This window comes from Dermacentor andersoni, chromosome 5, assembly GCF_023375885.2.
Source record: "Dermacentor andersoni chromosome 5, qqDerAnde1_hic_scaffold, whole genome shotgun sequence".
NCBI lineage: Eukaryota > Metazoa > Arthropoda > Arachnida > Ixodida > Ixodidae > Dermacentor > Dermacentor andersoni.
Genome location: NC_092818.1, coordinates 111,435,565 through 111,494,380, shown reverse-complemented (window position 1 = coordinate 111,494,380; position 58,816 = coordinate 111,435,565). Strand labels below are relative to the sequence as shown.

The 58,816-nt window shown below is 48.6% G+C and overlaps 1 protein-coding gene across 2 annotated transcripts; it reads left to right on the top strand.

Annotated features, from left to right (window-relative positions):
• Positions 1 to 1,021: 1,021 nt before the first annotated feature.
• LOC126532280 (uncharacterized) lies at positions 1,022 to 57,494 on the top strand. 2 transcript variants are annotated; one of them, XM_050179944.3, is made up of 4 exons: positions 1,022 to 1,264; positions 50,266 to 50,339; positions 50,954 to 53,349; positions 56,388 to 56,552. In XM_050179944.3, exons 1-4 carry the CDS (start codon positions 1,210 to 1,212, stop codon positions 56,455 to 56,457), a joined length of 2,595 nt encoding a protein of 864 aa, XP_050035901.1. In that variant the 5' UTR covers positions 1,022 to 1,209; the 3' UTR covers positions 56,458 to 56,552. The 2 variants fall into 2 exon arrangements, with proteins under 2 accessions (XP_050035901.1, XP_050035899.1); XM_050179942.3 differs by having other exon boundaries at positions 1,026 to 1,264; positions 50,954 to 53,462; positions 56,388 to 57,494.
• The last annotated feature ends 1,322 nt before the right edge of the window (positions 57,495 to 58,816 follow it).

Sequence of the window (58,816 nt, the reverse complement as noted above, 5' to 3'; positions counted from 1 at the left end):
TTCAATATCTTCAAAGGGCCCGAGAACATTACATTGTAACGTTGCTGTTCTTCTCTACATTTCTTGCAACCATTTTTCTGTTGAGGGAGCAAGAAATATTATAATGACAGACATGTCCGGCCTGAGGCACATTCCTCCAGCCAGCTACTCTGCATGTCATGGTGCACTTATATCATTTTTCACTTTGTTCTGTCATTTTTCTTCAAGGTATCAAGGTCTTTCTTTCTCCTCTTCGTCTTCCTTGCAGAGTGACACGTAGGCTAATACTTATACCCCGGCAAACCTCTCTGGTTTTCAATAAAGAGCTCTCTCTCTCTCTCTCTTTTTAGTCTGCGCTGAGGGAAGAAGAGAGAAAAAGGGGCAAAATGGGGGCGAATAGAACAAAGCCAATAATAACAATAATAATAATAATAATAATAATAATAATAATATTAATAATAATACATAAATCATTATACTGAAAGTGTAATAACGATACATACACGCGCAAACCTTTAAACCTAGACACAATATATGGTGCTTTTGACATTTCCCTGCCCAATGGGTGGTGGGCTAACGTTAATAACCCCTCCCCCTCCTCCTTTTTTTCTTCTTTAAATCCAGGCTTATGGGTAGGACCCCATCGCACTATGAAATCATTATTCTTGGATGTATGCTTGTTGATTGCATGCTCGCATACATTGTTTGTGCATTGTGTGGATTGTGTTTCCGTAAGTGATTATGCATCCGCATGCACTATTCCGAGTTAAAAGAGGCGTCCACACGAGATCGCATCAGAACGGTGAGATCTTGAACAACCTTAAAGTTTCGGCGTAGTCCAGCCCGGTCGGTGCCATTGGAGGAATGGCGGTTGTAACTGTTCCGGCCTGGCGTGCAAGAAGACGAAAACGACGTCGTTTGGCACGCAGTGGAACACGCTTTTGGAACCCGCGCGTCGTGTTCTATTTTCCCAGGGGGCGTTGGCGTGCTCTCCACCACCGTGTGGGGGCGGGGACTCCCACTACCACCACCACACCGGTTCTCCTCTCGGCGCGCCGCCGCGGCCGCTGTTCGCTGATGGTGGTGCCTGCGCCGCCGCTACAGTAGCGCCTCCGCTGCCCGCGCTGCGCCCAGCGCCGCCTGTGACGTCGTCGCCGCCGCCGCCGTTCAAACTCGGTCGCCCCGGAGGGACCCGCAAAAAAGCTTCGGTGCGCGCTTCGAGTCGCAACCATGGGCGGAGTTGTGTCCAAGGTGTTCGGCCGGGGATACAGGACCAGCGAACCAGGTGAGCTGCTCCACGTCTCGCCCGCTCGCTTGCCGATGTGCGCACACAACCGCCGTGGTGCACGTCGTCTGCAAGGCGTGTCGCGAGCCTCCGGAGGAGGTGTACCGCAGCGGATGCAGACTTATCGCGATGGATCTGCGCTACGGCGCGCTTCGAATGCCGGCTGTAGCGGCTTCCGCGACGGTATTGCCTCCCGTATTCTTCTGGTAGCGGGGCTGTCACTTCGCGAAACCGCAGATTATTTTCTCCCTCGACGCGCACTTTGCAGCTGTCCCCTCCGAGCAGACAGCCACCGCCGCAATGCGCGGTGCACGGCGGCCTTTTGTGCCCGGCCGTGCGCGCTCACATCTGGCATCGCGTTTGCTTTTGCGAGGTATTTTTGTAGGCGCGGGGCGACAGGCGGACGTGCCGCAGCCTACGCTCAAGAGCCGGCGCACCTTTCTCGGTTTTCTTTTTTTTTTTTTCTTCGTTTCGGCGCTGCGGCGTGGAACTCGCGCGAAAGGCGGTCGAGCGCGTGTGTGAGAGCGTCGGACGCCGCCGTCTTTTTTCGTGGAGTGTGCATGCATGACTAGCGGCTTTCTGGGGGATGTGCGAACGACGCGTGCCCCTCTTGATCCCCATCCAACTGCGCATTTCGCCGTGCTCGGCTTGCACCGCCGGTGACGTAACCTGCGAAACATCTGTGGCCCGGGGCGCTTGGTTATAAAGAACGGCTGCGCGTGCCCGAACTTCGGCTGCTGCGCGGACTTTTGCAACTGTGAACGCGTTTTTACTGCCCCTCTACGCGCTATGTATGGCGCCGTAAAAGAACAAAAAAAAAAAAAAAAGAAGACTGCTGCCTTCATTGGCTCTGCGACTCCCTGTGTGCCCTTGCCAAAACGATCGGACCACGTGCAAATCGGGAAGGCCTAACTGGAAAAAAGTGCGCCTGAAACAATGCTTGTCCGGGTTGTCGCCGTTGTTGGTTCCTCGACGTCGTCGTCCTCTCTACAGAAGCGAACCTGCAGTGTTAGCAAGGGCGCGACGACATTAGCGCTGCAACTTCGGTATCCATCCCGAAAGCTCTGCCGCGATATTGGAACAGACCGGCGGTTTCACATATTTCATACGACAGCTGGCTTGCAGGTTAACCCTTTACAACTTCCAAGTGTATGCCCGCTAACTTTTGGCACACGTTCTAGTTAAAAAGGTCGTTGGTTGCTATCCAAGAGGGGAAACATCGCAGCCGGCCAGCGGTCTTACTCACCCCTATAGGGCGGGTTTAATATACCATGTGAATTTTTTTTTTAATCCTCGTAAGCATTCCGTCGCCGTTGTCTACGACAAAAGTTAAACAGGTGTGAGACCGGTTTAGAATGGTGCAAGAATACGGACTGATTGGTGACGTATACGGCGTCAGTGGGGGACCTCGGTCTTCCTTCCATCGCTTCACGCCGGCAGACATTGCAGGCCGCTACGCGAATCAGCCTGCAGTATGCATTCCAGAAACGGCGATGATATAAAACGCTAACCCGTGCACGATTAAACGGTTATTTCATGTCTATCTATACCGTTTCCATGTGAATTCTCTCTCTCTCTCTCTCTCTCTCTCTGCTTTTTGTTTGCTTCATGGTCTGGGTCACTTGGCGCTTGCCCGTTCCTCTGTCCTCTCAACACGGCTGTTCACCATCCCTCGCTCAACGAGGTCGTTACGCGGTGATATATGGTGCATTACAACGTTACACTTACGAAACGCAACAGGTCGGTCCGGCATAGGTCTCGGGATTTGCTTTGACCTCCGACCGGTTGGTTCCCGCGCCTGGCCCCGAATCTCGGCGCGTGGGTCCGTTGTTCTTCTTCAACGTTTGATTCCCAACCAAGTATATATATACGCCAACTTCCACAGCCCATGCCGATCGAACCTGCGGGGAGGTCAGCAGCACAGCAGCGGCGGCTCACCCCTGTGCTGTCGTTTACCATTCTTCTTCATTCCACACCAGCTTTCTTTTTTCTTCTAGTTTTACTAGTGCGTATTTCATTCTTCTTCAGTTTTTTTTTTTTTTCTTCTCTGAGTCGGTCTCTGCGTGGTGCGCATGCGCGCACGTTCGTTTCAGACGACTCATTGGCGCGGCGCCATTGTTAAAAGCCGCGGCCTCGAGTGAAAGAGGGCAGACGTTACGTGGACGCGCCTGCATGGGTCGTCGCTCCCAGGGAATGCAACTCTTGCTGTTCGCCGCGCGAGAGTCGCACTACTCCCGCAGCCTTAATGGTTTGTGAATGGACGGTACTGCACGCGTGTACCTCCGAGCCTGCTTCTAAGACGATGAAGAGGTGCCCGTGCTGGGGAGCTCAGCCTCTTCCCGTTTAAGTTGTTGTACTTTTATTTTTCGCATTGCCAACCCCGAACCACATCAAAGGCAGATTCCTAAACGTGGCATGGAAGCGCCCGAGACGCACACAGGTAGAGGCGGCCTCTGGCCGAGGCCCCTCCGTGCGTGACGTCACTATGGCAGCAAGTTGAAGCCACTTAACGGTCGCTCCATTGTGATTTTTTTTTGCAATGCTTTGTCGTTGCACTTGCAATCAGTTCTCTGCCTATAGGCGATGATGTGACATTAGCGTTGCTTCGAAATTTTATTGTATCTTTTTTTTTCTCTCTCTCTGGTATTTTGTTTATTCCTTATTTGTGTAAAAATTGCGGGCGTCAGGCGATGACTTGCGATTCTACGCCGTCTAATTGTCTCGGTGTTCATGACTTGGCACAACTGGAAACCACGGCCCACATTCACAAAGGAATTCGCAAGCTTGAGCGGTTCGTCAAAGCAGCTGCACCAGCCTATAGTGATGCAGACCTTAATTAGCATTAAGGTCTGTATTAAGGTTGTATCCGATGGTGGCCGGCCAATTACAAAGAATTCTCGCGGACGAAAAACCTCGATCGTGAATTCGGCTCCAGTTTTGTGAGATCGGGACCAGTCTTCTCCTCCTGCACAGTGATTTATCGTGAGTAAGAGAAAGTGGTGGATGGGCTTCATTGCCCGTCATGCACATCACCGAGTCTTTGAGCCGAGCCCCAGCTTACAGTTGAGTGGTTCAGTTGAGTGGACACATCCTGCAGCTTCTCGTTTCATGCACTGAAGGAATAAGGAGAGACTAAATTTATCGTCCCGGATGGCCCACTTTGACAAGGTAACTGGGCTCGACGAGCTCCGAGGAGGGAATGATGGTTTGGTAGTTTGGCAGTTAAATTACTCGCGTGGGGGGCTCTGGCGAATCCGTAATTTATCCAGCATGAGTGTCGATTAGTGATCGCAGCACTTCGACGGTGATATACATTCCTGTTTTGAGAGATGTGTCCGGATTTTATACATAGCATGCCACTGTTTTTCACGCTGCTTCGCTTTGACTTGTAAGTAAATAAATATGTTTCAGCCTAGCAGCCGTCGCGATTGCAGTACGCCAAGGACTTTGCCCTGTCCGGCAATCATCCTTTCCTGAGGTTCTCGGTTTTGAGATATTCCGCAATATTGCCTTTACACATCTCTATAGACTAACCTCGTTGCATTTGGTCACCAGAGTCGATCATGATTGCTTCTTTCCCGATACAGTGTCTTTCCAATTGCGTGTCTTGGCCTTCTCAGTCTTGCGTCCTTGAAATTTTGCTGTGGTGCACCAGTGACGTTGTGGCTATTCTTGGGATGTGATCGTTCGACCCTTCCTTGACACTCCAAAGATCTATCTCAGCATCTTCACATCAGCCAATTTCATCATCTGAATGTTCGAATTCACTTCGCTGGAATCGCTTCAGTCCATCACTCACCACTTCATCACTTCAGTACATCACTGCTCTTGTTCGTGGCTTGCACTTACTATTTCCGTTCAACTCAGCCGTTTTCTTGTCACACGCGTGAAACGTTCTGAAATACCGTTCGTTGTATTCCGTCCTTTCTGTAGTAAGCTGGTTACCTCCTTTACCACGCTGCTTTTATCCATCGTAAAGAACTCACCCATGTTAAATGCAGTTCTGTTGTCCTGTTCTTCTGTCACCACGCACTTGCTATAACACCACTGACGAGCAATGGAATTCGTGAAGGTTTTCTTTCGTAAAACGACTTATCGTTGACCAGCCGCCTTGGATAATATTATGCCCGATATCAATAATTGCGAAGAGCTCCTGTTCTTACGAAGCTCCCTTTTGTACGAACAACTCTGCCAATTCTTCCCCCAGGGCATGTTTCTTAAGCCAGTGCATAGTTCGTAAGAACAAGCGCCAGTGAATAGTGGTGGTAAATTTATCATTAGCTAAAGGGACCGGGAAATGATGAACAGTTTCTATGCATCTGCAAAGAGCTACGTCGTTGCGAATTCGGTGCCATATTCAAGATTTTTTTGTTGGTGAGAGCTGGTGCTTCATTGACTGGCGCCACTTCTATAACCGAGCAGGGTATACCTTTTGATCGAGCCGTTGCTTCACGTATACGAGTTTCGTAATGTCGTTTAGACAGTTACTGCGCTTTTAATCTTTACAAGAATCTCTCTCTCTCTCTCTCTCTCTCTCTCCGCTAGCAGCGTTACCGGCGCAACAGTGACAAAATGTCTACCGGGAAACGGATTCCGTGCAAAAGCGTTATGACGATCGGCCTTATAGGCAAACGCTGCGCTCGCGCTTGCACTGCATGCACCGAGCCGTGTAAAGCACCGTGGATGCCTCGCTCCGGCACGCTTGCTCCGCGTATGCGCCCACGTGGAACCAACGGGCGTCATTGGCGTCTCGCGTAGGCCCGTCTCATTCCCCAGTGGGACGCCGAGCGAGACGCTTGCATACGCATGCACTGTCTCACTAAATGTGTACAGCGTTGCAGAAGCTACACAGCCGGGATCGCGACACGGGGTGGTTAGGACCGCTTGTTTGTTATGGGCAGACTGCGCTGAAGCTTCCCAGAGGTCCCTACAACGCCAACACGCGCGCTGCCTGGCGAGTGGTGGAAGCGAAATGGGAGGGACGCGATATACATTTGCCGTGACGCCTCCAATAGCTTATCAATTAGGCAAGAGTGTCCGAGATGTGGAAATGTGCAAGCAAGTGTTCATGCTCTGCGTATGACTGGAGATATTTGCGATCGATATCAGCGGCCCAATTCACGTAGTTTTTCGTTTGCAGCGGCACGACGGAAGTTCACGAGAACATGATACCGTCATCTTTACAAATTGATTTGTCCGTGTGCTGGGCAATGACAATAGCCGAAAACGCGATAGCATAATGTGCAGTTGGCTTACCGTAAATCATCGTTACCTGCCGAACACGCGAATTATTTTCATGGTCCAGAATAATGTTACCGTTCTGTTCCAGTTATATTCGCTTTCGCGCATCATCAGTAAACATATAGCGACACACGGCATATATACGTCCTTAGTATAATCGGCCACCCCTAGACTGGAGCAAGGTACAATGCTTGATACCGCTTGACCGAAGACAAAAATAATTACGAGTTTGCCTGTGCAAACCCTTCTATCTACGGTTCACTTGAAATAGCCTTCTCTTGAGCGAAAAGTGGAAGAAAGACTGAAGGGAAATATGCTTCTGGTTTTGAAGAGTGAGCCGCTCAACCTTAGATGTGAGATATATGGCCGGATGAGCATACAGTTGTAGCGAAGTGACGCAGCCGTGAGATATCAGAAGCATCAACTCACCAGGGAGACGGAAGAAGAATGGGGATGAGTTCTGGCAGGGGCAAGTCCAAATTCACAGGTACGACGACGAGAGTAGCATTTCAATAACTAAGTTTATTCACTTGGCATTTGCCGTCTTAAGTTTAAACTGTATAAAAATATTTACAAACATAGCGATGTCATACCCGTCGTCGTCGGCCTGCCTGACTGGCCTGGTCTCCCCTGGTGAAGTTGCGCCGTGTCTGCTGCTGTCTACTTGCTCACTCAAAAACTACCCGAACTACTCCTTAAATAAGTTTCCCTAGCATCCAAGGGACCCGCGGACCGGCGGGAGGCGCAGGCTTCTCCACCAATGGGTTACTTCGTTACTCCGACCAATCAGGCAAGCCGACATCATCCAATAGGCGGCAGAGTTCAAGGGGTCAAGAAATGGTCGCGTTAACACTCCGTACACAAAAGCACTCTGACCTTAACTAATCGGCTTTTGACAGCCGAGCGGGGGGAAGAGGGCGCGTCAGGTGCACGTGTGACGTCAGGCGCGGCGGCCGGGTGGTCAGTACCTGGCCGTGGCGCCGTCGCGGTTATTTGGGGTACAAAGGTTGTCCCCGCGTCGAGGAGCCCACAAAATTCCCCGAAAGTAAGCAAAGAGGCCCGCGCCACACATTTTTCGCGACACCTCCCCCCTACGAAAAAGAGTGTCCCACTCGTTACAAAGCATTACTACAAAACCAAATTAACAAATTAAACACGTACAAATTAAACACGTACATTTAGGGATTCATATAAAAAACAAGTATCCGTAAGGAAGATTTAACATCACATAAAACAAAACAAACAACAAACAAGTTTTAACAAAAATGGAAACAAAATGCACAAGACAAGAAACATGAAAGTTCAATCGCGCGCTACACAATAAAATTAACAAGGAAGATTATTCGCTTGCGCTGTGATACACATCAGTGTCCGTGTCGTAAGCAGTGATAGTTCTCGGATCGGCCTCGTCGTGGAATGTCTTCCAGTCGGAGTAAAGTTCAGTCCCGGCGTCCGAGTCTTCTACGACGCGCACTCTTTCACAAGTCTCTGTCTCGCACGCACGATCACTACGCGAACCGCACTCGCGCACACCACCATTCATATCGCACTCGCGCACAGCATCACTTGGATCACACACTTCCTCTCGATGTCCGTCAGCAGACTCGTCGTCTGCGTCGTCATTATCCGAGCACTGTCTGACGTGGCACGGTTTTAAGCGCGCAACATTAACAACGTCACGTTTTTTGCCAGTTCTATCCACTACCTCCCAGTTGTTCTCGCCGATTCGCTTAACAAGACGGAAAGGCCCGTGGTATCGGTGAAGGAGTTTTGTTGTCTTTCGCCGAGCTCTGAAGGGAGTCCACAAATACACCAAGTCCCCCGCATGGTAGATTGCACTACGTCGTTTAGCGTCGTAACTACGTTTGTTCTTTACTTGCTGACGCCTCTCCCGTTCGGTCACTAGCTCGCGAGCACGCTGCAGCCGGAGGGCGACTTTCCTGGCGTCCAGTGTGCAGTCCAAACCGCGTTCCACGCCCAGCGCTACATCTATAGGAAGTGTGGGCTCATGTCCGTGAAGAAGAAAGAACGGGGTGAACCCGGTGGTCTCGTGAGTAGAAGAATTGTATGCAAAGAGCACGTACGGAAGAAATTCGTCCCAGTCGCGATGGTTCGAAGAAACATACATGCTGAGCATATCGGCCAACGTGCGGTTGAAGCGCTCGCACAAGCCGTTCGCTTGAGGATGGTACGCTGTAGTAGTGGCATGCTCGCTACCTATAAGTCGGAAAATTTCTTCAGTCAGGTTGGCGACAAAATGCTGCCCTCGATCTGTTATCACTTTTTCTGGTGCCCCATGGCGTAAGACAATTTGCTCGATGAAGGCTTTAGCAGCTTCTGCAGCGGTGGCCGCTGTACACGCGACAGCTTCGACCCATTTCGTGTGGTAGTCAGTAACCACGAGGATGTAGCGGTTTCCTGCTTTGCTTTTAGTGAAAGGGCCAAGAAAATCCATGCCCACTTGTTGGAAAGGGCGACCTGCAGGTGGGATCGGCTGGAGAAAACCGGTCGGCTTTCCGGGTGGTAGCTTTCGCGTCTGACAGTCAGGGCAGGAGAGGACATACTTGCTGACGTGGCAAAACATCTTTGGCCAGAAATAGCGGCTGCGAATTTTCTCCCATGTGCGCTTGACACCGAGGTGGCCTGCCGTGATGTCGTCATGGCAGTGCCTCAGAACCTCTGATCTCAAACACTTGGGGACAACGAGGGCTGCGCGATCTTCTTGAAAGCCTTTCGCTCTTCTGTACAATACACCGTCGACCAGCCGAAAGCTCCGTGCCGTTCTTTTCGTTTTTCTGACAACGGGCGCACTCGGCTGCTCTAGGTGCTGTATTATTTCTTGCATCCAAGAATCCTCTCTCTGCCTTTGCCCGATGTCCACATGATCCAGCACGAGCAACGGTAATGGGTTTTCTTCGTTTGCTGGTGCGGGATCATGAGGAATGCGGGAAAGCGTGTCCGCGTTTCCATTCTTGAGGCCAGGGCGATGCCGCAACGTTATGTCGAACTCCTGAAGCAACAGAGACCATCTCATAAGGCGACCATTCGGATTTCTCACTTTCATTAGCCAGGCCAGGCTAGCTTGGTCCGTCACGACTGTGAACTTGGACCCAAAAATGTACGGACGAAACTGTCCGCACGCATACACGACAGCGAGACATTCTTTCTCAGTTGTGCTGTAGTTCATCTCAGCCTTATTAAGGTGTCGGCTAGCATAGGCAATTACTTTCTCTTCGGATCCGATTTTCTGAACTAGTACAGCACCTATTCCGTAATCACAGGCATCAGTGTGCACCTCTATCGGCTTCCCCGGCTCAAACTGACGCAAAACGGGCGCCGTGATCAGCTTCTCTTTGAGGGATTGCATGGCCGCTTCGCAAGCCGCATCCCAGACGAAAGGAACATCCTTTCTAGTGAGGTTAGTGAGTGGCCGAGAAATACGAGAAAAATCCTTGATAAATCGCCGATAGTAGTTGCAGATTCCGAGAAAGCTCTGTACACCTTTCTTGTTTTTTGGTGGGGAAAATTTTTCAATCGCGGCCACCTTGTCTGGGTCCGGTCGGATGTTCTCGCCAGTGAGAATGTGACCAAGGTACTTAATCTCCTGTCGAGCAAAGCTGCACTTTTCCGGCTTCAGCCGCAAGTTCGCCGCGTCCAAGGCCGAGAATACGCTCTTCAAATCTTGCAAATGAGCGGTCATGTCCTTAGAGAAAATTACAATGTCGTCCAAGTAAGCCAAGCATACCTTCCAAAGCAGACCACTGAGTACTTTGTTAATCATTCTTTGAAACGTGGCCGGGGCGTTACACAGACCAAAGGGAACAACATTGAACTCATACAAGCCGGGCCCACAGGCAAACGCGGTCTTCGGCTTATCTTCCTCCTTGATTTTCACTTGCCAATAGCCCGATGTAAGATCAAGTGTTGTGAAGTATCTTGAGCCCTGTAGCACGTCTAGAATGTCATCGATTCGCGGCAGTGGATGTACATCTTTCTTCGTAACTTCATTCACCCTTCGGAAGTCGACACAAAAACGCCATGACCCGTTCGGCTTTTTTACGAGGACGACAGGCGATGACCAGGGACTGCGAGATTCCCTTATTATCCCATCGCGCAGCATTTCCTCTACTTGCTTTTCAATCAGGTTTCTTTCAAAAGGAGAGTGACGGTAGGGGTGCTGATGAATTGGTCGAGAATCGCCTGTGTCGATAACGTGTTCTGCCATAGACGTCTGCTGAATGGGGTTGTTATCGCCGGTGAATAGATGACGGAAGTTGTCAATGAGCGAAAGCAACTCGGCCCTTTCACCTGGACATAAGTGGTCCCCAGTCTCCACGTCAAAATCCCGAGAGTCTTGCGTGTCTTCGGGTGCGATGACTGCCACTTGTGCATTGTGAATAGAAGTAGCCCATCCAAGCTTTGTTCCGCTGAGCAAATTTACTGGCGACATGGTGGGATTAGCGATCCGAATCACACCTGTCCCATGCACGACCTTGGTCACGGTACGAGCAACGTGAAGTCCGTTTTTGAGCGTGATGTTCGGTTCGATGAGATGGACTCCGTCCCTTGCGATTTTTACTTGGACAGCGATTTCAGTGCGAGGTTCAATGCGAATATGCTCGTGGCACCGCGCACTAAGTACATCATTGTGTGCCAGGGTGCTTGAATTTTCATGCAACCGAAAAGTTTCACCGTTGAGGTGGAGTTTACTCTTGGAGAAATCTATTAGAAGACGCACTGCTCGACAAAACGGGAGACCACCTAATAGCTCGTAGGGACAGTCCTTCACAATCAAAAACTTCTCGCGAACAGTTGTGGAGTCGAAATCAAGAGTTATTTCAGTTTCACCTTGGGGGGAGAGCAAGCTTCCGCCGATTCCTCTGATGAAGACATTTCTTTTTGATTTTGATGAAGCACCTATTTTTTCAGCGAAATGCGACGAGATGACATTTACCGAGGAGCCAGTATCAATTACGAGTTTTGTGTCGGTACCATTTGCTCGTATCGGTACTGTTAAAAGCTGACTATCTGACATAGTGCATACGGGACGGCCGGACTGGCTCCCTAGGCCCGGCCGTTCTCGTTTCCCGAAGGGTTGGGTTGCCCACTCTGATTATTATTGGGCCCTCTCTGTTGGTTTCTGTCATCTCGAAACCGCGTCCAGCATTGGTGCGCGACGTGACCGATGCGACGGCATAGCTGGCATCGTGGACGCCCGTCGTCGGCACGGGAATTTCTTGCCGGCCAAGGCACCGGAGGACGGCGTACGTCTTCTTCAATAGCCTTCAGTCGGTCCGATAATGTGGCTATAGAATCCGCGATCGCCCTCAAGTCCCTATCGCGGTCGGTGGTCTCTCGCGGGCAATGACGCTCTGCCGCAGCGCAGGTAGCGAGACATGCCGGAGGCGGCTGCATTGCTACTACAGCGGGTGTTATTCCGGCGGCAGGTGCCAAGGCGTGTGGGTACCACGACTGTTGGCCGGCAGGGAGGTGGGTGCCGATCGCTTCTGGTTGGTATGCACGCGTCATCAGAGCCGCTTGATTAATCCGCTGCAGAATTTGAAGGAAAGTTGAGCAATTGTCCGGATTAGCCATGATTATCTTCTCCTGCACGTCTGGACGCAGGCCGCGCATGAGGTGCCGTAGCCGTTCTTCTTCTGTCATAGAGGGATTAATTTTGGCGCACAGCTGCACAACATCGTAGTAGTATTGTTCAGGGGACTCTGATGGCAGCTGCGTTCGGTTTTGGAGTCGCAAATATGCGATCTCAACTGAGTGGCGACTTGTGAAGGACGTTTTTAAGAGCGTCGCCCACTCTTCCCATGTATTAGGGGCACCCGTTAAGATTTGCGTGGTGTGCCACTTTTTCGCATTGCCGTCTAATGCCAAATATAAGAATTTCACTTTCGTCCCTTCATCCCAGTTGTTGAGGGAGGCTACGTGCTCGTAGCAAAGCAGCCACTCGGATATTGACTCTTCTGGAGTGCCTCTAAAGACTGGCGGTCCGACGAAAGGTTTAGCTTGAGGGGTGGACATCGTAGCGAGAACAGTAGGGGGTTCGGTTATAGTAGAGCTGTTAGAGCTAGGTTCTTGAGGTTTGTTGCCACGGCCCATGATATTAAAGCGTGGACTTCGGTACCCAGCACACTCCACCACTTTGTAGCGAAGTGACGCAGCCGTGAGATATCAGAAGCATCAACTCACCAGGGAGACGGAAGAAGAATGGGGATGAGTTCTGGCAGGGGCAAGTCCAAATTCACAGGTACGACGACGAGAGTAGCATTTCAATAACTAAGTTTATTCACTTGGCATTTGCCGTCTTAAGTTTAAACTGTATAAAAATATTTACAAACATAGCGATGTCATACCCGTCGTCGTCGGCCTGCCTGACTGGCCTGGTCTCCCCTGGTGAAGTTGCGCCGTGTCTGCTGCTGTCTACTTGCTCACTCAAAAACTACCCGAACTACTCCTTAAATAAGTTTCCCTAGCATCCAAGGGACCCGCGGACCGGCGGGAGGCGCAGGCTTCTCCACCAATGGGTTACTTCGTTACTCCGACCAATCAGGCAAGCCGACATCATCCAATAGGCGGCAGAGTTCAAGGGGTCAAGAAATGGTCGCGTTAACACTCCGTACACAAAAGCACTCTGACCTTAACTAATCGGCTTTTGACAGCCGAGCGGGGGGAAGAGGGCGCGTCAGGTGCACGTGTGACGTCAGGCGCGGCGGCCGGGTGGTCAGTACCTGGCCGTGGCGCCGTCGCGGTTATTTGGGGTACAAAGGTTGTCCCCGCGTCGAGGAGCCCACAAAATTCCCCGAAAGTAAGCAAAGAGGCCCGCGCCACACATTTTTCGCGACACAGTGTTGAGTGCATATTGGTGTGCATGAAGCTCTTGAGAGTATATATAGTTGATAGAGCTGCGGTGTTGTTCCCAGCTAGACAGCTGACTGATGTTGACAGCTTCAGCGACACTGTACGGTACACCGGCGAGATCAAGCGCGCATGTCGCGTTGCACAGCAGCCGCTCGTAATCACAGCGGTGTGTCCTTGCCCGGGTAGGCTATACAATCACGGACGACGAGGACGCGCGCTCTGTATCAACATAACCCGACCATGCGGCCGTGCCCTCTACCATCCCTCTTTCCCTTGCCTTATCTGCAGCACAGTGTGCGTTCGCGCTTGTATAGACGTCGGGTGAAAAGTCGGCCGTTTACTTTTCGCAGGGCCAAGAACTCGCACTACTCACGTAGGCGTAGATAAGCAGTGCGAAAGGACCGGAGGCAACAGAAGCACGTGCGCAAGTTATTGAAAGCGCTAAACTTACTGCTTGTATTGCTTCCAGTTCTCTCCCGTGGATGCTATGTTGCGTTGACATAGGCGCAATTAACAAGTTCCAACTATAAGCCTATAGCACAAGCCTTGATCACATGCGCATGCCTGAAAATTTCGCCCTGACATTTCACCGCCTGAACGGTGCGCCGAAGGTATAGAAATCTGTTGATCCTTAAATTGTATGAGATTCCTGGTTAGCCGAAACTGTTCCATAAATATTGTGGGAATATCTTTAAATGAATTCTTAAAGAACGCTGCATTCGTCCTTCAACATTAACTCGCATTCCAGCCAGACAGCTTTCCGCTGACCATCTATTTCACACGTCGTTGTGTATGCTTTCGAAAAATATAGAGCGAGGAGAATATCGGCATTTATGTCGCTGGAAGGTTCGTTACGAGTGCACTGAAAGATGTATGTTATAAAGGAGAGAGGGAGATGAACGAAGCCGGCTGTTGGTGCTGTTGGCACAGACAGGAACTCTGGGCATAAATATCGCGACTCAAGCTGAGGCCCCATCAGCGGCGTGCTCGCACCTGTGCGCGTGAGTTATGAGCGACTGGTGTGCTCCACTGCTCTCGACATCTTTTGAGTTGAGTGACCGTTGCACGCGAGCGTTATTTCTTTGATCTCTATCGGATATGCATCCTGTGAGACGCATCTGTTTGTCGCGAGACCTTCCTCAGTGCACGTTGTTAAAAGTACATGTATGCGTGTTTGTGTATGTGTGTGCACGCGTCTTGAAGTCAGCGGGAGATCTTTCCTGCTCTCCTCCTTCCTTCCCCTTCCTCATGAAAATTTACGGGGGTGGGAGCGGCCCTCTCACCTGAAAAGATTAGCCGTTTCTAGAGAGTGAAATGAGACAATGCAAAGTACGGTGGATTATGCAGCGATTGCCTGTATGCCCTAACCACACACACACACACACACACACACACACACACACACACACACACACACACACACACACACACACACACACACACACACACACACACACACACACACACACACGCACACGCACACGCACACACGCACACGCACACACACACGCACACACGAGCAACCCTTATATGCATCAGATCCCCTACACCCCCCCTCACTCCCCCCTCATGCAAGGTGGCCATAATTAATTAGAGGGAGGTCTGGTTCGGAATCTCCTATCTAAATAAATAGAAATTAAGAAATTGGTTTTCTCGACAATCATTACACCGATTTTGACGGGATTTATTCCACTAAAGAAAACCTGGAAATCTAGTGAGTGTGGAAAGCAGACTTTTAGGCCGACAATCTTTTCATAAAGCTTTCTGAAAATTGCGAATTTTTTTACCCGCTCTGCAATATAGCTCTAATCTGTGAATAGGAATATTGCAAAACCCTTGTAAACATTGTAAAAATTTCACGTAAGTTGAAAATTTAATATCAGATTTTTTTTCCCGCTTGAGATGCTCTAACAGATGTAGTTTACAGAACTGTGATATCTGCTTTGGGTGGAGAGCTACAGATATGTAAGATTCGTACTTCTATGTTTTTTTAGAGCGCCAGCTTTCGGTAATCTTGGAGGGGGGCGGGGAACAGTCTCGGGCCCCAAATCAGAATTTTGCTTGGTAGAGTCACTAGAACTTTAACTTTCACTATGAAATGCGGCAAATTTCATTCAAATCGGGCCAGCGGTTGTCTCGTAAAAGCATTTCTGCGTTTTGCGTGTATTTGAATATATAGCGAAATGCTCGAGGTTCCTCTAAACAGTGTGTGCGTGTTTGTGGGGGCAGGCATCCGCACGGGTGCAGATACGCGCTTATATGTATAACTTGTCATAGTTGCCCTACGTGCTTGCGATTATCCGGATTTGCTTTTCCATCGCCGCGTTCGAAACACCAGTGTAGAAGCAACCACGTGCTCAGCTACCGTCCTCATGTGACCAGACACTAACAAGGGCTCTTTAATGCCTCCTTCCCGAGGATCGTTGCCATGGAGGCTGCCTGCATGCGCGCTGCTGCGTAACTAATCGTGCATATACCAGCTGCACGCTCTGCAGCTGCGGTCGCTTCAGCTTCCAATTATAAGAGACTCACCCGCGAGCTCGGCCCTCAGCTGACGCGAGAAGACGGAGCCCCGAGCCTGGGCCTGCATGCCCGCTCCGTGCTCAGCCGGCGAACTACAATATCTCGTCTCTATAGCTCCTGAGCGCCCGACGTGACGGTTCCCGCGTGGAGAGCGCGCGCCTGCTCACGGCCTTCCCGTCTACGTAATGATGTAAGGCCGCCTATTACCGTGTGAGCGCGATCTTAAGAAGAGCCTTTTCTTGTTTCGTTTTAGCTTGCGTGCTACTTTTGAGAGAACGCTAGTTTTCACTTTCACGAACCTCCTTTCTCGTTCCATCACCAATACTCGCAGCAGGGTGGGCGCTGTAGTACGAATACAGGGATACAGGTATAAGCTAAAGGTTGCTTTCGAAAAACAAAAAGAAAAGGAAAGAACGGAGGAGCAAGGAGCAAATGGCGACTGACCGCGTCTTAAATTATCCGCATTTAAGTGAATCCGACAATAGAGAGCTTTAGATTATGAAACGCAAAAGCGCATGTGCCGTGCTTGCATAAGAAAGCCGGCTTAAATCCCAGCAAAACTTAACCAGATTTTGGGTTCTGGTGTGTGCAAGGCTGCTTGCGTCCCACAGTATAATCCTCTCTCTATAGCAGCGTATCGCGTATCTTGTCGCATCACAGTAATACCAGGGTCCTTCAGTACTTTTCATCGGTAATACTGTTCGACAACGTTTACGTGTCGCGCATTCCCTTTCGTCCGAAACCAGCCGGAACCCATTTCCAGCGAATGCGTTCCGGTCTTGAGTGGAGGAGAGCACGTGCACGCTGCTGGCAGCCGTCTCATCTTTCCTCTTTCCCTCGATGCGATACGCCAGTGTTTGCATGCGAAGCGATCTACCCGTCTCGGTGTGTCTATCCTGGCGCATTAATGCGATTCGCCCTCCTAACGTGCGCATTGCCGCCGTTTACACACGGCCTATCACCGTGCGCCGTCCCATCCCGGAAGCCGTGGTTTGCATGGGTGCGATGCGCCACCGTCACATCATGCATGTAAACGGCTAATGGGGGTTGACCTCGAGGCTGAAACCTTTATAGCGGCCCGAAGAGAGGAGAGACAGGCAAATGGGGTTCCAGTAAATGACAAGGTTTGTCTGTAAGCTTGAGCGCTTGTATTATAACGAGTGAATTTTGCTCCATGTGGCAACCTTTGATACTGCACTCCGGGTAGCTCTGGCTACTGAGTGTTGTTGTATGTACGCCCTGGCTTCGGTGAGCGAAGTATTGTATTAAAATGCTCGCCACGGGAAACACGTGGGTTAGTTGTCGAGGAACGATTCGCTCGAAATGGACAGATCATTACTGACCGCGTCTTTAATTTCGCAATTGCAAACGTGCCCTAACCTAATTAACATAAGGCAATTCGTGAATCCTTAATTATTAGTTTGCTAAGTGACCATTGCGATTTCTCGTGCGATTTCTCGTGTCAGCTTGCATTACATCGCTCCATCTGCCGCAGGTAATTCTAAGGTACAAATAATCACGGTTCGCTTCTAATCTCCCTCCCCTATATAGGATGTTGAAGGATTGTGGAAACTGACCGTAATGGGCTCAAAAGCTTGCCTAACTGCGAGTCGGCCTGGTTGGAACAGACTCATCTTAAAACTTTTTGTGCGCAAACAAAGAGGGACGAAGAATAGGGGCAACACAAGGACGAGCGCAAAACTTTTTGTGCGCGAACAAACAGGGATGAAGAACAGGGGCAACAGAAGGACGAGCGCAAATAAGCGCTCGTCCTTGTGTTGCCCCTATTCTTCGTCCCTGTTTGCTTGCGCACAAAAAGTTTTAAGATGAAGAGTTTGCCGTCGCAGCGAAACACGACTTGTAAAAACCATCGGACCACTAAAGAGAAACAATACACCAGTTTAAACTGATAAGATATTTCGAAACCCTATTTTTGTTAATTTCGCGTTAAGATGTTGTTTACCAGAATATGAGAAGAAGGTCATGCATATGTTCTCTAAAAGTATCGCGCATAAGAATCACAGAGCATGACACCACTGATTTCGAGTGACTTTTCTCGTATTTAGACCGCTGTGGCACGATGATAGTTTTCGAGACTTGTTGTGCCTTAACTGGCTCCTATAGAATGTGGCCCTAGGCTTGAGCAGGCGCCTTTAAAACCCATGACGTCACGGCTGGCTGGCTGACTGGCTGACTGGCTGGCTGGTGCGGGAACTTCAATGGCGGCCTTGCCTCCCGTCTTTCGAGCTTTTTGGTACTCTAGAAAGGTAATTTATTAATACAGCCCAGCTTTTCCTCTCTCTCTCTCGTCCCTTCGAAGAGCCACGAGGTGGCTAAAACTCGGGTGAATGCGGTATACTCCGCGATGAGGCCACACGCGCTCTGCGCCCTGCGTTCCCGAAACCGCGCTCTCTCGGAAGTGTCGACACGGGCGCATTCGCGCAGGCCGTGACGTCAAGCGCCTGGCAGCGCACGAGGCCCGGAGCGCGCTCGCACCTTTGCCAACGACGGCTTGCGCTAACCCGCTGCACAATTTATAGATCCGATAAATGCGCGACAAAAGAAAAGAAAGAAAAAACGGAACGCCTGTTCGGGTTACTAACTGGGAGACGTGGCCTGCAAGGATGCCTGACACCCCTCGCCCCCACCCCTGCTAAGTCCGCTGTCATATCGCTTTATTAAAGTCGCCCTAAAGACGCCACCTGGAAAAAAGGTGAAGGCTCGCGCGGATATATGGCACTCCGCAAGCCACGTGGCAGCCACGTGGCGGCATCGATTAAGGACTTCAGCGTCGATGTTTGCAGGCAGCGCTCCAACAACGTGGGTCGGTGCGATCGCGTGACACGCAAATGCCGGGATTGCTCGCGATTTTTAAAGGAAGGCCGAAATATTTGTCTGGGCTAGTTGGTTCATTACGCAATTGCATATATAGGCCGTACAACGCGCAACCACTGTGGAAATTTAATTACCAACAGTTAGTAAATACAAAGTAAATTGGAAAAGTTTTCTTCCTATACCGTATTTTAGTTTATTTGGCAGGAAGTTGTTGATTATTCCTGGAGGAAATTAATTAAGGCAAAACTACTTTATTTCGGGCCACAACTGAGTGCCGACGCATCCGTGTGATATGTCACGCATTTCAGAGTATTTTTCTCGTATCTGGGCTATTTAGATGGTAGTATAAAGGTTCTGAGAACTGCCTAGGTTTAGTGTCCGGCTCTTCTGCGATGCAGTGTTGTTATCCTTTGCCGTTCAGCGCTTAAAAAGTTACCAGTATAGACACCAGTCAAAATCCGTGGCGAAGTTGTGCGGTAATTCCAAGGCGTCTTCGCTGCCGTTTTTCATTTTTGCGTCTTTTCAAGTTGGAAAGTATCACCTTGTATACGATAACATACACTGTGGTCGTGTTCGTCTTGCAGAAGCGTAACTTGAAACAACCTGTTAAAGGACACTAAAAGAATAAGTTTGTCTGTATTAGTAAGTTACGCTTATACATTATTAAAGAAGAAAGAAAATAAAGCCAGTTTTATGGCTAGAGGAGGCTTGATCACCTAGAAAAGACGCAATAACGAAATAAAGGCGGCGATGGCGTGACACCTTGAAATTTGACACAGTCTTCTCGGCCCTATTTATTTATCTATTTATTTATTTATTTATTTATTTATTTATTTATTTATTGGCAAAGATGGACTACGTTGCAGCCAAGGACTGAACTTAGTTGCGAGGACGTTCACTGCGACACAACGGCCCGCAATGCGAGAAAATATTTCGAAACCTATGACGTCATATGGACTTGCTCACACTGCAGAATTCTGGCGGCGCAAAATTCAAGAAACGAAAAATCGGTTTTCGCAACCTCTTCTAGTAATCGAGCTCTTACCGCGAACTTAACGAGAGCTATAGGCTTTCTTTTTTTTTTTCAAAGAATATGTTGTCAGTCTTAACTGATTGTGTTTTTCTATTTAGTGTCCCTTTATTAAGTTAATTTTTCTCTTTAAAGTATCTATTTAAAAGTTGAGTTCGATTACTAAATCACGCTACACGAATTGCAAATAGGCCAGCCGTTGATGAGGGGAGGTTTGGTACGCCAGGACAAAGAAACTACAGACGGGGTCGTAAACGATGGGGGAGAGGAGGAGGAGGAGGAGGAGGAGGAGGAGGAGGAGGAGGAGGCACAGAAGAAAGCCTCATCGCACATTAGCATACCGGACAGAAAGAAGGCGAGCACAATGTTGACAGACTCGAAAATAGCTGCGCCGCTGTCTCGCAGATTCTGTACTCGGCGATCACGAAGCTCTCAGGACAAAAGTTGATCATTTATTTAAAGGCGAATGCAAAATTTCTGCCGCTTTTATACCGTACTAAATTTTCACGAGGCTACGTGTTGTTAGGTACATGAATTCACGGTCATCTTGGTGTCTACCGCGGCAATAGTGCGAATTCTAAAGATACATGAGCATGGGCCGCTCATCTGTTACCATCTAAACCGTGCACGAACGGATAACTGGACCGTGTATCTATTGAAAATCGGAATACCAGGTATAATTAATATTACTATGCAGATGTGATTCTAAGCTGTCCAACCACTAAGGCCTAACCTAAGCTTCGGAAAATTAAGATATCTCCACCTCCTATGAATTCCCGCGAGACAGCAGTTTGCTCCAGTAACATCTCCTCTGTGTTAATGACGACGAACATTTATCCCGATGTGTCTGAAATGGAGGGGGAAACGTGGAGGTAAAGAATGAAGTTGACTGTTACAGGACAAGTCTATTCGGATCGCTGGGGGAGCCGGGCCTTCGTCGTACATTTAATATAGTTTGACGACGACGACGACGACGATCGACTTACACTGCAGAAATGTGCCGTGAAATCGGTCCTCGGGGGCTACACCGTAGTTTGCCATCGCGAAGACGTCTATTTCGGCGGAGCGCGAAGACGTCTCCTCACGCTCTTCAGGACCGAGGGCGCGGGTGTCACGAGGCCGACAAATTGACGACCGTCCCGCGCAACCGGCGCGCGCGTAGGAAGGAACGCGCCTCGCTCCTCCGGCCTCGCACCGCGGCACTTCCGATCGGACGCGCTTCCCGCGACGCGTTGCGACGCGTGCGGCGTTCCTGTTGCATGCACGCGGCGGCGGCGAACTCTCCCGCGGCGAGCGCGTTCTAAACTTAGCCGCCGAAGCCCCGAAGAAAGCTGGGCGCAGGAAGAGAAATCGTCGCCGCCTGCTTGGCACGCGCGCGCGTCGCTCGGCGACCGTCTGGAATAAATGTCGCGAACCCGCCCCGCGAGACGAACCTTCGGTTTTAAGAGCCCGCGCACCCACCACCCTTGACGAATGATTGGGTCGCCCCAGTAACCGAAGCGCTTTCAGCCAGACTCGTCCGGTCCGTCTGTCGCTCCGCGGCCGCCGCGGCCGTCGCGGCCGTCGCGGCTTCGGGATTTAGCACCGCCGTGTTGTGGGACAGGGCTGCTGAGCGTGACGTCACGAAGATGTGGCGGGGGCACGCACACACACATGCACGCACACGTGCACACACACATGCACACGCGCATGCACACACGCACATCTGTTGGAAAGTTAAGTGAAGAATTCGGGAAGCGGTTAATTAAAAGCTATATACACTGCTGAATTCGATGCGTACAATCGTCTTTGTTTTCATCCTATGTAGTGTGTAACCTAACGTCTATGCGCCGCAAATGTCACAACTTTAATGTATGCAACGTTTATGTTTACGCACTACATCTCTTCGCAAGCTGCGCTGAAAGTTATGAACGAAAGTAAAGTTGGATGCAATGTCTAAGGAAGTGACGGATAGAGGTGTACGACAGAGGAGCACGACACATATTTAAATACATTTAAGAAATGTATATCTCTTGTGTCACAGTGGCACATACAAACTTGCGAACCTTGATAAAAAAAAGCTTGGCCTAAATAAAGATTCCCTAAATACTTTGGATCAGAAAAGCTCAGTTAGCGCAAGGAGCGGACACATACGCACAAGAGCTAAACGAAAGCAATCAGCGTCATTTCTTTGCGACTCCCTCAAAGGTACACTAAGTACCAAGAAAACGTGGGCCGTCCTTAGATGTATGACGGACCCCACAGACGCCAATACGGTCACTCCCCCCCCCCTTCCAAAAAAAAAAAGAAAGAAAAGGAAACGCACTAAAGCTATAGTTGAAAACGAATACGAAAGCAATAACTACGAACTGATCGAAGAGCTAAAAATTATTTAGGCACATGCGGAAATACCGAGAAAACAATCAACTATAACGGACAAGAACACCAATACGGCAACGGGAGTAGATCAAATCACAAACGCATTGTTTCGAAACCTGAACAATGAGACACTTAAACGACTAACAGACTTCTTCAATGAAACAGTCTGGGTGGAAGACGGGGAGGTCTTGGAGGAGTGGAAAGAGGCGAAGATAATCCTTATTCCCTAAGCCAGGTAATCCCAGAAACACATAAAAATCTGCGGCCCACCTCCCTGACTTCCTGTATGGGTAAACTCTTCGAAAAAGTAATTCGGAACAGACTGTCAGAATATACAGAAAAAACACAGCTTATCCCCTGATAACATGTTTGTTGTCAGGTCGCAAGTATCGGCACAGAATGTTTTCCTGATGCACCGGTCACCTCCACACAGCACTGAGGGCGAGATATAGTGCTGGCTCTCGACGTCAGGAAGGCCTCTGACACGATCTCACGTAAAACAATCTTCGAAGGACTGGAGAGCATCGGATGCGGCAGGAGACCCTACCAATACGGGCGCACAAATTTCCTCGAGAACCGCACAGATACTATTGGCGTGGGGATCCACGATTTCGGAGATTTTCCGCCTTCCGAATCGGGGTACTCTCCGGGGATCCATACTCTCCCCTTTGCTTTTCAATTTAGGAATGACGGAACTCTCCCTATAATTAGCAGAAGAAACGAACCTCGGTTGCGCAGACGTCACAATCTGGTACGGGAAGAAACGGGAGACGCTTGAAAGAGCAATTGCAAAAGTAGAGGCATTCACGCGAAAGACGGGCATGGCGTGCGCGCCGGACGAGTCGGGAGTTTATCCGTGTACGTAACCAATACGCTAGAAAAGCTGCCGGCTCGAAGATAGAGCTGCAGATTTACGGGAACACTATAAGTGAGGTAACAAAACACCGGATACGGGGGTTGATAAATAGCGCTCGCTATCTAGAATGCCGAACATAAAAAAAACATTTCGGCCATGGTGCCCACAGACTCACGAGCGACGTGCCTCCTTTTTATTGTTGCAGTGGAGTCGAAAAACGTGTTAGAAATCTTCGGAGAGCGAATCAGCTGCTGCTACAACATAACATGGTGCCACGCGCACACATGACTGGAGGGAAACAAGAGGTCGGATCGCCTAGGTCGCGAATACAGCGTCCGAATCACGACCTCGCCCCGTGTAGAACCCCCGTCCGCGCTACGCGTGATATTTTTGAACATCAAAGGGAGGAAAGAACAACATACAGTCATCCACACCCACAAATATAATATACATGTATATCATAGGAAGCCAACAAACAAAGACCCCAAGCACAGCATAGGGGAAATTACTTCTACTTACTAATTGGGTTAAAGAAATTACAAATTAATGGAAATGAAAGTGGATGAAAAATTCAGAGCCTTTCCACTATTTGAAGATGGAAGCTAGACCAGCGAAGCTGTATTACTCAATAGCTATATTAAGTTATATGTGGTGGTTATGCTATATTGGTTGAATAAAAGGCACAAACACATAACTTCCTTGTTTGTTTCTTTTCTTTGTATTCTTGTCCTTCTTTTCTCTCTACTCTTTCATTATTTTTATGTTAAACGTCTTATTTATTTATTTATTTATTTATTTATTTATTTATTTATTTATTTATTTATTTATTTATTTTTACTTTGTACATATACACTGACGTTTCGACACGTGGGTACCACCTGCGACAAGGGTATAAGTTCAAGAGCGCTTTACAGGCCCTCGAGTCCTCCGGGGTATGTGCTATTGAGCTTGCACGATCACCAGGATCGGCCCACATGACTTTTTGTCAACATCTCGGACACGTTTCTTTTTTTTTTTTTCCCAGCTACTAGCCATAGACAGCTTCACTTGCCGCAGGTGGGGAACGATCCCACGTTTTCGCATTACGCGCGCGATGCTCTTACCAATTGAGCAGCCGCTGCGCCGTTTTCCCATCCACTTTCTGGGGTATCTGTTTTACTGCTAGAACTAACCCTGGGAGTGGTAGCCAGCGCCACAACTTGGCGGCGGATGTGGAACATCCTTTCTGCCGCAGGCGTCACGAGTTCGTGATCTTTTTAAGTGAAGGCAACTGGTCAATAAACCCACATATGCTACCTGACGGCATCAATGTCGCCGGATTCGAGACCCTCATTATGTAATAAACAAGAAGAAAGGGGGTTAACCGAGGAGCTCGATTTTAATAATCACATTATAAGAAGCCAACAAACAATGACACCAAGGAAAACATAGTAGAAATTACTTGTACTTACTAATTGAATTAAAGAAATTATAAATATAACGGAAATGAAAGTGGGTGGAAAAAGCTTGCTGCAGGTGGGGAACGATCCCGCGTCTTCGCATTACGCGTGCTATGCTCTAGCAATTGAGCCACCGCGGCGCCGTTTTCGCATACATTTTCTTGGGTATTTATGTTTTACTACTAGAACTAACTCTGGGAATGTTAGCCAGCGCCACCACTCACAAACCTTGGCGGTGGATGTGGAACATCCTTTTTTCCGCTGGCGTCACGAGTACGTGATCTGTTCGGGCGACGGCAACTGGCCAATATACCCACACATGCTACCTGAAGGCATCAATGTTGCCAGATTCAGGACCCTCGTAACAATGTTGCCTTCGGGTAGTTTGTGTGGGTACCCTTTACGCATTAATATAAAAGCTGTGCAGTTTTTAAGGCGCATACTACATACTTGTCCGGGCACTATTCGTGCGTCCTTTAATCAACGTACACGATTTACGATGACCTAGTGCACAGAGTAGTCGCGAAGCCTCGGCGGATGTAAAAAGGCAGCCCGCGTTAATAATTATTACGCATCGGTCACTCCAGTTTCACTGGATTACGTGATTAAGTCTTGTCTATTGCGTTCCGTACAGCCTTTACAGTCCCGTTACGCAAACGCGATTGAATAAATGTTTGCAAAAGAAAGGTAGGGGTTCACAGCAGTGGGTCCCCTGCTGCTGTCTGTAGCATTTGCCAATTTCATATATATAGTGCAGTCGACTCTTAAAAGGAGCACGTGACTGATATTCAAGGCAACGCAACTTCAACATTTCTTCAATGCAATACAAATAAACTTCTTGCTAAGACACTAGGTAAACATCATTATTTGTAAAAGATGGCGCTGCAGGCCTTCTTATCAAAACTGAGCTGTAATCGGCACAGGGACGCTGATTAGGCGTTTCATTTTGGAGTAAACCATACTGTTTATGTCACCGAGGGCGCGCTGATCAATTTTTCAGACTCTTCACCTAATGGTCGTTGGCTGGTCACGCATGCGGTGTTTTTCCATCCAGCTTCCTTTCGTGCGAAAATATAACGTGACGTGGTTGCAGTATTAGTTTAGCCTTGTCTATATACTTTACAGTTTGCTGCGGCTCACTGCACCATATAGTAGAAGTGATCCACGAAGTTCCTTGGGCTTTGCTCCAAAGAAAATCGTCCGTGAAGACAGCGTTTTGACGACACACATTCGCGTGAAGCCTCGGGCGCTGTCAAGGGCGTCAGCCTGTCAAGATTGTAGCAAAGAAAACATTGACTGATCCACGCGTCTCGGCAGGAGTGACGATTCTGTTTTTCTGCACGGCAATGAGGAAGTAAACGCTTCTTGCGGATAGAATGGATCCCAATTGCGTTACGTACGTGTGCGCCTGCTGCCTTTGAAACCACGATGATGCGTTCGAAGGCGTTCATCGTACTCGCTATATATTAGTCAGCAACTCCGCTTAACAAAATGCTCGGCATAATTTGCCCGCGCTTGTGCGTGTGTGTGTGTGTGTGTGCGTGTGTGTGTGTGCGTGTGCGTGTGCGTGTGCGTGTGTGCGTGTGTGTGTGTGTGTGTGTGTGTGCGTGCGTGTGTGTGTGTGTGTGTGTGTGTGTGTGCGTGTGTGTGTTGTAGGCCAAGTGAGCAATACAAATATCAAGTTTTCTTCAAGTATGTATCGGCTGATTCATCACATCAGCACACAAAGCGCTTCTACACATTCAGATCCAAGACACGTTGTCACGTGTCCAGCTTTGCCTGCACAATGTACGTAAATACAGATGTCACTCAAGTGTTGTTCATTTCATTCGGAAATGTTTGTCTTCGTTTTGCCGTAGAGTATTGTTGCGCCGCCGGAAACGACCCCCGCCGGTTCAACGCCCGATCTCCTCGTCACATAAAGACCTGACAATGTAAACAATGTGCAAAACAAAAAGAAGGCACCCGCATCTCCATTCACGCGGCCATCTGCGCCGAACATAAAACTGTTACAAGAGGCTTGAAAGCCCAGCGGGAGAAGAACTGCTTGATAGCTTACCGTATGTCATGTTCAAATCCACACGCCCCGAGCAAATTAATGGTCTTCCGAAATTGAACGAAGTGTTCTCGTGTAGAGTTTTCGTATTACCTAATGCAGTACATCTATACTCCGCATGCGCACACTCATAGCGAACTTTACTCTCTTTCTGCGCGAATTCTCGGAAACTTGGCTGAAATATGGGGCAAACCGTTCTCCCTGGAAAAAAAATGTGGGGCCAACAGCACTATACCTTTGTTGCCTGGCGATTCGCGAACTGCAAAGAGAAAGGGTCGCGTTCGGCACTCCGCTATTATTCACCTTCGTACTTTCTATGACGTATAGCTCCAGCGATTCCGTACGGCTGTCCGCAAACTCCTTTTTCTTTAACCGACGGAAAAACCGTCGCTCGAGCCCATTGTCAGTCGCAGCCCGCTGGGCGCCGCGCCAGTAGTCAGCAGACCATGGCATCGGCCCCGGGATTCCAGACGGCTGACTCAAGACTTTCGAGGAGGGTCGATGCGTTGCGTCACTCTGTACCCACGACCTCGTTCGTGATGAGGACTCTTTTCTACTTATATTGTTTATTATTATTTGTTTTTATTGGTGGCGATGCGAGTTCGCCCCCGCGGGCGAGTGGTCGAGGTCATCGTAATGCGTGCTCCCTCAGAGACACGGTCTAAGAGAGAGAGAGAGAGAGAGAGAGAGAGAGAGAGAGAGTAGTTAACGGTCGTACACCCGTATTCTCGCAGCTCCCTGCGGCCGCTCAAATAAAACGCGCCGTCTGGTGCATCAAAAAAACTTGCGGGATGAAACATATTCGGTCTGTTTTTTTTTATTTATTTTATCATTCCTGTGAGGGAGGTTTCAAGTTTCCCACCGTGATAGTAAGCAATAAGCCTAAAGAAAGGAGAAACAGAAAAGAAGGAGATGTGTAGCAGAAGAGAAGGAAAGCAAGGCGTAGTTCGACGACCTTTCCCAGAAAGAAAGGAAGCACGTCCAGGGCTGTGTCACTTTTACGTCTGCCATGTCTGCGGCGTAGGCGTTCACGCATGCGTGCCTTTCGCCGGGCTTATAGAAGTACACAACGACCGCGCAAGCACTTCGCGCGAACAAAGCGATCGCTTGTAAATACACGGAGGGAGTTTGCATGGCACCGAAATGGAAACTTGGGCGAGCCTCTTTTGGGCGTAAAAGGGGACGGCGCAGAAAACAAAAACAAAAAGAAAGAACGGGTGAAACCAGAACTACACAATGGGCGATCGCCACTCCATCTGCCGTTTATGCGGGGAATGAACTAAAGAAAATAAAATTTGGGGAAGGAACGGAATATCGCGCGCAAGGACGAGGCTGCGTTTATTAAATAATAATTTAGTGCTCGCGTTAAACCTACTGATGCGATCCGGCCTAGAGGAAGTCTTAGCGACGAACTTTGTAGAGAAAAGTTTGGTTAGGTCGGCTTTCCGGCAACAAACAAACAAACAAACAAACAAACAAACAAACAAACAAACAAACAAACAAACAAACAAACAAACAAACAAACAAACAAATAAATAAATAAATAAATAAATATATAAATAAAGCAGGCTGTGTGTGTGGCTCACTGCAGCAGTTTAACTGAGCGTAACGCTTCGACGAAATCAGCTGCCGGTCAGTGTACGTCGCAACAGCTCAGCGTTCTCTCACTTCGTGAGGCTTTCTGTCTCCGCAAAGCCTTGGCACGAGTTGTTCCCAAGGCCGCGGTGTGCCCTTCCGCGCGTGGGTCCCCACAGAACCTGCATACGTGCACGAATAGCAGCACCGCCCATTGTCGTCGCCTTACGTAAACGGATAAACGTCCACAAGCTACACAATTCTGGCGGTCACAACTGAGACCTGCTGCATGCATGGCGCCTGTTCCACCCGAATGACTTGTCTTCCCCCGCTTCCCGAGCTACTTGCTTTATAGTTGCCCCACCTCTGCGTGCGCTTTGTGTTTTGCTCAATTGATTGATTGATTGATTGATTGATTGATTGATTGATTGATTGATTGATTGATTGATTGATTGATTGATTGATTGATTGATTGATTGATTGATTGATTGATTGATTGATTGATTGATTGATTGAGTTTCAAAGGTAACGCTCAAGCTATTAAAGGCGCCGTAATGGAGGACTGGGGATTGACTTTGACCACCTGTCAGCTCGTTAACGCGCACCTAAATCGAGGTATACAGGGCAGGCGTTTCTTTTTTTTTTTTTCTTGCAGTCCGCCCTTTCATCGGAATGTGGCCCCCTCTGATGAGAATTGAGCCCGCGATCTCGTGCTCAGCAGCGCGACGCCACAACCGCAGAGTTTCCCACAATTAATCACTAGAGGGAACTCTGGTGCTGCGCTCGTTCAGCCACTGCACGGGAACGATGGGTGGTGCATGGATTTGCCGGATCTTCGTGCTTGAGGCTTCAGACATTCTTGTGGCTTTAAGCGTTATCGTGGCCTAAAGTTAACTAAATGACAAAACAATTTATATATATTTTTAATGCAGAAGGTGACAAGACTTTGCAAGCAGCCATAGTCGCTGATAATTTATTTATTTATTTATTTATTTATTTATTTGTTTGTTTGTTTGTTTGTTTGTTTGTTTATTAGTATTACTATTAGTATTAGTTTATTAGTATCAATTAAGGCCCGGTTGCATTACAGATGGGCAGTGGTTCCGCTTGTCCATGAGTCCATGGCGTAACGGCTTCAATATCGGGCTTCTGCGCTAGCGGTCCTGTGTTCGAATCCTACCGTCGGACAACTCGAATAATGTTTATTTATAACGCAGTACTTTCTTAAAAATTATCACCTTGCAAAGCGCGCTCGCTCGGCTCCCTGCAGGCTTCGCGCGGCGGCCATTGTGGTTCATTAACTGGGCGAGTTGATCGATGCTAACGCGGTGTCGTATATATATACCTTGTCTTCTTTTTTTCTTTCTGCATTATGCGTTAAAACTCTGCAATCGCATAATGTTATTTCATTTGTGCTAAAAAGTATCAAGGCGCACTCTCTTAATTACTGCATAGTCATGTCGCTGTGTGCCGTTATGCCCTTCCTGTAGACTGCTCCTCGCAATTTTTCTGTGTACTGGATTCGACTGCAGCGTTCAAGAGCGTTTCAGCGACAACAAAATTAGCGAACCAGAGCTTCACCAGCAAACATAACAAAACCACACTCTGTGGTAGCCCAAGTGGCTCTATGGCGTCGCGCTGCTGAGCTACAGAGGTCGCAGGTTCGATCCCGGCCTCAGCGGCGCCGTGTTCCGATGGGGGCGGAATGCAAAAGCGCTCGCCCGCCGTGCTTTGGGTGTACGTTAAAGAAACCCACTTGGTCAAAATTAATCCAGAGCCCCCCTCACTACGGCGTGCCTCGTATTCAGGTTATGGTTTTGATACGTGAAACCTCGGAATTGAAAAAAAAATGCATAAAAAAAAGAAAGCTCCGTGGAAGTTAATATTGAAGAAAATATCCACCAAAAGGAATTTGTGAGTTGTGAGAGAAAAATATGAAAGTACTCTCTCTTTCGTGAAAATTAGAAACCGTTCACGCAGAGCACTCAGAATAACTATATATTAATGAACGCGTTTTATGACCGGTGCAAAAGCGCGCGCACAATACGCTGTGAAAGCCTGCGTAATGCGAAGGACAAAAATACAACTTTTCTGACTACGCATACAACGCGGTGCAAATGGGCTAACAATTTTTTTTTTTCGTGTTTATGTGTTTTGAAACACTTTTTAAGTCCGTGCGCAAACGCGGTATATACACACTCGCTCCGCGTTTCGAACTGCGAGTTCGGGTCAAACGACGGCGCTATAATTTGTTTCCTGGTACTTATAGTTCACGGTATACCGAAGAAAATAAATCTCTCGCTATTGTTCTGGCGGAAATGGAGTTCAGAACGAACACAAGAACGAGAGCATACATTGCCCTTCCAGATGATTTTGCGTAACTTGGTTCACTTCTTTTGGCAGAGCATAGATCGGGTCGTCTCAGAGCAGAATCCTAGCCTCGGTCTCGTGTGTTGCGGTGGGCGCTGCAAATACCGGCGAAGTGAAATGTCAATTACGACACACAGTAACGTGTAGTCTTCCGATTCGATACCTTCGTCTGTTTTGTTTGTATTCTTTGTGTGCACTTTGTTCAGCTTGTACCTTCCTTTGTTTTCAAACGCAAAACAGCATCTAAGCTGTGTAAGCGGTGCCGTTCATGCTGAATTTGCGTTTGCGTACTGTCGGTGAACAATTATTTAATCAATTAATTAATTAATCGTTCATAACGCCCGGTAGCAACACTTGGCCTATGAGGAACGTCGTTGTGGAGCGGCCCGCGGTATCATTTCCATTACCTGGGACTCTATCACGCACGCCACAATCAAAGTGCACGAACTCTTTTTTTTTTTTTTTTTTTAATTCCCATCGCAATGCGGTCGCCTTAGCAGGGTATTGAGCCAGCGACCTCGTGTTCAGCAGCGCCGTAGCCACTCCCCCATTGTCGCGGCTGATCATCACTTCCATACATCGTAATATTTATTTTCAAATGACGTACGTAGCGTCACTACTACTACGATGTCTCACACATGTAGCAGACGCCTTTAAAGCTGGCTTTGTTGCACTAAGGATCTTGGTAAGAAAAAGCCTGCTTTTCTTATCTTTCTTGCGTTTTCACAAGCGGTAATCGCTATACACAGGGCGCCCCAGCTAACGTTAGCCAAGGTCTTAGACGAGGACGCAACAAATTATATTCTGTCAGCAGTGACGTAGTGCATCGGGAAATTTTTTTCACAATTGAACTATCGATAACTAGATTAGCATAATTAACGCAGTATTTAATTACTGAAGTGTGGGCGCGAATGTTGATATACGAGTAATAATTGTGCTTCAAAACACCCGATGCAGTTGTTTTCAGTGTCCTATGTTTCGCGTATATAATTTTCCGCGTTACAAGGAAAACGCGCGAAATATGAAAATAGCCGCATGGTTACGCGTCCTCGCGGTGCTAAACCAGCAGTCCCAGGCGTTATTCCGAAGAATTGACTGTGCTCAATGATATATATATATATATATATATATATATATATATATATATATATATATATATATGCTTGACTCAGCGGCCACGTGGTAATGTGGCGAGGCATCGGTATATATTGTGGGAACGGCGCAATCCCGCAGTCCATGCCAGCAGGCCCCATGGTCTTGGCCGGCCGCGCCCAAGAGATCCCAGCCGAGCCTCGAACCCCCGCTCGCACTCCTGAGTCACTTTGTCCTCCACTTCCTAGACTGCTGGCTCCGATTCCCGAGTTCTCGTAATATATATATGAGTCATCTGGAACGTTAAGTTGACGCTGTTTAGGTCGTTATAGTTAACTATATAAATAAATGCACGTCGTTAGCTTCGGCCCGTCTCGGCCTTGAGACTTGTGCGCGAGTGATTGCACCTTTAGGTGTGGCGATGCTTGTCGATGAATGGATGGCGACATTCTCCTTAGCAGTAATTCGAGGAGCGCTATCGCTGGTTGATTTATTTCAGTGTTAAAAAGAAGAAGTGCGGTGGACACCTGAATCTCTGGTTGATTTATTTCAGTGCTAAAAAGAAGTGCGGTGGACACCTGAATCTCTGGTTGATTTATTTCAGTGTTAAAAAGAAGTGCGGTGGACACCTGAACTGTCCCGCGGCATATTGATCAACTGATTACAAAAGGATATGGGTAATCGCTAGGCTGTTCGGCCGCTACACAATGTCGACCACTAGACGATGAATACGTCCTGTCGGCATACCCAGAGGGCTGCCGCGATGGGCTACATTGATAGCTAATTTCTGTTTACAGCAGCGACACATTGGTCGCAAAGAACGCAGGCCACCCGTATCAGAGCGCGTGGCCAACGGGTGGCCAACGCATTTACTCGGCTCGGTATATACACTTTTCACCCAGTCCATGGCGCGTGTCGAGAGATCTCTCTCACAACGGTGCCCGCCACGACCTAAAGAGATTCTAAAGAAGGAGATGGAAATATGGGATTAAGTGCAACGCAGTAACTGTCTCTCCGCAGAGGACACCTTACACGCCACGACCGCGTGCCGCTTCTAATTGGCCCGAGCCGTGGCGGTGACGCATGAACGTGACGGGAGTCGCCGGCGCGTTATCCGCGCAGGGGTCCTCTTCCGCACAGATGTGCGAGCGCACGGGATTTGTTTGTTGGCGACGGCTAGCGTGGCGTCACGCAATCATTAGGCCATACATACGCCGCCTCGAGCCCGTAATTGCGTGCAGCAGCGACGAGGCGGAGGCGAGACGTCACGTGTTGTTTGCGCAACAGGTTCATTTGGACGGAGGTCTTTTCCGGAAACAGGATATGCCAAGGAAGGCTGTAGGACCCATGCGGAGCCAGCAGAACCAGCGGTGGATTAGAGACGCTACCGCTGTTTTATTGCGCACCGACGTGGCGCTTGTGTATAAGCGCTTGCTTTGGCCCGACCAAGTCCAGACAGGGTCTGTCTATATGGCTACGCGCGTGGATTGGGGAGCATGCGCTTCCAGGTTCTAGCGCGAAGCCAGAAGCTGGATTCCAGCACCTCAAGGCGAGCGCAAAATTTGCGACGCAAGATACAGCGGGTGCTACTGAAAACAGCTCTCTCCGCTCGCTAGACGGCGCTGCGGTTAGCACGCGAAGCCTCAGTGCATGTTGCCCTTACCAAAACGTGTAAACCAATGTTCTCTCCGTCTGTGTTGTTTACCTGTGAGCATCCTTAACGTGCGGAGACGTTGGTGGGAGGGTAGAAGGCGTGCTCACATTCCTATACACGAATAGTTTGCACGTGACGTCACCGCAGATTTCCATGTGCCATTCACAGCAATCGGTTCTTGTCAACAGAAACGGTGTGGAATCTTGTGAATGACACTTCAAAATGCCGCCTGTGAATAGCTTTTCGCTGCGCTTTGATAGTTCTCCAGCGGATGACAATCGCGACGACATCATTGCAAAAAAAGATAAAAAATGTTATGGGTTTTACGTGCCAAAACCACGATCTGACTATGAGGCACGCCATGGTGAGGGATTCCGGAAATTTGGACCACCTGGGGTTCTCTAACGTGCACCTAAATCCAAGTACACGGGTACTTTCGCCCCCATCGAAATGCGGCCGCCGTGGCCGGGATTTGACCCCGCGACCTTGTGCTTAGCAGCCCGACACCAATCGGCAGATCAAGCGCCTCTCAGGTAGAAATGGGACGCCGCCTGGGGAGGCAGGTTCCGAGGGAACCAGAGAAAGACGAGTGCGCTCAGGGCTCGTGTGGCGCTCGACGGTTTTGCTGTATGGTGTGCGACGTCGAAATGGTGCGCCGCAAAACCGTGGGCCGGAACTTGTGTACACATTGGGAGGCCTCTATCCCCCCCATCCCACCCGCGCGCAGTTTGTTCCTCTCCAAACGACGTCGTCGGCTGGGCCGTTCTACCGCCCTCCCCGACTGTTCGGCCCGCCTTGAGCTTGTCCAGGGACGGCGAGCGGCACACAAGCTGCCGGTGCGGCTGCTGCGTTCGGGAACCATACGCCGACAGAAGGCGGCCCGGCGGGTCCGCAAGCTAGGCGGCCCTATTTTTAGCCTCCCAGCTTCTTCTCATCTCGACTCTCTTCTTTTGTTTTAATTGCTTCTTCGTCTATACTTCGAGTGTTTATTCCGCGCAGCCTTTCCTTTCTCTCTTGCTCTCTCACGAAGTTTTGTGCGCTTGAACTGCGGCCTAAGCCGCGGCTTTGCTGACTTGGGCTTCTGCGAGTTCGCCTCGGGCGCCGTGCGCTCACGTCGGCGGCCAACATGGCGCCCGGGGGCGTGGAGCGCGGGTCCCGAAAACCGTCTTTTCAGGGCCGCGCGCCCGCGCAAACGTGGCACGTGCGGCCGCCGGGCGAAATTGAAGCCACCGGCTTTATTAATGCCGTCTGCCGCCTCTTGACGTCTCCGAGTGCCTTTTGACATTGACTCTCCCGGCGACGACCCGCGTGTGTACGTTTTAGCTTTCTATCTTTTTTATTATTATTCGCTCTTCCCTCGAGCTCGCATCGTTTCTTCTTCGCCTCCTTTCTCGCGCTCCACTCTCGCCCTCGAACCCCTCTCCCTCTATCGTTCCACACCGCAAACCCCTCTAGGAGCTGATAGCTGCTGCAACTCTCGTCTCCTAAGTAGCGTTCTGCGCCCTTCCAGTTCCGTTGCTCTAAGAAGGGCCCGAAACCCAGCGCCCGCCGACCGCGGTTCGCGCGCGTTACAACTGTTCTGCTTCTTTTGTTTTCATTTACGTCTCTCTCTTGTCGGTGACCGTGTTTTGCGCGACTGCCTTGGACGTGGTGCCCCTGACATTTTGGTGGTGAAGCCCACTGCCGCGTCTCTTGTTTGCTGCCTGCTTGTCTGTCTTGCCAGTCTCCACGTCCTAGTGGGTCGTCGTCGTGTGTGTGTGTGTGTTAGTGCGTGTGTTCGAGCTTGTTTTCGTGCTTCTTTGCCCGGCGGTTGTCTGGGTGAGCGCCTGTCCTCAAGTGCGAGGACTTCACGGCCCATCTGGACTTTCGGCGCGCGTTGATATACCCGCGCGCGCGCGGCGCCGGCGGCATCATCTTCCCTGATTGCCGCGGGGGGACCTTTGTCATGGGATGCTGCGCCTCGGCTTTCCACACGGGCTCCTATCTGACCCGGGAGGGCGGCGGTGAGTTAGTTGAGACCGGTTGCGATCCCACCGGCTGATAGTTTTGCTGCTGTCTGATATGCCTTCCAAATTTACTTGAGCGAGTGAAGCGGTGCGTTTTCTTAGTTTATTTTTCTTCTCTTTCGTTTCGATGTTGTTTTCGTCGCCGCTTGTATTTTTGTTGTGCGTGTTGTGTTGTTTTACGTTTTATTTACTCTTCCTTGAATGTGTGCCAGGGTTATTCTTTCTTTTTTTTCTCTTCTTTTTTTTTTCAACATCGCGTGGTACACAAGTTAGAATGTTTGTGCGACGTCCTCGAAATTTGTTTGTCGCATATACGAGCGGCGGGGCCTGTTTCTTCTCTTAAATCGTCGACTATACTGTCTTTGTTTTCTTGTTGCTTCGCATTTCATTGCCAAGAATTGTAGTGCATGTCAAATACCTGCTGGCTCTTAGTAGACCGGTTGACCGAGTTGCGCTACATCGGGTAAACGAACACGTGCAGTAATAAATCTTGGAAAAAGGGCTAGCAGGGTTTGCACATGGCAGAATGACGTCCCTGCTTTTACAGTACCCTACCCCGAGAAGTTTAATAAGCGCAGTCATATACCGTCGTTACGCAATTCTAAGGAGATGTTCGATCTTAACCGCAGACTAGGTAGGGGTGTGAGAATAAGGATTTTTGAGAACGAATTGAATACGAATCGAGTAGTGCCCGAAGCGAGTCGAATCGAATATCAAATAGTTTTGGAATAGTTTCAGAATAATGAACAGCCGTTATCACAATAAATATAAGATGTTGTTCCCATTCCAGTATTCTTAATGTTAGCAAGTTTGTGTCATTACACTGTACGTTATGAAGTATTATGTATTAAAAGCACAAATGGAGCATTAGGAACAAACAAGTAGCTTTTTCGCATGCTCAGCAGTCTTCAGAGAGCGCGAATATGCCTGCTCCACTACGCAAGTTCTCATGTTTTATGTCTATGTTATGCCCGCTGGGGTGAAAATTTACCGTATTCTTGCTCCAATTTTGTGTTCAATTGGGCGGAGTTGACATTCTGAAATGTTCGAAATGTATTAGAAAAATATTCGCATTTACGAATAGTGACTGTTCGATTGAAAGACCGAATCGAATAGGACACTTTTACATTCGTTATGAGAAAATTTCGAATATTCGCACACTCCTAGTTGTAAGCACAAAGACGCTACAATTAGCTGCAGATGTTGCAGCCGCAAGACTTAACATCCATGTGGCGAAGTTCGTACGTCGATGATGCCTGTGCCGCTATAAGGACATTCACGTCACAGCGTAACTAACGCGTGGCGGCAGTTTCGTCATCCGTATTCCTGTCCTCCTGTAAAAGGTTCCCGCAAATATGGCGACAACCTATATTTTATATATCTTTACTTTTCACAGCGGCCTTCGTGCTTGATTTTCTGAACTTGTGCCATTTCTTGTTGTATTATCTCTTTTTAGACTATTTATATAATCCTCTGGTCTCGTATTTTATCCCCTTGTTTTGAATTCTTTTCAATTAAGAGGAAAAATAATAAATGGCCACGTTGTATATGGAGATGTGGTTCAGCTTGTTTTACCCCCGGAACAGCTGTTACGTCATAGTGAGGCCGTTTTTAGTGGACTGTATAGGGCTATTCATTATGACTATACGGCTGTGCAAGATAAGACGATGGACAAGAAAGGAAACAGGACGGGCACTTTCTTCCTTGACCTCGTCTTATCTTGCGCTACCGTGCTCATAATAAATCATTACCAGCTAGCCCAGTTGTCAGTTCTGCAATGTGTATATCACTATATCACTATCACTGTATCACTATATAGCCGGCCTGGTGCAGTGTGAGCATGAAATATAGTGTTACTTGCTTATTAATAATATATTTATTGCACCTGAGGGTTCCGTAATAAGGACATCTACATGAGGGGTGGTCATATGGGAACAACGAGTTTTTAAACCTTTCACAATGGAACTAACCTAAATAAAAGCGAGGAATCCACACAATTAGAGCTATGTCAGACTAAAACCAATCAAAACTTAAAAAGGAGGGGTTAAAAACTCAGACGCCAACTTGGTGTAAAAATCCAATTGAAAAAGAAAAATAGCAAGGCACTATGTCCAACTGGTGTTATATGACAGGGGGGAATGATGTAGAGTTTAATAGTATTTGAAAAGCAATGAAAGACAGGTTAAGCTCCAAGTTGGCAAATAAGCGCCCGCGCTACTAGCCAACACTCCACAGCCCACACGAGAGCCAACCTACGACATACGAGGTAAATGGCATGGATTGATAGATGGCTTTTATCGATGGTAGTCTCGAAACATGAATACCAGTGATCAAGGCGATACGCAAGCAGGTCATTCCAATCTCTGGTTGTATGCAAAAAAAAAAAGGCTGGACATGTGGAACTAATGAGCACGTGGAAGATATGCTGCATTAACTTACCTGCAACCTCTCCGGAATTTCCGTAACGTTTCCGAAATTGGGTTCGTTTTACGGTTTTACAGGCGTTGGCTCACCTGCCCTCCTCTCCCCTGCTCCCTAACCCATACTTGATCATGTTACCGCGCGCTCACCTCCCCCCCCCCTTTCCCTAAGCCTTAGCTCGGGCTTGGTCACGGGACGTCATGGTCGACGTCATGGGCTCTTTCCTTTCAGTTTCGCTTTGAGAGAGCCTTATAATGCGAAATATTTGTTCGCGTGTCTCTTACATGCGTTTCTTTAAGGAAAATCCCTTCGCTCAGCTAGATAATGTCGAGGATGGGCTCAAAGCTGCTCATATTTTTTTTTTTTTGCCACGTAAGATCAATAATAAATAAATATAATCAACGCAACTTGGTTAATTACGCACATAAGTACGCAAGTTCCGCCTTATTTAAAGGCTGCTAATCCTCACGCTTGCATGGTGACACTAACATTATCGTGATTTACATTGCTCTACTTTTACAAATTTGGTACAGCTTAAAAAAAAAAGAAAACAGCCGGTATATGTAAGCGCGGCGGTAGATGTCAGTCTGCTGAAGTCATGTGCATGCACATTGACCCTGAAAATTTTAATGACGTCGACCTAACAGAAAAACTGACATAAAGAAAGACAACCAACCATACATACCAGCGCAGCTCTTGCAGTTATTCTCGGTGTAGGAGCACCTCTTACTACATTTATAGAAAATAAATAAAGTGAGAGTGTTAACAGTGTCGATATCTGGGCTAGTCGGTCCTTTATAGGTGTGCTGTTTATAGATATGCTGCTTTATAGAAGGTACCGAGTTTATATATACGAATCATGTACCACTTAGTGGAGAAGGAAGCACTGCTATTCATTGACGTAAATTTGCTTTGTTTTTCTGTCATAGCACTTGTTAGGTAGATGTGCTCCACGCACTTGTCGATGGCATATCTCCACGTCCTGATGGTTCGTTCAGGAAAGCTAGCAAATTCAATTACTACATGAAGTGATCCTCTTCTGTGTAGAGATATGAGGAGTTGAAGAAGAAAATAAATTAGGGGAAAAAAGCTTTTCTCGTTTTTTTCTGGGCATAAAAAGCAGAAGAAAAAAACGAGGGGTCTAAAATTTACGTAATGGAGTTCGTTGTTGTAAATCATACGAAATTTAGGCTTGCGTAACCTTGTGAGTACAAAGATTCAGGCGGCATTATTTCATCAAGTTGGTATAAATTATTGGATCGTGGTGGTGTGCTTGCACCTTCATCTTTTGTTGCTACATGCGTAATTTACCGCGGAACACAGAATCTCAACTTTTACGGTTGAAAAAATGACAGAGGACAGCCCCATTAATCTTCCATTCAGAATGATCCACCTCAAACACCATAATGAAATCTTGAGGGCATCATCAGGACGTACAAATGCGTACGTTATGGCTAGGGCTCCGCGTTTGCGGATAAATTCGAAAAAAGAAATCCGAGAAACACTCGCCGGTAAAATTTTTGACAATTCGGATTTATCTGATAAACTCCGATTTTAACGGCCAATATGACTCTGTTCCGTTCTTATCGAAAACCTTTCGATAAAGGGCATGTTCTAAGCGGTCATTGATGCACCGGCCGGTTTGGCCGATATAAACTTTTACCTCACGTCAACAGTATCTCGTAGACCGCACCCATCGAACATTTAACAAAGGGCTCGTCGCCCCCGGGAGCGCGAGACGACATCTTGATATACAGTCCCCTGGCTGCAGAAAGTTAGGTGGGCGGATGAAAGAAAGAGGGCGGCAGAAAGCAGAAAGAGGGCGGCAGAAAGTTAGGTGGGCGGATGAGATTAAGAAGTTTGCAGGGACAACATGGCCACAATTAGTACATGACCGAAGTAGTTGGAGAAGTATGGGAGAGGCCTTTGCCCTGCAGTGGGCATAACCAGGCTGATGATGATGATGATGGCGGCACTCGAGTGTCACGGGACCGAATCGAACGCGGAAAGCCTGCAGGTGGAAAGCGTGGCATGCTCACGTGACGCGTTTCTGTAGCGCGTGAACAGAAATTCCGGGCAAGCAGAATGGGAAGGAAACGAAAGCTTTCCAGCGACTACGTAAAGGAATTTAGTGATTTTCAAGAGTCAACGTCACCTGAAGGAGTCATTGTTTGCAAGTTTCTTTCGTGTGACGTCATTGGCAACGGCAAGGGCGCCGTGAGAATTGCGGAGCATCTGTAATCACAATGCCACGTCCGGCTGAAGAAGCGCCGCCTCCCATCAGTGATAGCAGCCTCGTAAAGTATGCTTGCGTCTATTACAGCAAGCCTTAAGGCTGTAATACGCACAAGTATAGGTGTTCTGTATTCAAGTATTTGTGCTTGTGCGTATATGTGTTTGTGCGTTCAAACCTTCCAGACGACTAAAATACGCTTCGTGCGTTCTGATGTTCTCGTGCTCAGATATTATTTCATCTAAGATTTTGGAGTATTGAGAATAATGCAAAATTAAACTCCGAATTTCGAAGAATTGGGGATTTGCAAGAAATAAACTCCGATATAAACGCCTAATTTCCTCCCAAAAAATAAACTCCGAATTAAAAAAATATATATAAACTCAGAAAACACGGAGTCCTAGTTATGACGTCCTCAGAACATCCTTGCATGAGCCCCAAACATACTAATAAAGTTTCCTTCTACGGCCTGAGCACATTATCAGGATGTCCTCCGGACAGAGGGGGTATTCTGTAATTGCCGACCTAGTCAACAAGTCCATTTCGTCTGCTGCTGAAGTTCTGATTGGCTGGGATGAGAAGGAGACAGGCGCCCCTAGCCAATCACCACTTAAACAGCAGACGAAATGGACATGTCCACTATAGGTAGACACATAAAGACAACCCTCCCTCCCCCCCACCAGCATTCGCGAAACTTTGTGAAAGTATCTCGGATGTCTTGCATAGTCTGCCCATGGACATCATTGCCCGTATGCAGAGCAGAATTTGCTGTTGCGTCAACTTAGTGCTACAGTGTACGTGCGCCGAAAAATTAGCAATTATGTGCAGGATTTTTTGAGCAGCAATATATTCATCGTTTGCGTTTCTTGTCATTAAGCCAAGTGCACCATCGTATAGTAGTTACATCTTAGGTTTTTCATGCTGACACAAAAAGTGAATCCCCCCCTCCTACCACCTCCCGCTATATTTAGAAATTACTGTGCCAGTATAGCTGTTCTCTGAAAAGGAACTGCTTGGCTTCATCTTATTCGTTTTCTAACAAGGAAAGTATCTACAAACGGTCCTTGCGTGCCTCGGGTTTCAATTTCGATGCGAGGCTTTGTGCGGTCATTTTTCAAAGCGCGCTGTCTGGCTGCACTACTGGAGTTGACGTTCTTCTAGAGCAAGATTCTGAAAATCTTTTCCACGTCTAAAAAAAAAAAATTCAGATTGTCACGGATAATCTTATTAACTACATTTTAAATCAAGCAGAAAATTAGCACATTAATTATGCTCCATGAACGATAAAAAATTTTTATTTTACCGTGAGAGGGTAGACTTAAATAGTAATGGAGATGAGATGCAAATACGAAAACTTGGCAGTGGCGCTGCTCCGAAGTTCCCCACTGTGTCTCGTGAAAGACGTCATTGCTTTCGATAGCGTTTCCTTGGATCGATGTGAACTGTTTTTCATTAACGAATGACACTTCGCGTACTGAAGGAACCGAAGACTCAATCTAACAGCAAGCTTTGAGGACTCGTCTGAAGCCAGAAATGGCCGAAATACCAAAATAAAGTTGTTCTTTTAATTCGTGAGGTCACACGTACATACATTGAGCTTTAGACGAGGAATATAGTCGATAAAGTCCGGCCTTTATTTGTTCACTCATTTACAAAAATTAGCGCAGAATGAATAAGAACAGCAAAAAGGAACATAATTTACCGCTGCAAACTGCTTCATGCGGGTCGCGTTAGAGAATCTACTCAAATATGGCTGCTCCCTTGTCACCGTTCTGTAAATCTAAAGGTGTCCAAATGTGTGGCCATTGTTGTTTGCATTGGTGAACCCACAACATGCAAGTGACCACGTGGGCAAATGCATTACATTCGCAGTCCGAAAAGTGAATGTTTCGGAAATGAGTGAGCGAGTAAAAACTTTGTTGCTGGCCTAGGAAGAGGGTGTGCACGACAGCGTACGCCATGCCTCCCCTTCCAATTAAGAGAGCAAAAGAGCAGCTTTCGTGGATGCTACATGCAGATGAGAATTCCGAAAACTACCGAGAATCTCGAAGCAAATAAAGAAGTGGGTTATGTTTTGTAGAATGTTCACACCTTGCCATTAGCTGCAGAAACATGCCGTTTACAGCCTTGGTGGCTTAGCGGATGCGGCGTTGCGCCGCTAATTATGTGCGAGGGCGCGGGTTCGAGTCCTGGCCGCGGCGGCCGTATTTCGACGGGGGCGAAATGTAAAACATTGCGTGCACGTTTAGGGGGTCAAAATTGAACCGGAGTCCCCTGCTACGACGTACCTCGTAATCAGATCGTGGTTTTGGCTCGTAAAACCTCAGAATTTAGTTTAATTTTTTAAACATGCCGTTGCATGTACCCGCGTCTGCTGCTCATCTTACTTCCGGTGTGCTAAGAAAGGTCAGTATATTTTTCCAGTGTTTCCAAAATTTCCAGGTAAAAAACTGTTTTCGTTCGTGTTTTCTTTCTTTCGCGCTTTCAAAATTTCCGGAAATATTACATCACTATGAGTCCCGTGTCACCAGCTTCCTGGAGCATTGTACTCGAGAATTGTATACTCGGTGTCTTCGAATATTCGATCGGGGACAACCAAACTGAGCGTGTGAACAAGCGCTCTTTTCCACCGGCTAGTAGCTAGGCTGTGGTAACTGTAGGAGCACCGTCATCGACGTAACCCTTACATTCCGGTTCACAATAGCGCTGAAGCGAGATCTACGGCTGGCGCGTCAGCCAATCAAAAGCGCGATAACGCTAACGCACGTTGTCCCTCCTCTTCCGAATGTTTGTTTTCCCAGTCTTGAGTGCGCACTCTCAAGCACAGCCGCTACTTCCGGAGCCCGCCTCGTGGTTTGCACTCTCACAGTGTCAGACTATATAACGAAGCATCGTGTATATGCCTATAGATCTGCGCAGCTATGCAAACGTGATCCCAAAGATCGACGGCAAAAGAGAAGTGAAAATGCTTACACTGATCTATAAAGCCAATTTCACAAAGCTTTTTATTTATCCTAAGTGCTGACTACTATTGACCAGCTGCCTTCGCTAATGATACGTCCAACACGATTGGCTATAATCTGCTCTTGCAAGCAAAAAAAAAGAAAAGAGGAAGAAAGGAAAGAAAGAAAGCTATATATATATATATATATATATATATATATATATATATATATATATAATCATTATAATAAAATAATTTTACCGTAAAACTTTTTTCCTTTTCTTCCCTTTTCCTTTTTTGTGGATGGTACGGCTAACTCGCAGAAGCTTTGAGTAAGCACGACAAATGGCTTCTGGTGATTCAAAACAACTGAGTAATAAATATTATACTGGAAATGTCATTTAATAATCCTCCTAATTAATAAATTTGAGGTCATGTGTTCATGTGTCGTACTTGAAGTCCTTGCATCATTCTCGAAGGCTATTTAATTGCACACACACACACACACACACACACACACACACACACACACACACACACACACACACACACACACACACACACACACACACACACACACACACACACACACGCACACGCACACACACGCACACGCACACACACGCACGTACAAAGATTCTACTGCGATCATATGCCTCAGCACACAAGCCGCTCTCCGATGCAAAGCGTCGATCAACGTGCTTTCAAATAGCGAGTCGCGCCCCGCCACTCCTCTTATTTGTTTCTCGCTTGCATTATTATCCGCGTTTTATTCTTTCGGCCGGCCAGCTGATAAGCCGCTATCAGCTCTGGCGCTGTGCCTCCATTGTATGCCACATAATCGCCTGCGATAACAAGGTGCCTAGCTACCGTATGCGTAGCTAGCGCATGCTGAAACCTCCAGTGACGTATCAGTTATGTCCTCCCACATAATTATTGTGCTACACAAATTATTAAAAGGTCTTAAGACGTTCACCGCGCTTTCAGCTGGCCTTTTCACAGGTCTCTTGGAGAGAAGAAAAGAAAAAAAACGAATTCAATTAAAAAAATATATACTTGAGCTATTTACTATCTTGAGAGCGCAGGTGTGCGATTCAACAGTGAGATTCAGTTGAAATAACGAGACCTAATTACGACTAGCAGAGCTCGCTTAGTCTCGAAGTTCAAGTTGAATGATGTCATACTCACGTGACACTCGCAGCATTTTCGCTGTAAAGCAATCAATCAAATACCTGATTAAAAGCTGCTACGACACATGCTCACCGCTCGCGCCATGCTAGCTGTTCCTCCTCGTTGCGGTCCTCGGCCCGTATACCAATTTTGAAGCTGGACGTTTAATTAGCTGAGGCGGCCGGCCAACGAGGCACAGGGCACTTATACGAGCGAAGAGTTTGGTGAATTAGGCCCCTCGATTTTAAGATGATGAATTTGTCTACTGGTCGAAAACTGGCGAATGTAAACGGCATTGCGTCGGGGGGAGGGGGGGGGGGGGAGCGTTCGCCCTCTTCCACTCACAGGCAGAGGCGCGACGGGTGCGAGCTCCTTTAGGACGCGCGAAGTTTGATGCACCAGATTTAAACCCTGGCGCATGGTATTATGATAATGTGCTAAGATATGCGAAGCGTTAGCGCCGCATTCGTATAAATGCATGCTCTCAGTGCCAAAGGTTTTCCCCCCATGCCACACATGCAACCGCTACTCCACTCACCTTCCTTCTCGCATGGCTCGGCCGTGCCCTTGGAAAAAAAAAAAAAAAACTTATTTTAAGCCTTCTCAGTGCTCTCCGAAGAATTATAGCCCGTCCATATTACGCAAGCTTGTTACCTCCAGTAGCCTGGTGAGGGCCCGTGAGTGCGCCTCTGTGTCCAGCGACTGTTCTACAAAAATATATAGTACTACAGTTTCTTTTTAAAGTGACACAATGCATCGACGTTTTTATTCCCCTGTAATACGTGGATCCGGTTTATTCTCATTACCGACCAATCACCATTATTTTGCAGCTCTATGGCCATAATAGCCTTGGTGCCATTAAACTCCATGAATCATCATCGTCATCATCCTCGTCATCAATTATATTGTAGGAGACTTTCCTACGCATAGCTTAGGCAGAGAAGACGCACTAGCCTAAATCGCGGCTACACAACTCAACACCAGCGAGAGCCACAATTAACTTCTCTCGGGCCGCACTTGAGCGGGTATATAGGGTTGCGTCGTTCGCAAGCAGAATCGGTACTCGAAGACCGAGGGCGAGTTTTGTTCAAGGTCATCAAAGACGTACATGCTAACGAAGAGCAACGCCAATTTCAAGGCAATCTTAGCTATGTGTTTCCTCAAATTTTTTTTTTGTCAATGGTATATTATAAAAGAGACGCAGGGGTTTCCCCCTCAGCGCGCCTTTTAGCTCCGGTGTTCATCACAAGTAGACGTGGCTGCAGCTGCGCTGTATACGGTCGCAGTCTTACCCAGCGCCGCCAAGAAAGGCTCGCGAATCGGCTGCTCACTCTGTTTCTTACCTTTGAATGACGTGAAACGCTAGTGGTATGTGACGTTAAAGATTACTGGATAAGGACGTCATTCCTATTTCGGTTGTTAAGCATGATACGAATAGAAAGCGTTGATGCTTTCGCGGTTAGAATCAATGATAAGGGGTTGCGTCTGCATCCTGATGTATACCTATATTAGTCGGGCTAGCGCCATGTCAAGAAACCTGCCCGCCAAGCTTCGGTCACTTCATTACGAGCTCCTTAAAAGGCGTCGTCGATGGATAGAAATGTGTTATTTGTATCGGCCTGCAGTAGGGGAGCCTCGAACGGACGTCGCTGGCGCCAATGCTACCACATCCAAATGACCTTGACTGACGCTTACTCCTGATGCGCCGCCATGAGATCAAATGTTTGTCAAGGTTCAAAAGTAATGCGAATTCATGCATTTAACAAGAGTCTGAATCTCTTCTCATTTCGCAGGCACTGCTGTTTCTCGTCATTCAATCAAAACAACTTCACGTGTGGTCGTCGCGCCACGCATTAATGCGGTCTTGGCTTTGGTAACTTGATGAATGAGCCCGCTGGTCGCGCGCTTTTCTTATGTCCTCCCGCGAAGCTATCTTACGCGCCCACACATGTTTTTGGTTTGGTTTAATGTATACTTGACACCACCTGTGGTTCATGTCGTTCATTATGTTTGGTGACAAAATCGTCGTTTTTTTCTCACCAAAATAACTGTGAGCTAAGTGCGGCACGAGCCCACCATGTATAGGTACACGCGTATACGCTCGGCCGTGGGCTTTCGTTAATGACCATGTGAGATCCATCCATTCCGTTTCTGCTAGACTCCAAGCCACGGTGGGATATCACGCAACGAAAAGGCTAATGGTTGCGTATGTATGGCGCACTCTGAAGCGTCACGAAAATGATCGCATATCAACTGAATGCAGTCTAAGAGCGATTAGTCATTATCTGGTGTCGAAATGACAGCACGAATGGAGACTCGACCGCAAGCAACAAGCTCCAACTGACTATAACCTCTGCTTGGCGAATGAAAGACGTTCCGTCACGAAGAACGATTTATACTATGTCGACTTTGAATAGTGCACCCCTACACGCTGTTTACTGACAAACTAAGAACATCGTACACGCGACTAGTGCCACAAACGGTTTACAGTGATGCATATTTTAATTATATATCCTCATATTGTAACACAAAGACAAAAATACTTTCGCGAATCATGCAAATTTCACATACCGTCCCCATGTTAACTTGAGGAGATGATACACTTGTGCCTCTGACGAACGTACTGAACTTTTTAGGCGGTACGGGCTTTTTTGAATAAACGTTAGAGTAAATCAGTCAGCTTGTGACTGCCTTAATCTTTATTAATTTAACACCTTGTGGCTGGCGCAGCATAGCACAAGTTGATTTTGTGCCATTTAAACTCCGTTTAACTATATTGGCCGCGGGCCGTGTGTTGTCTATCCCGGGCCTTAAATCGTTCAAGCTATTCATTGCAAAATAATACCGTAATTTACGTGTAATATTTTTATTTTATTCTCTCAGTAATTTGGTTGCGCGGAAGCAAGAATCCTCACAAACAACCAAACAAGAAATAAAGAAGCTCTGGCTTTCTTTATTCTCTTCTTGTTTTTTGGATATATGGAATAGAGACAAACTTCGATTCCGCGAAGTCGATGGGACTCGAGAGAGCTATTTCGTTGAATCGAGAACTCCGTTAAATCAAAAACACTTATAATACACCGAATAGGAGGAGGAAGAGGAGGAGGAGGAGAGAGAAATGCGTTTGGTTGGCTACCCTACTCTGGAGGACGGGAAAGAGGGAATAGAAAGATCAGATAGAGAGATGGAGGGGAGGAGGCGGAAAGCCGCGGTGAGTTCGCGCACGCACGCGGAGGGCCTGGGCGAGTCAAAGACGTTCACATAGGCCAGTCGCCCTCAAGAAAGACAAAAGTGCCTTCATAGCTTTGTGGGCTCTCGAGCGACGGGGACGGTCTTCAAGTAGCCCCTGCACAGACAACGGCCGATCGTCCAGTCGTCGCAATGCGATCGATAATGTTTGTCTTTCCGACTGAAATCGGTGACAACAGCACAATAAATGCTCGATGTTCTCTTGCATGTAGCCCTGTCAGTCATTCCAATCCAAGTAGTGCACGCCTTCATGAAAGCCACTCCCAACGACAGCCGGTAGAGAAGCCATGCCTAACGTCGGTGAAGCGCTGGTGGAGGTCGGAGTTGAAGCGAAGGGTTCAACTCCGACCTTCAACTTCAACTCCGACCGTTCGTGCAATCTAGTGCGCCTTATATTTGAGGTGTTCCACTCTGTTAAAGAGAGCTTGCGTGCCAGGTGACGAAGATGCCTTGCAGCATCTGTCCTGGAAAGAGAAATGGGAACGCTGTACATCGAATAACGTCGCAGTATAAAAAAGATGTTTTCTTTAGAGCGTATAGGCGCTTATCGCAAACAGCAAGCCCGTTGAACGCGTCTTATCTGTTTCTTCATGCAAGCGACAAACCTTCTTAACAGGTCAACTGACGTCCGTAACCTGAAGTGATACACGGCATACCCACATTTGCTCCGTATATCTATTACAGCGAATCTGTTTATGGCTAGGTTTCCGTACATTTCTGTCCTGCTAGGGCAAAAACCGTGGGCGCATCCCGAAGAGTGCCTTCCCGCCGCGAAAATGAAGCATGCTTCAAGCACTCCGCCAACTTGCAAAAAATGAGTTTAATATCTTGCGTCCAAATACAACTCGTATCAGATATTACGCTGATAAGAACACATTGTTAAGAACGCCCCGCTGACATGCAAGTTTTAGCTGTTAGGAATGGCCTGCCGAGGTGGCAACGTACAAGTTTTGCCAGCCAGTTGCGACAGCGGCGGCAAACTTTTCTTGGAACGCCACCGTAAATCTCTAGCCACGGCGTCACTAAGCCGACTGTGTGTGGAGAACACTACGGGCGTCCTCGACTCTCCGTCGCTGGAGCCGAGTTTGACGAAGCAGGCTTTGTGCCTGAACCCGCCACCACGGACCTGATCTGCTATGAGCGGGGAAGTTGCCGCGGGAACGTCTACGGAGACCCCTTCCCACGCGCCGTTCAAGAAGCAAGACAATGGCCGGACACCACGGCGGCCGCGCTGAAGCGGTCAGCTCCGAGTTCTGCGAAGGCCCTCTGCCCTCGGGGGGGGAGGGGGGGGACCGTGAACCTGTGCGGGTGTGTGTGTGTGTGTGTGTGTGTGTGTGTGTGTGTGTGTGTGTGTGTGTGTGTGTGTGTAATCCCTCGCGAAGAGGCGGCTCGTCTCCAGGTCGAACGTTTCCCTCACCTTGGGATCGAGGGAGGACCGAGTGTTTATAAACCGCTGTTGTGCGGCTGCTCAGTGCACTTTCTCTTGCAGTCATGCTAGACTGATGAACTGCAACATCGTGATGTAGATACTGTAAATAAACCCGTATTCCTCGTTCTCGATGAGAAGCAGTCCTTCACTTCAACAACGTCCTCAGCGTGGATAAGTTGAACGACAGCATGGGCCAGCTACCTTCTAATTCATGCCCGACTCCAATCTTGACAACTGATTACGAGCGATGGGATTGAGCCCCCAATCCTGACAATATACCCCACTTTGACCCGCGTCGGCCATGTCTACGTTCGCACCGCCCTCTCTTTGTCGGCGTTCCAAGCGCTTGCCTATCTACTTTTCTTTTCCTTCCGCTCTCCCATGGTGGCGGTTCCGTCGAAACGTCACGCGTGTCTATAATTTCCTCCGGCTCCTCAGGGCGGTGGTACCGCCGTCCACGCGAATGTATATAAAAATCACGGTAAATGATTTCGTACCTTAGTTCAAAATTCTGTGTAACCTCCGTGTCGCGTGCTAAACAGCTTCGCTGGTCATCCGCCTTCAAAGAGTATGACGGCTCACGATTTTTATCCATTAGAGTATACTTGTAAAGAATCGTTACAAAAGCTTGTTTGTGAATGCTCTTTCAGACAGAGGTAGATGATAGCAATCGATTCGACGAAGGGATGCCATATACACTTTTTTTTTGTCAGGAGTGTTGCCATCACCCTGCAGACACCATACACCGACGCGCAGGCGATCGTTCGTTCGTTCGTTCGTAAACTCCCGGATCGCAGCTTATTTGTTTGTTGTGGCTGCAGGCTATGGTATGCTTTTTTTACTTGCGAATTCATTTCCGTGCTGCTTTCTGAGCCGGTGCTGCATTCTTGCTGTCATGGGCCATTAGATGTGCTCGTGTTTCGTCATAATACGTAGTTGCGAACCCTTGATTGCATATTATTACAAGGCGGTGCTATGAACATTCCAGAATGCATATAGTGCGTACCGTTTTTTTTTATGTATGGGAAGCAGAAATTCTCACGCACCGAGATACAACAACGTGTGGTTTAGCAGGGAAGAAGTTTGGGCGTGTTGGTAGGATACATACAAACTGGGATACATAGCGCAAGAATGACACAAGGACGAAGCAGGAACACGGGACGAGCGCGTCCAGTGTTCCTGCTTCGTCCTTGTGTCATTCTTGCGCTATGTATCCCAACGTGTGGTTTGCGTTAAACCCGCAGCCCAGCATGGTGATCCCGTTCCGAAGCGACCCATGCGTCTCTTTGGAACGTTGGGCCCGATGATTTGATTTCGATCTCTGAATGCGATTCCCTAGCAATGCGAAATTCAAGAGGAAAACCCGACGCACGTCTTTCACAACAGCGCGAATTTTTTTTTTTCTTCAGATGCACCTTCACTGCAGTGCTCTCACCCGTTGCTTCGTGGCAGTGCGCTTCGCTTTGCGGTGAAGCGCCATTGGAAGGCGAAATTTACCCCACAGTTTGGACAGCTTTGAAATACTGTTCTGTTCGTTATGCTCATTGTTTCGTTTTGCCTAGTTTTGTTATGAGGTGGTTTAGCTATTTATTTACTTTTTTTTCTCTTCGTTCGCCTCACCGCGTATTTTTTATTCCGCCGCCGCAGGTTCGCCCAATGTCCCCGCCGACGCCGACGGAGCTCCTGGGGAGGCTGGCAGTCGAGCAGCAGCGGCCCCCGCGGTGAGGAATGCATGCGTTCGCTCGATAGGTTCCGAGACGACACGCGGTGGGTGGCAGTGCTCGTATGTGGCATATTCCTCGCTCATGGCGTCTGAGGTGCGGAAGGTGATGACAGTGGTTACGCATGTATGCTTTCCAGTCGGCGTAATTACAACGGACTGTGCGGTGCAGTTAGCCCCTAGCATTACGCAGAGGGGCAAGCGCCGCATTACGATGGGGGTGAAGTGCAAGAAACGCCCGTGTACCGTTCATTGGGTGCACTTTAAAAATTTTTAAAAGACGTCAAAGTATTCGACTCTGATGAGCGTTGTTATCCCTTATGTTCAAACAAAAACGAATGTTCTGCAATTTCTAATAGTGAATTCTCGAATCTTATACTAGCCGTTTAGCCCTTGCTGTACGATTCCTATTCGAAAAGTCGAGCACTCGCACGCCCCGTCGAATTAGAAAGTATCGCCTTTAATTACAGCATAGTGATATCGCAGGTCGACAAAAAATATAGTAAAAATCTGTAACTTATATGATTACCGGAACATTGTTGTTTAGCTAATAACCGATGCCGGATCCTTACCCGGAATAACCAGTCGTCTAACCAGTCTTCTCCGTTCTCGCAGGCTGCTACCGAAGCTGCTTCGGCAGCCAAGCAGCAGGGGAAGCCTGAAGCAGCTGCTCACGGGAAGGGCGCTGCCGAAGAAGCCAAGGCGCAGCAGCCTGTTTCTCCGACGAAGGGTCAGGCCGAGCCTTCGGCTCCGACTAGCGACGCAACAAAGCCTGCGGACCAGCAGTCCTCAAAGAAACCGACAGTCCTTGACACCGCCAAGGAGGACGTTCTGGGTGTGCTGGAATCCGTGAAGAAGAACGTGGGAGCCGCCAAGGAGGCGTTCTTCGAGAAGCCCACCAAGACCGAAGAGAGCAAGTCGCCATCGAGTCCGCCCAAAACGACGGCCGGCTCCGCTGAGCAGGCGGAACCGACCAAGACGCCTGGAGCGAAGACACCCGAGGCCAAGACACCGGAATCCAAGACACCGGGATCCAGGACACCGGAATCCAGGACACCGGAATCCAAGACACCGGGATCCAGGACACCGGAATCCAAGACGCCAGAAGCTAAGGGGGGAAGCTTCCTCACGAAGCTCGGTATCACGAAGTCGGAAGAGGCCAAGCAGAAGGCCAAGGAAGAGGCCGCTTCCAAGCCCGCCGACGGAGAAAAGAAAGAAAGCGGCGCCTTCCTTCCAGAGGTTGGCAAACCTGCACTGGAGACTGCGCAGGGACAGGCCGAGCGGCCCAAGAGTGCAGCAGAGAAAGAGGTCACTGCTCAAACGCCTCCCTCGGTGACTGGCGCTGGAACAGCGGAAGCCGAGGCAGGGAAGGACAACGCTCCCGGGCCTCTCGATGCGGGCAAAGTAAATCCTCAGGAGTTCCTGATCTTCGGGAAGGCAGCCGCCGGGGGCTTGAAGCAAAAGACTCAAGAGGCTAGCGAAGCGGCCGAACAAGTCAAGCAAGCGGCAGACGTCGCTCTGCAGAAGGCCAGCGAGCTGAAGGATGCTGCCGTGAAGGCGGCGAGCGAGGGAAAGGAGAAAGTAGCGTCGCTCGCTCAGCAGGCACAGAAGTCGGCCGCCGGGGCCACTGATTCCGTGGCAAAGAAAGGAGAGGAAGCCGACGCTATTTCTCAAAAGTCTCAAGAGGCTGCCTCCGTGGCGAAGTCAAAAGCTGAGGAGCTCAAGGAATCTGCTGCCGATGCCGGGAAGGATGCCGCAGCTGCGACAGCTGCAGGCGCAGAGGGCGTAAAGAAGGCCTCTCAGGAGGCCGCGGCCTCCGCGACCGACAAGGTTGTATCGGAAACAGAGAAGGCGAAGCAGACGCTAAGATCCGAGGCAGAAAAGGTCGAACCTGCTCTTAAACAAGCGTCTGAATCTGCCAAGGAGAGAGCAGAGCAAGCTACTGCCGCGCTGAAGTCCGGCGCCGAGTCCATGAAGGAAAAATCCGAACAGGCGGCCAGTGCCGTTCGTGAAACTACCAAGAGCGCCTCCGAGAGCGCTGCCATCGCCGTAAAAGCCGTTCCCGAGCTCCTCAAGGATACCGCTCAGGAAGTGCACGACAAAGGCAAGGCGAAAATAGATTCGCTTCTGGAGCAGGGCAAGCAGGAGGAACCGGCCACTGCCTCGAGCAGCCCCGCAGAGCAAAAATTGTCCGAATCGATCGCCTCAGGGAAAACTCAGTCCGAATCTGCAAGTCAGCAAACGAAGCCCCCGCTTCCCGAAGAGCCGAGGCAATCCGAAGCGAAACCTCTCGACTCCGCAGTTACGAAACACATGGTCTACACCGCCATCGTCGACGTCAACGCGGCGGCCGCTGGCGAAAGCGCACTCTCCGCTAAAACGGTCACAATGAAGAGCGGCTCGGAAGTAAAAGACGGCACGGCCGAACTGCACTTCAGCGACCCCGTCAAGGACGGGCCACAGGAGACCGTGGAGTCGCCGAAGGCGGTCTCCCAGGAGGTGCTCGACTCCGCCAAGTCCGAAGCCGAGCTCCTCGTCGAGCGGGTCATATCGTCCGTCGTCGGAGCCTCGGAGTCGTTGAAGCACTCGGCGGACGACGCCGCCCACACCGAGAAGGACCGGCTCGAAAAGCTCAAGGAGAAGGCGCAGCAGGAGTTCGCGTTGTGCCAGGAGAAGGCCCACCACTTGCTCAGCGACGTCACTTCCGCCGTCTCGACCGCAGCCACTTCCGTCGCGGCGAAATCGGCGGAGATATACGACGCGACCAAGAACAAAGCTCACGACCTATCGGAACAAGTCACGGCGAAGGCTTCGGACACTGCCGAGTCCCTGAAGCACGGAATGCACGCGCTACAGGAGCATGCCGCGGAGTTACCGCAGCTGATCTTGCACACCTCCAAGTCGCACGGGCCGTCCGGTGAGGCGACCACTGGCGGCAGCGTCTCCGAGGCCCCCCACGAGCAGGCGCCGCTGCTCCAAGCAGACCCCCAGCAAGAGAGGCCCGGCGAAAGGTTAAGTCCGAGCCCTAAACCGGAAGATATTGAATCTGCAGTTGTCAAAATTCAGGCTGGCGTGCGGGGTTACCTCACCAGGAAGAACCTGCAATACCGAACGCAACAAGATGGTAAGGCGCTCGAGTTATCTTAAATCCATATACCGCTCTGTGGCACGAATGATTGAAGTGAGTATACCGCGCCGACAGCCAGCTGGGATTGGACACTGTGTATTGTTGTGTAAAAGACGAAATACCATCTTGATGCGTTAGCATTGTACAGGACGCTCGCCGGCCTTCGTGACAGGTGCCGACGCGAAATTCGGAGCGGGAGTTGCCGTTAAACAACAGGAGGAGTAGACTCAAGTTTCAGGAACGACAGCGCGGCGTGCTTGAAGCCCACGCTTCTCCATATATTCTTGAGGCCATATAACGCAGTAAACCGTTCTTTAGTCTGGCGTCTGGCCCGTGTACAGCAGTCTTTTGTTGTTGTCTTGCTTCTGAACTATCGACATATTATCGAAGTATACCGCACTTCGTATCGACATCACATGAAGCGGATATAAACAATGCGCAGAGTGGATAGAAAACAAAGAAAAAGTAGAGAGAAAGCAGAGAGAGATATAAGAATAAGCGGAGAGATAGAAAGGGACAGAGAAAGAGCTCACAGGTAGCCATCTATGATCAAAAAGGGATGTCATGAAGATTTCGGCGAGTACAACCATTGATTGGTACAGGGAATCACAATAACGACGGATTAGAGTCGCTCAAGGTGTAGCACGGCGAAAGGCTGCATGCGCATTCGCCCAATCCGGCTTTTGCAAAGGATTCATCCCCATGGCGTCCGTGACGTCACGTGCAAGCCATCTCACCAACTCCGTGCGGTTAAAAAAAAATGTATGGGTCGCGTTAGGCAACCAGAGGAGAGAATCGGATGAAGGGCATGCATATCTATTGTCTGCCTCTGATCGCCCACCGCGCGGCGCTGACGAAGCTTCACAGAAGATTTGTCGCGCACAACGGGCGAGTCCTCCTGCCTTCTCTGGAACACGCAGCCGACTATCGTTACTGATTGACTGTCATGAGCCATGCATAGATGTTCGTTAAGGCACTCCAGCTGTCAAAATTAATACTGAGTCTCCCAATATTCGGCGCGCCTCATAATAATATTCTGGTTTTATCGCGTAAGAACTCCAGAAACAAAATATTTATATATTTACAAGCAATTATATGGACACTCCAGGCGGCCTATCGCCGTCCGTATCGCCGTCGCCGGAATGTTCTGGATATACATGTTTATATACATATTCAGATAGAGATAATTAAAAATGCCCGACTGCCGGATTCGAACAAAGGATCTGCATGACAGGAGCCCAATGATACGCTAACCATTAGGACACCGAAGCTTGGCTCAGCAGGTGGAACAAAACACCTATAAGAGTCTCCCCGCTTGCCAGAGACGTTTCGTAGCTGCCAGAGGGATGTTCCTTCTACGAATCAGGAACTGCCTCGCGCGCGGCGTCGCGACAATATGTCGCACACGCATATACTTTGAACGCCGTTCAAGAAGTTCTTGCTGCTACTGCTGCTGCCCGTCCAACTCGTGCCTCATGCCAACTGTGGGCGATTGGCCAAGAAATTGGTGGGCAACTCCATGTTAAAGTCACACGTAATGTTTCAGGCTGCTATAAGAGCCAATTAACGTTTATGAAAGGTTAAATTACATGTTAAAATGAAGGCAATAGTAGGAAGAACCGATAATCATAAATTGAAAAGCGCGCGCACATACAAAAAGGAAAGTATACAAATTTAACAGGGCATTCGATTAAACCCTACGGAAACATTTATTACTACGGAGAAAACATCCCTCTTGCTGATTCCCAGAGGTCCCAAACGAAGTAATCCAAGCGCAACGCTAAACATTGCTATATCGCTATCGATGCTTCGACCTTTGGGCGAAACTGACTTTTTTCACAGCGAAGCTGTCATTCCGGAATTTTCGTCATGTCGTAACGCCGAGAGAAAGCTGTCATCATCTATGGCTCATACCCCCAAATGCAATGGCTCATACCCCCGTAAGGTGGAGGCTACACGCTCTCAGCAAAGTAGAGCCAACAGCGCGTACATTCTTCGGAATCACGCGTACAACATACAGAACAGCATACGTTTCAATAAAGATCAAACTCAAAACAAGCATCCGAACCACAACATTGACGTTAAGGCGCAGCTGCGCCTACATGCAATGCGAAGCGCGTAGCGCTCCCCACATATATTTTCCCGGTAAAGATTACCGTTGCGCGAGGTGCCGCGGCGACGGCAGCTTGACTGTAGCATACGAAGCAGGGGGTGACGTAACTACACTTTCGTATGTAAAGGAAGAACCCGCCTAGCGAATGATTTGTGTTGTGACAGTACTATGGGAAGGCCACGTATAGTGAGGACTCCTGAAGAGCAGCTTGCATACGATCGAGGCGCGGCGAATTTCTCTTCTCTCTGGCCCACTCTTTGTAGGTGCACGAAGTAGCGGCGCAAGCCATGTCGCAGGCCGTCGAAGCACCTTACGCTAATAATTTGGTAAAATACGTGTGAATGTCCCCACGTAAATAATTTCAACCTATACGCCTTACGCTAATAATTAGGTAAAATACGTGTGAATGTCCCCACGTAAATAATTTCAACCTATACTTAGCAATAGGCACCCGTTCTAGTTGTTTACAGATTCGTTGTCCAACCAACTTCACAGCGTGGATTGGAGACCCCCCCCCCCTTTTTTTTTTAGCATGAGCCCTAACCTTAACTACACTGCACGTACGGTGTTAGAAAGACGGAGTATAGCCTATAGACCGTATAGACATAGCATACCACAGCTCCACTATGCTATAGGTTCGGGGGATTCATGAATCGTCAATTTGTTTTCTTCTATCTAGCAAGCGATCGTTCAATGAACTGTCCTCACCAGACGCTGTTTGGTTTAATCCACCGGCTTTCCTTCTATGCGTTCTGGTGACCGATTTCTTCTTTTTTTTTTTTTCATTTCTACACCGCACTGCTTTGCAGGCGAGGCCTCGCAAACGACGGGGAACGCGAGCGAGACGGAGCAGTCGGCGGCGCCAACGGCAAACGGTAGCGAGCCATCAGACACGGAAGCGGCGGCGACCAAAATTCAGGCCGCCTTCCGGGGCTACATGGTCCGCAAGGAACTCAAACCCGACAACGGACCTGGAAGCGGCGCCATGCACAGGGAGGATCTGGTCGAGTCTCGCTAGTCCTCCACCAGATCGGCGCTGGCGGCAGCTCGCTGAACTGCGCAGCTCAAAATTTTTTTCCTCGAACGGCGGTCGGAAAGCCGAGACAAGTGCCTTCTATAACACTATCTTCCTTTTCTATTATTTCAAGAGCGCGTGGAAAAGAAAAATGAAAATGTGCAGAGAGTCTATATGTTATATAGTGCGTGCTTGTGTTATTGAATGTACAGAGTTTAGAGAGAGTTGTTTGTCTCTTTTCGACCAGGTGTCCTTTCCGTTCGCTGCACGGACGCTTCGGTCCTAGACCATTTTAGTTTCCGTTCATGGGGGCGTTGTTACCTTGGCGTAGGGGTCATTTTCCTCGCAACCTATTCAAATACATGTACGACTGCTTCGCTGTTTGCGAAGTGTCTGTAACGTGCTGTGTGTCGGGCAACGCGGGCAGAAAGGCTTTCGTATCAGCTATAGGACGACACCCCATATATCTTGTGGTAAAACGGTCTATGCAATGATTCCGTGTCTGCCAGCCATGTGGTGTCAGCTCCGAAGTCACCAATGTTCTTTTTTTATATATATACACGGCCGCTGTTCAAGCGTGTTTTACGTTATTATATTACAAGCATTTATAAGTTATAATTTCTCAGTAGACGGCTCCGGGATGGCTTCAAGCGTCGACCGGAGAGGCATGCATGCACTGCCTGTAGATTTTATAAGTGTCCGCACGGATTTGTCACCCTCAACCGGCGGCTGTAGGAAGTGTCTGTGCGTGACGTCGCGCTACTTTCAGCGGAAGAAAGTTTCGTGACCGTGTGTGCCTTATATTGTCACTTGTTACGACGTGAGTGTGAAAAGAGCAATAGTTTTACCGGCGCTTTCCTTTCTCTCTATTTCACAATAAACGTTGGAGTATTTAACTTGATACTGTCTTCTGCCTCGGTGGACACCATTCCTTTTTCACAAAACTTGATGGAAGTGGTGGGACGCAAACATAGTGCTGAGAGAGAGAGCAACTCTATTTTACAAACGGCTCTGTCCGAAGCGTCTTCGCTAGTAACGCGTCGCTATTTGTGCTTCGAGACAAGAAAAGTTCGTGAATGTGTGTATATGACACAACACGCCCGCTAGCACGTCACTGCCTTCGCATGTTTTATGCGGGTGTCACACAGCTCACTTTTGATCGCGATCAAGCCCGATCCGGATCGAATTTCTGGGTCGTGATTGGCTCCTTTGCACAAAATGCGCGAGAGAGCCAATCGCAGTCGAGAATTTCGATCCGGATCGGTGCCGATCGTGATCAGAAGTGTACGTGTGACACCGGTATTAGAAGCATAAAAGATTCACCGCGACTATAGTAGGATACGACATTTAAAAAAAGCAGCACTTGGCAAACAAAGCACAAGGACCACGCGGAGTTGTTTTACTCCGCCAGCCAATCACAGACGCAAACAAAATCGTCGTCATACGACCTTTTCAAAATGGCGTCGTACTTGATACCTCGTGCAGGAGCGTCTGCTGTTGTCTCTTCATCGGCGGAAGCGATGAGGTATCCAACAGACATGGACAAAGGGTACGGAATTTGAGCATTTCACTCTTCAAAAGTGCGGGGCACAGTTCATTTCACTGCTGAGCCCGTTTTATCCATGAAACTTCATTGCCAACTCAAGTGAAACTTGGCAATAAATAGTTACAGCGAAGCAAACGTTTTATATCAATTCACTAAAGATTTAGGCTTTCACCGTTCCTCTATAATAGACGAGTGAAAACGTGTAAAATTATGCGCTTATAATATTTTTAGTGGTTACCGCCTTGTTTAGGTAACATGGAAACTTTGGAGTACGAAGTATTTGCAGCGTGGGCGGAGCTTCACTCCAGACTCAAGTTGTATCCGACTATAGCAGTTTACGTCAGGGGGAGAGAACGTCAAAAGCTCTATCTCTCAACCGCACGCGTTGTACCCCGGCTTCCACTTGAACCTGGGTCCGGCGCATGAGACGCGAACCTTGTACCGCGAAGCTTATTTGTTTTCTTTTAGCGTAGCTAAATACTGTTACACAAATGGGCGGCTGTGCCTCGTCGCGGAGGAATTGCACAAGGTTGAAAGTCCGCTTGGAACGACGTAACACAGACATCTGTGGCTATGCCATGGTTCTAGTGAGCGTGAGTGAGGTCAAAGGTTCGATTCCCGGCCGCATTACAATGATAGCAGAAAGACAAAGAAGGAAAAACGTTTGTGTACCATGT

Bases quoted from the DNA above. Each gene is read 5' to 3' on its own strand.
- LOC126532280 (XM_050179942.3), top strand. From the start codon at position 1,210: ATGGGCGGAGTTGTGTCCAAGGTGTTCGGCCGGGGATACAGGACCAGC. The intron at 1,265-50,265 runs GTGAGCTGCTCC...CCGCCGCCGCAG, and splicing joins ATACAGGACCAGCGAACCAG to GTTCGCCCAATGTCCCCGCC. The intron at 50,340-50,953 runs GTGAGGAATGCA...CCGTTCTCGCAG, and splicing joins GAGCAGCAGCGGCCCCCGCG to GCTGCTACCGAAGCTGCTTC.